This window comes from Plectropomus leopardus, chromosome 24 (assembly GCF_008729295.1).
Source record: "Plectropomus leopardus isolate mb chromosome 24, YSFRI_Pleo_2.0, whole genome shotgun sequence".
Lineage (NCBI taxonomy): Eukaryota > Metazoa > Chordata > Actinopteri > Perciformes > Serranidae > Plectropomus > Plectropomus leopardus.
The window spans coordinates 12,036,814-12,097,761 of record NC_056486.1 but is presented as its reverse complement, the minus strand read 5'-3'; the positions used below and the strand labels follow the sequence as shown (position 1 = coordinate 12,097,761).

General features: G+C 39.2%; 1 protein-coding gene across 1 annotated transcript; it reads right to left on the bottom strand.

The window, feature by feature from the left end:
• Positions 1–1,561: 1,561 nt before the first annotated feature.
• spry2 (sprouty RTK signaling antagonist 2) lies at positions 1,562–6,930 on the bottom strand. Its single transcript, XM_042513059.1, has 2 exons — positions 6,749–6,930; positions 1,562–3,624 (listed from the first exon to the last, which is right to left on the bottom strand). Exon 2 carries the CDS (start codon positions 3,574–3,576, stop codon positions 2,521–2,523), a length of 1,056 nt encoding a protein of 351 aa, XP_042368993.1. The 5' UTR covers positions 3,577–3,624; positions 6,749–6,930; the 3' UTR covers positions 1,562–2,520.
• Positions 6,931–60,948: the final 54,018 nt, after the last annotated feature.

The window sequence follows — 60,948 nt, the reverse complement described above, 5'->3', positions numbered from 1 at the left end:
CGCCAGAGTGTAATAGCAGGCTTACATGAACGCATATTTGCAAAGAAACAGGTGATTTATAGGATAAAAACGAGGTGATGGGACCCAATTTTAAAAAGGTAAATCATTTCCAAAGAGGCATTTTGTGGAGTGCATGCAAACAGATGTGCACACGAGCACATTCCTACACACATGGCTTTACCAGAGCCAGATGTTTTTCTTAAAGAGTGCCTGAGGTGAACATTAATGCGTCCTTGTTTGATCTCTGTAAACATCGTGGAGCGATTGTGTTGCAGAGGGGGGCTTGATGATAGCTCTGCTTAAGATGTTCGTGCCGAGGTTCAATTAAAATTGTCAAAAACTGTGCTTAAGTCTGGCTTAAACAATCTGGACAAGGCTCAAGATAAAGCTGGTACTTTTACAGGGCCGTAGCCATGAAGTTAAGATTGGGGGACCAAATCTGTTGGAAGGTTGGTTGGTTGGTTGGTTGGTTGGGGGGGGGGGTGTCAGAATTTTATTTTTAAACTTAAAACCCCAATTCCAATAATGTTGCAATGTTTTCAAAACATTTTTAGACCCGTATTCAACTGACGACAGTCCAAAGACAAGATGAAACAAACAGATAAACTTCATTGTTTTTTTGTAAAATATTCACTTATTCTGAATCTGATGCCTACAACACATTTTCAAAAAAGTTGGGACCAGGGCACAAAAGTCTGTAAAACTTGTGTAATGCTCAAAAAACACCTCTTTGGATCATTCCACATGTTAACAGGTTCATTTGTAACTAGCACCTTTTGGGAATTGGTTGGCATTTTGTTTTTTTAATTTACAGTTTCCTATACAAAAACAAATTTGTACTGAAATGTAGTAAGAAACAAGGCCGATGCCAAAGAATCAAGGGAGGAGGGAATTTGGAAATCAGAAAAAAAAGAAAAAGATTTGAAATCTTTTTTCTTATGATATATGATTGATCATAAGCAGGTGCAGTTTCCTTTACAAAATGTATTACTAATCTAAAGTAAAAAGCAGGGCCATAACCATGCAATCAATATTGGGGGACTGAGTATCAGAAAAAAAAACAAAAACTAATTATAAATGCCACATCATAACAAAGTACAGTGATACAATATACTATATAAATATGCATTGCATGATAACGAAAAACTGCAGTACATTGTAATACTAGACCCAATAGCAATGGAAATGTCAATTTGTTAAGTATATCTTATAATTCTGGTACCATTTGCTGCTTATTTTGGGAAGCACTACATGGTTGCATGTTGTAGCATTTTGTTTTCAATCTACAATTTTTATTAGTATGGCAGGTTGGGGAGGCATTTTAAGCTCATATGAATACTGAGAAGGATGTGCCCCCCCCCTCCAAAAATATACATCATAGTTACTGCCTTGGTAAAAAGTCTTGTAATTTTGGAAATACCCAACAATACCAGTTCTTGAAAAGTACTACACATTAGTATATATAAGGACTGTCTTGAACTTCTAAATGTTAGTGAGTTGTGACATAACAAACATGTTTCAAAGTGTACACAAGAGAAATAAAAACAGGAAAAATACTCTGTCAGACTTCAAGGTTGTTTAATTTCAAACGTTAATATATTTGTCTTCTAATTCATAGTGAACTATTCATCCAGCTTCGACACTCCCACAGGTCACCTCGAAATCTGCAGCGACCACGGAGTAGTCCCATAACAGGTGACACAATGCTTTCTCAAAATAAATATTTTTCATTATAAAATAATAAACCTTCAAATAAATATATACTTTTAACTTTACACTAAGCAATGTTGGAATTAGAAAATAAATTTTTCATATAAGGTCACTGTACAATTTACAAGTAGAAGGGATAAGATTTTTCCTTTGTAAATTACATAAAATGATTGATATACATTCCAGTGAATGTACAAACATTGTGTGAATGATGTTTACTGATTCATGTAAATGTGGATTTACCAAGGTGCCTCTGGTGTGGCAGAAAACTTTTCACAGTTGAAGTATTATTATATGTACAAAAATAAAACATCTGTCAAACTCATTTTCTAATGTACATACCCTTTGCATTTACTACTTTACATACAGTTAGTAATAGGAGTCTGTTCTTAGCATATAAGTTGTATTAAATGTTAAAAAACAAAAAGGCTATCCTTTTGGACTCTCATAGCAACAACACGATATCTGGGCACTTGAGTGAAAAATTTTCAGGACAAAACAGTAGTTGAATATGTCTTCATACCTTTTAACATGTGGAGCGCTTATTTTGGTTTACCTTTCAAGTGAAACTCCTAACGCTAGGGTGAGTGAATGCACCTCCAGTGCCTTTTGAAGAAACATTTTTGTCAACATGTTGAGTCAAAATGCCTCGCCCAGAGGTGGTAGGTGTGAAGATCTAGATGGAAAACACAAAAACTCATTAGCTCTCTAATCAAACCTTTCAAATACACAACTACAGGGCCATCTATCAGTTCGGTCAACATGGAGTCTTTCCATCCTTCTGCATTTTAACATTCACCACCAGCTCGTCTACGTTGGCTTTCCAACATCCTCACAGTGGATTGGGTTCGTGTTCTTGCACCGACAGCCGGGTCGTGTGACTCGGTCATAGCAGCTCTGGCACACAGCGACACATCCTTTAGCCGGGAGGTAGCACAGGAGGCAGGGGAAGAGCAGGGAGAGGAGCGACACGGTGGTCCAGCGGACGCAGCAGTTCGACTGCGAGCACGAGAAGGGCTTATCGGCGCACGTGTCCTCGTCGTCGCTGGAGCAGTGGTAGAAAAGCCCCTTGACGCAGCAGACACACGTGCCGTACTCCACCGCGCTCTGCGCCGAGCACACGCACCGACGGCCACACATCCAGCAGGAAGGAAGCACCCGTGGGCGACTGCACTCTGGGCAGCAGCACCGACCGCAGTCCTCACACTTGTTGGTGTGTATATCTTGACTTTTATAGGTTCCGCTGCCAGGCACGGCCAACACAGCCCTGGACTCATCGTTCAGGGGTTTCAGCTCTTCTGAGTTTAGCTCTGCACGTTTGGGCTGGGTTCTGATTATCTGGTTGCTGCCTGTCGGGCTGCTGAGGAGCCTCTGTCCTGACGAGGTGCTCCCCACGCTGGTCCTGATGCTACTCTGAGAGTCCTCTGCACTGGAGGACCGCAGCACGCCCTCCCTGGAGGAGATATCTGCGTTTCCATACTGAGTCAATGAATGCAGGTTACGGAGATTATTGGGCTCCTCTTCCCGGGTCTCCTGCTGCCCACTTGTCCTTGAACCCAGAGACGGAACCAAGTCACTCTTCTGCTGCCTGTGCGGAGAGGCTGGAGACCGTTGGGCCACTGTGGGCCCTTCTGTGTACTCATTACTACTCCCAGTTATCCTGATCTGATCTAGAGATAGCACTGCTGGAGTGTGAGGCAGCTGCACGTTGGTCAAACCAGGATCTGGCGGACCATCGTGGGTTTGTGGAGGCCGTGGTTGCGGTCTCCCTTCGTCATGCTGCGTGCGCGGAGAGCTGGTCGGTGATGGCGACCACCTGCGGTGTCCTCCTCCCCCATCGCTGTCGTTCTGACTTGTGGAATCCATCTCGGGACTGAAGGGCCACTCTGGCTGGCATGGGACACATCTGAAGTCCTGGAACAGAAAGAGACAGTTTATATCTTGTCTGTGACAAGCCATGCAAACGACGGCATGCAAATCATAACTGATATCTGAACAAACACCACTATGGAAATAAGGCCTAACAAACATCACAGTGTCGGCGCGAGAGATGAACGTGTTTGATTACATAGCTGATGTTATGTTTGGAGCCAGTAGTGAGGGGTGGTTGGGCTTTTAGAATCAGTTTTTGGAGACTTGCTGTAGCTCAAGAGAGGGTCTATGTAGCTACAGCTACGACTGCGGCTACTATAAAATACATAGAAATCAAAAGACAACAAGTTCGTTTACTAAAAGCTGTTTCAAGTTGCAGATCTAGATATCGTGCTCAAGAGCTGATACATTTATCGAATTTTGATGCTTCCCTGCCAGAAGTTGGTGCAAACTTCCTGTTTCCCCACACGCATGACACAATAGTGACTAACCAAGGAAAATAAATAAGCACATTTACTCTGAAAAAGATAGAGAGAAGTGGTTGAAGATAATCTTCCGGAGAAAATGATTAATCAGATGGAAAATGTTTTTGCGGGTCACTTACGAAAGACATCAGCCTAAGACTGAAATGTCTCTGGTTCGACTCTGGCTGTGGACTATGTTACATCTCCCTCCCTCATTTCCTGTCGTCTTTCAACATCTTTTTCAAAAATGAAAACGTCCCCATATATATATATATATATATATATATATATATATATATATATATATATATATATATATATATATATATATATATATAGATGCAACAATTGTTTATTGGTTACTTGATGAACTGTTAAAATTTCACCGGTTCAACTAAAACTAATGTATCCCATTTCTTTTGGTCTTTTGTGATATAAAACTTTATATCTGCTGATTGATTGAACACATCAATTTGGGCATTTATTTTACTTCCTGACATTTGAAACAGTCAAAAAGTGATCTAAATAGAGCTACAACTATCAGTCAATTCATGAATTAATTTATTGATTAAAAGTTTGTAACTACTTTCATGATCAAAACTCGCATTCTTAAAACGGTGTCAAATATTTGCTGGCTAAAGCGCCACAGTTGTGATACTTTGATGCTCTTCTTTTGCCATACATGGCAGCAAATTGACAATCTAATATTCTGACTATAGCTGCACTGATTAGTTGATTAATTGGTCGGTCAATTGAAAAAAAAAACAAACATCTATTTTCATAACCTTTAGTCATTTTTAGAGCAAAAGTTTCAAACATTTGCTGATTCTAGATTCTTAAATGTGAGAATTTGCTTAACTTTGTCATTTAACATAATAAATAAAAGGTTTGGGGTTTTTTGACTGTTGGTTGACTTTTTGGATTCATTTTTGAGCATTTCTAAACAATTGGTTTTTTTTTTTTACATTTTATAGACGAAACGATTGATCGTGAAAATAATCCCCAGATTAATTGATTCTGATAAAAATGTTGGCTGCAGCCATAAAAAGACACATGCTTATGCTTCTTATGTAATTATAGAGTACGACATTGAAGGAAATATTTACCATTTAATGTGCTAAATATCTTAGTCTTGTTTATTATCGATAAGAATCAATATTTCCATTCTCAGAGGCTGTGTATGATGATGATCAAGTTCATTTTTTTCTGTTGAAAGCTGAGGAAAATAGGGTACTTTACTTTAGACTGATATGGGCCAAACAGATAACACCGACATGGAAAGTTAAAGCTCTGTGTGGGAGTGAGTGTGAAAATCAGAACAACAGAACTAATGGGCAACTTTTTTCAGCCCTCTTTACATTTTTAGGTTTCCAACCTTGAACTGAAATTCTGACCTCTAGTCTACAGGCACTCACAGCCCCAAATCAGTTATAATCTAAGTGATTCATCGTACAGAGAGGCTAAGAATGAGATAAATGCAGAGTGACAGGGCAATATGCTAACATATTCAAATGCGCAGCCTTGTTTTCATCAACGCATCACACCAAAGTAAAGAAACTGACAGTAGTGGCCTTAATTCTCCTTCCTTGTGGTAATTAGCTTTCAAATGCCATCTTTGGGCTTGTGAGGTTCCCCCCTTTTCAATGACAATACAGGAAAGGCTTTTGTTTGTTGCATGACAAATGGCCTGCAGCAACCTTCCCCATTCGAACGCATTTTACATTGTGACACTCTTGAAAAGAAGATGAGTGACAAGATAAAAAAGTCTGGAGCATGAAAGAGTCCATGTAAAGTGTGAGTGATGTGTTCAAGGGGTGGTGGTGTCGGTGGGGGTGGGAGTGAAGCACTGCTCTCTGTGAGCATGCATGAGGGTTCTTTGGGATTTATGAGCCTTTTTTGCTCCAAATGAAGGGCTTGCAGGCACACTCAGATTTTAACCTGTTAGGTGGGGGACGTGCGGCCCCTCATCCACTTACAGGGCCCTGTGTACAAGCCATGTTGGCCACAGTGGGTGGGTGAAGTGTGGGGGCTGACGGATGTGGAGCACACTGATGGCATCAGCTCTTAAAAAATGTCAGGGTAGAGATTTGAAAAGTTTTTTCAAGCAAAAATGACAAAACTCACTGTGAGTTATATATAGAAATCCACTGAGTCATACTGTTTCTGATACACATCTGATAAAGCAGTGTTTTCCACTGTGGGTGGCAGATTAATATTTCAGTATAGATGAGTGCAAAGGATAAAATATTATCATATAGGTTCAGTAGATATGATGTTTGCATGGGAGGGAAGAAACAGGGTGCACACATGAGTAAACGTGCCAAGTGGGACACGACTATTTCCTAATGAAGCTGACACCAGCAGGGAGGCAAAACATTTTTTTAAAAATTAACAGTAGACTTGAAGGCATAAACTAATTGTAGATGCTAGCACTTTTTAATAAAAAATAGCCACTCAAAAGCATTCATAAGTAACGCAACCGCTTCTCTTACAACTGTAACATTATAAGTAACCTTGTCGCGTGTAGTAAGCAATATAGTAATAGTAATAATAATAGTAATAGTAATAATAAGAAGTAATAAGGGGGGGGGGGGGGGGTTATAAAGAAGCTAAGTTAACATTCAAATACTAAAAAGTATGAAAATCAACTTTTCGCCGAAACTTAAGCTAAGAAATAGGTGTTTACAAAAGGCTCCACTTACCGTGCTTTCGACGCTTTAGCCCCCGTTTAGGTGAAATAAATCCAATTTGGGTGAGAGTTTATTCCATAAATCAGCAACTCAGTCTGGAAAGCCGTCGGTAAAATCCATTGAGAAAGTTTCCAACCGGGGCGCATTTTCATTAAAGGCAGCGCTAAAACGTAAATCCCATGTTTTGCGCAAGAGCACGGGCATTAAAAGAGGCGAAAACTTCAGTCACCGCCGAACTTCGCTTCACTTTTCTTGCAGAAGAAGAAGAAGACAAAAGTGAAACGAGGGTCAAAACTCCAGCGTAGAAGTAGTTATAATTCGGTGTGTTTTATCCGCAAGGCGCTGTGGCTTTGCAAGTACTTCTTCTCGTGTGTGTATGTGAGTGTTTTTTTTTTTTTTTTTTTTTTTTTTTTGCTCTTTCCGGAGAGGAGGTCGGGATTTGGGCTGTAAATGGCGTCAAGCTGAAGGGGGAACAGAGCGCTTGTTGTTGCAGCGGATATCTCGCATCCGGTGCGCAGCCATTGGCTGCTAGAGAGCAGCCATTCACACCCAGTCTTATCAATTATACTGCAGGGGCCAAACACTGCTGGTCAACTGCTGTGGAAGCATGAGGGCTGCCCTCGTAAAGGCCTCTGTTTCATATCGTTGGTGACCCATTTCTTAAGCAGCCCTTTACATATCACTTCACTGAAATGAATGTGTGACAGAGTTCATTCTGCTGCGGTAGTTTAGGGATAGTTTTCTCGGCTGCGTATAATAACAGGTTATTAACTATTACAACAATATAACAATCTAAATATCAATATATTTCAATCGACTTGACATACCACTTTTACTATATAGAGTATTAATGCAACAAAACAATAATAGTACTAAATAAATAATACTGTTAATTTAAAGAACATCCAATTTTCTGAGTTTAACCCTTTGAAACCTGGACTGTCATCAGTTTTATGTGCCTTTCCCAAGCATTTCAACCTTTAAAAAGTTGAAAAAAAGATAAGCAACTTCAAATTGCTAAAAAAGAAAATTAACTTCAAAATTAGAGAAAATTTTCAAATAACTAAGGAAAAATAGAAAAACCCTATATTTCTGATTATCAGAAATTATTATATTTTAGCACTTTTCAGGTCACTGCCACTGCCTGTTTTGGTTCCTTTTGTTCTTTTTTTTTTTTTTTTTTTACCAATTTTAGGTAATTTTCTAGTAGCTTTTTTACAATTTTGTGGGGTCATTTTTTTTAATTTCTCATTGTCTAGTTTTCATGTTTTTTTTTAAAGAAATCAAGTCAATTTTATGTTTCATGGGATTAACTAAAATATTTGTTTTTTTACCTATACCTAAAAGAATGGACACAAAGTACATTATTGAGGTAAATACTGCCAATTTAAGTCACTTTCTACTTGCGCTCCATTACATTTGAGAGTGAAATATTGCACTCTCCAGCACAATACATTTCACTTTGGGAAGTAACTACTTTAGCTTGCATGTAGTTAAAGTACAACATAAATGTATTTGTAATCAGCGGCAGGTACTTGGAAAAAAATATTTAATTACAGTTACTAATCAAAATGTTGGTGACTGCTGAGGGTTACATCATATTCTTAAAAATATATAAAATAATCAATAAGTAATCATTTCATAATAACAAGTAATCTGTAACCTATTACAACACTAACTTCAACTTAATGTTAACATCAAGGGAAAGAAATGCACATGTATTAAATATTGAGGGGACTAACGGTATATAAAGTAGTTAAAACTGGATCGACATTTATCAGGTACAATATCAATTAAAATGCTGCTAATATGTTAATTAATCCCAAACAATAATACTCAACAAGAGTACTCAACTCTCTACTTTGAGTATATTTTGTTGGACAACTATAAAGTAAAATGAAATGAAAATATTTATGTACAGTGCGGTGTTACAGTAAATGTATTTTGTTACTTTCCACCACTACAATATAACTACAGATATTTTAGCTGGAATTATAGATTTTTTATTTGTCCACATACAATGGTATTTAAACCAGTTTAACAGAAACGTAAAAATAAGTAATATCTTTTAACTGTCTTCCTAAAGGGCTCTGGAGTACTTTCCCATGTGCATACTGACTTGTCTTTGACTCTCAGGGCTGGATGTTAATCCGACGGACATTTTGCTAATTTACAACCATTTCAGGCTCCTTGCTAGGTTGCTATAGATCTAAGGTTAAAACTAATCCATGGCAGCAGATACAGCTAATTAACAAGCCAATATACTGTTCTGGGTTTCCTCTCAGCTGATAAGAATAATAGTGGAGCAGCTCCCCCGTGTGGATTTTCTGTGATGCCGCAGCTTGTAATGAATAAAGACGTGATTTCACACAACAGCAAACCATCAGATCAGTTTAAATGTTCATGACAATAATCTGGAAACTTTCCTAATAATCCTCTGTGATGCCATTGACTCCCACTCACAATTTGTCTTGTTAGGAAGCAGTGAATTACATGTATGTTAATGTATAAAACAGGGTTCCCAAACTTTTTCATAGACAAAATTTTAAAACTTTTCCAAAGACCCTTACAAACCTTTTTTTTCTTTTAAACTCTATTCAAACATTATTTCAGCTAGCTGGTATAAATCGAGAGAGAACGAATGTAAAAATGGAGAAATATACGTGACAGTGAGCAAAATGTCAAAAATATTAGAGCTATTTTATATCAACAGCTACAGAAAACATATTTCCCATTATGTTACATTACTTGAAAAGTTATCCACGAATGATTACTGTGACAATTCCACTACACACAACTAAATTTCCATGAGTTTTCCAAGATTTTCAATGATTTTTTTTTTAATTACAAGACTTTTTCAGGCATGAAAAACATGATTGTGAAATTCCATGACTTTTTAGAGATTTCCATGACTTAGAAGACCTTCATATAAACACAGTTAATGTCAAACCTCGTCGTGTCAGGTCCAAAATACCAAAAGAAACATGAGAAAAATTAAATGAGAACCAGTGAGTTTGATATTAGATTCAAGGCAGGAGATGTCAGTGTACTCTGGCTGTGTGCCCTGCTGAAAAGTCAAGTCACACACACACTCACACACACACACTCACACACTCACACACTCACCTTAAAAGCCAAGCTTCCAAACACAATGTGAGCCAGCTATGAAGAAAAATAAAATAATAAAAAAGACCAATTAGCCCATGTTCAGTCAGTCTGGGACATGGACAGAAAGAGCAGCCCTTCAATGAAAACAATGAGAGCTTCGACTTCTCTCTCCTCCCATTCTTTTGTTTTAGTAATAGAGTGTCTGATCAATCCCAGACAGAGTAATTATGAAGTTGTGAGCACCACACCACTGGGAAAGGTCGCTTTAATCAACTCAGAGTATGACTTGGCAAATTAACTTGGATCCAGGTCAGGAAGCTCTCTGGACTTCCCTCTTCCTTTAAACAATTTATCGTCCTTTGTTTTTCCTGTCTCACCGGCTGCTGTTCATTTACCTTTTTGTTCACGGGGTGAAAAATATTCATGAAAATGCAAAAAAAAAAAAGGCAAGTTTGCTAACTTGTTTGGAGAATTTAGAAGTTATTATTCTAGCTTTGTGTTATCACTTTAATACACAATATCAAAACAAACAGAAACCTGAGTTACAGTTTCTGATTGCTCTGATCAATATTTATTCATTACCCACGTCAGAAGCACTTCACATCCTTTATTCACAGCTGCGTGTGGGCAATTACATTGTTCCGGGGCAATTTCAGGATGCTAATGAAAGCAGAACTTGAGTCAGACGGAAAACGGCGGTGGATTTGCAGGTTCTTTAAGTTGATTGTCAAGTACACCTACACCACTTTATCAACTGATTGCAGCTTTGGTGGGCGCTTGAATTCAGATTTTGGTGTTGAAAAGAAATTGGTAAAATGTTGGGACAACATTAAGAGTTAGGTTTCATTTTGTCCATGAACATCGTGGAGAATTTAGTAGCTTCAGAGACAGATATTTCCCTCAGGAGTGGTTACAGAGCAAATTAGAGCTAAAAGGAGAGTGAAAATTGGACTGAGATTGTCCAGGTAGACAGAAACACGATTCCAAATGAATGCCTACGTTGCTTCGAATCAGCTGATGTGTAAATGACTGACCATTTTTTGTAAAAAAGGCTCAAAAATTAGCAAGAATTAGTAATAAGTTACAAGAAAATTACATGAAAATAAAAACACAAAAAAGAAAAGTAAAAAACAACCAAAAAGAAAATGACCTTTGTTTTTGCATTCTGGGGTACATTTCTTGCCAAGTTGCTCATTACGTTGTCTCCAAATGTTTTGAAGAGAAATGTAACAACAGCACAAGAAAACTGATGAGGTGAGAAGCAATTTTTACCAAAACTGTATATTTTTTGTAGTTTGGTCTTTAACCACAACCTGAGTTAAAGTCAAGAGTGTTACAGCTGTTGTCTTTTTTCTATTAGTTTATCCGTTGCTTCTGTCTGTCTGGACCAACACGTCCCAAAGGGGCCACTAGTTCAGCTTGTAGAGTTTCCATTCTGCTAATTAGGATATTTGTTGGACATCTTAATTTAAAGATCACAGTAGCACAAAACATGCCGTTTTAAGCGTGAAAACTCCCTGAACAAAAGACGAGAATAAAGACTATTATCTGCCAGAGCACAGAATGTCCCCTTTTGTTTTAGCTCCTTCTCGTCTCAGCAATTTCCTCCAAGGACTGTTGCGGATTTCAATGTAAACAACAAGATTCATTCACTGACTTTTCACATCTGTGGTGTTATGATGCAACGGCAACACATTTGGAAAGAATCCTCAGCAGACGCACTTTTGCTGATGAGCTATGCAGCCATGCATAAGCATGAGTGAAGGGTGAAGATTTAGGCTGATGACTCATTTTCCTCTTCTTTCACACTAACACCTTGCTGATTATGTAAAGTTGAGTATGTTTGGTTTTTTTTTTTGCTTGGAAACTTACACTTAAGTGGACAGACACTCATCATTTCCCTTCTTACTCAGGGCACATCGCACACTTTCAATCAGATCTGTTTCCTTAAGGGACGGTGCAATCAAGAGTGGATGTCTCACACTAAAAATCTTTATTGGCTATACACCAGCCATCAAATTAAGACACCTTTAGCATTTGTATTCACTAGATAAAATGCTGGAAAGTATGTTTACCGAACTTCAGCACAAGAAAAGTGAAGATTAACGCATTTGTAGCACCCTTTAAATTAATAGCTTGGTGACAGGCAATAACAGTATTTCACCTATCTTGTCCCCTGAAGATTTGTTCATCCACCTTGACAATAAAAGGCAATTTAATTGAATTTAGCTTGCGTTCATCCGTCACGTACACTCGCCCAGCCATCTTTCAGGCTGCTGAATCAACCATGATAAATGTCTATTTACAGTGGAGCCAGCAAGGTCTGAAAATTGAGTGTTTAATGATGGCTGAGTTACAGCAATTTCAAAAGTTTTTGTCCTGCGCCACAAGCAATGCCCTTTCTTTTCTTCTCCCAGAATACCTGAACAGTGAATCGCACTCCCGCTGAGCCGGGCAGAATGTCCTACACATAAAAAAAAGAGAAAATTGAAATGAAACCTAAACCTCCTGCTGCTGCGGGAGATGAACTGTGTCTGGATTGTCAAGCAGACACTGCAAACTGTTTGAAATAGCTTTGTAAAAAGGACAGAGTCTCAAAGTCCATCGCCTCTTCTCCCTCGCTGGCTCACATGCTGAGACAGAGCTCAAGCCGCTATATTGCTGTGATATGATCCTGTAGCCTGATGAGCGGCCCATTATGGCACACAGGTACAGCACTGTGCTGGCATATTGTTTCAGTAATGTCAACAGTACAAGTGCACATTTATGAGCTTTGTATAGCTTCATGGATCAATAAGTCACTTTTTTACATTTCTAGCCGTTGCTTGCAGATTTGTAGTTAACTAACTGCGCTATCGTTAGCTCCATGACTTGGCCGAGAACGCTGTTTGCGGCTGACTTTGTGAGGTTTGAAAGCAATTCATTTTAAAAACAAGAATCTTGTATAAATGGAGGTTTAAATATGCCCTTAATGGGTAAATATATGATTTCATGTAACAGCTGGGTTTGGTGGCGTTTAAACAAATACAATAAATAGCAGGACAGGGCTAACATTTGCTAAAACTCAGAAAGCATCCAGGACCGGCTTCCACACAGCAGAGAAAAAGTTTTTGGTGGATGTGTCGCTCATGTTAAGGGAAAAGAACATTTTCTCTTTTGTATCGCTGTTTAGAACTGTAGGTAGTAACATAGTTAGCAAGGCATGCTAGCGATTGCAGCTTTTGTACACTTTTGGTCTTGTATTTTTGGTTTTGGAAAGACAAAAGACACCAACTTCTATTCTCTTAAAATTCTTTTCCATACATGAATTCAGAGCCTGACAGTACTCAAACGACATGGCAAATAGTAAATGTGATCACTGCAATAAAGTAAATCAGTACTGTCTTTGTGTATTTTATATACAGTTTTTTTGCAGTCATTCGGCCTGAGATGTTATGAGAAAGGACACAGGAGCAAGACAAAACCAATATCAGGCAACAAAGAAAGGCCCAGATTGAAGTCCTTATGTCAGTTGATACTGTACATGTGAGATTTGTGAACATATTGTCAAAAGATCACAAATCAGTAATCGTGGAGTTTAAGGCTTATGGAGATCTGGGGCAGTTCGCTGTTTTGACATGTGATGACTAAGCCCATTTTAGCACACAACAGCTGTTGCTAAACTGGGGTACGGGACCCCATCAAGGGTCATCAAATAAAACTAAAGAGATCTTGAAATGATTAAAAGAAAAGCACAACATTTTGCTGATCAGACTTTGGAGTGTACCCAAATTTAACCAAAGCTGCTTCAAATGTAACTACATGTAGTTTGCTTTTTAAAAAGTTTGACTGGGGCTGTACTGTACTGTTTCTGTGGCTGCTGATTGGCTGTTAGTGTTTGAGCTTGAAGTTAGAGCTGACTGGTTGATTTTTAGAGAGACTTTTGCCCACAGACACAGAACAATATCTGACTGGCTCGGATCAAGAGGGTGTTATATTGTAGCCGGCTCTGGGGGAATGACCTAAATAAAATGAATTGGATTTTTCACTGTTATTACTTCACATATCAGAACTAAAAACATCAGAAAGAGGACTGTCACATCTGAGGACATCTGCTATTTCATTTAGCGAATAAATACATCTCGTGACTATGAATACATAATCAATAAACTGAAATAATCCGCTTCTAAAACAACTTCACATCACTCTTCATATCCATTACTTTATATTCTGTATTCCACTCTGTAGACTAATATGAATAGTATGACCCTATGGAGTTCAACGCTTTGAGTGCTAACTCTGTCCCAACTCTTGTTGACTTCTCTGCCGCCTCTCTTTTTCATTACAATACAGAGAATACATGCAGTACACAAAGGCGATGCTGAAGCGTCTCAGTGGATGCTTGGTCGGGGCAGAGTTGGAGAGGAGAAAAGGGAATCACAGAACAGTTGCTGTCGGTGCTCCAAGTCGTGATACGGGTACTGAGTGAGACTCAGCTCGCCGTGCTTTTGTCTGGGTGGGTGAGAACCTGGCTATTGACTTGGCTGAACTCTACACAGATGTCCATTTTAACAAGTGATTTAATATGATGCATTTTATATTTTGATTAATTTGTCCCCCAATATGTGAAAATGATTTAATTTGGCTTCAGTACATGCCAATATTGTCTCAAAAGTGATTTTTAACAAGCAAAACTCTCTCAACCTGTTGAAAAATCTTATGTCAAGACTATAAAGTTTATTAAATGACTTAAGATTAACATTTTAAATGTTTTTTGGAGAGCAGTTCAGGACTAATGTATTTCACCTGCTACAAACACCCAGCAAAACCCCGTCTCCCTGGTTAGGGATTATTTAAAAATGACTGGGATGGGGGGGGGGTATTGATTAGTTACATTCATTTTGTTAAAAAAAGTTAGACCCTTTCCAACATTGTTCATATTGCACATTTTAACTTTTCAACCCCCACCTGGACTTAACAAAAAAAATACCAATCCACCCCAATACATTAAAATCAACACTCCAGACAATGCTAGATCCTGTTTTTTGGTCAATATTTTTTTCCCAAACAGCGAATGGGGGTGTAGTTAATAGTTGGACATAATCTGTCAATGTTAATAATGACACCAGATTACCGTGCCAGCATGGGTGCCAAGATCAACATCACATTTGTATTTGACAACTGATTAGATGTGTCATTCTGACTGATTATTTTTGATGTAATATTTATATTTTATATAGAATCTGAATCTCACTATGAGCTACTTTTGTCACAAACTAAAGAACTGAAAGATATTTTACTAAATATTTGAAGGCAAATTACATTTATGTTGACATATACAACTATAACACCTATTTTGCTGCTATTTTATGATTTTGAAATAAATTTAAAAAACAAAAATCTCAGTATTTTGGTTGTATCGTCAAGAATATCGCCAAACCCTTGTAGCCATATAGTAGCTATTATAAAGAGGAGGATTTTTCTCCACTTCCACCTGAAACAAGGACCCCAATGAGACGAGGGTCATCAGATCATACACACTTTAGCCAATGGCTAGCATTTTGGAAATGAATCTCATCAGCAAGGAGACAGGCTGTTCACTGAGTTCCACAAGCTCTCTTAGCTTTTCAGTACTGAAAGAATAAACTAGAGGTGGACTTGGTCGAGCGCAGATCTGCGGCAGGAGACCAAGTGGCCATCTGTGCTGAGTGCAGGTATTCTAGACAGGTCTCAATTCCAGCAGATGCAGCGTTTCAGTAGCATCTATCCAGGCACATTGCACAAAGCAGAACTAAATCCCAGCCACAAATCATTGATCCATGTCCATCATAACTGGACATTAAACAGTATTAACATTGTCTGTAGGCTACAGCACAACATAGTCTGAAATAACAACAATGTACACTATTAAAACACACAAACAAGGTGATTACTGGAAAACTTGCCAAGTTTTTTTAAACAACTGTGAATCACTGCAACAATGAGAGATCCTTGAGCACACACTCATAAATGTGTGCACAAAATATTAGGCAGATTGGTCCAGTAGTTTGCAAGATTAGTTGCAGACAGTGAGATACACACACTCTCTCACACACATACCCTGCATGCACACACAAGAGCGGTTTGCTGCTTAGATGCAAAGAGGTAACCGAGTGTTACTTGATTCTTAATCTTACTATGGACTCATGGCTGATCACCCACATCAAATTGCTTTGAGAAATAACTCGGCTAAAACATAGGTTCGGATTGCAGGGTCTGGGTTTTACACAAGATGGCTGCAAGATTTTAGCTACACTGCAAAATCACTTGTTCAAAGCAACATTTGTCCCTTGCTTATGATCGTTAGTGCTGGACCTGGGAAAACAAACAGCACAGTTCTCCTCCTGCTTTTGCTGCACAAATGGTTAACACCTTTTCTACTGTAAATCAATCCTTCATTTTCCCCATTGGCAGAATTGTATTGTGGAAGCCAAGCTAACGGCAAACCAATTTTAACATAGCTTTTTTCATTGTTCTATAGCCATTACATTGTGCAATCAACACTAAATTCAGAATGAAATACTTCAACAAAGTTCATCTCTGGATGCTTTAAAAAAAGGACGAAATAGAATCTAACTCTGAGTGCAAAAACGTTTTTTAAAACCCCCTCCCCTGCTCTCCCTAAAAAGTCACTTAAAACTTTCCTTCCTGGTTGAACAAGTATTGTTTGAGTATTGTAAAGAGCACACCCTTATGGATTAGAGTACGTGCCTCATTTCTCTTGCATCGATCGTCTGGTCAATCTGACCTCTGCACTGCTCAGCACTCACTTCTTATGCTCTCGACACTCGTGTGGATTGAAGCTCCTCTTGATCTCATTAGCTGTAGTGGACGGGAGGTTAGCTAAAGTACTTTTACTGCCCATCACAAAAAACAGACACTTCTCAAATCTGGTTTCCAACAATATCATCCTTTAGGAAAAGCTCCAGTGTATAAAAAAATGAAAAGAGGCTTCCACGCTCTCAGAAATGTCACAGATTAGTCTAAGCAGGGAGGGTGTGCAAACCTCAAGGGCGTTCAACTGATGCATTCATTCTGTGTATTGAAGTCTGTGTGTGCCAGTATTGTGTCAGCGAGTATAAAGACGTTTATATATTGCGTGCATGAGGTTATCAGCATTTCACAAATATGAAATGCGTATGTATATTGATGCTTGGCGGCCAGAGAGTTATGTTGGCAGGATTGTTCAATAGCAGAAAAAACAGGACTCTCTAATCTTTGTTAAAATTGCACAAAGGCATGTTGCTTGCAACAAGGGACATTATTCCTATTATATGTATGGCTCAAGAGGAAACAAACAACAGAGCTGGCTGTACTGCAGACAAGAGCAACATAGCTGGATGAAAGCAGCCACAGACAGTGCAGATACTCTGTCCAATCCTTTATCCTATTATTATGTGGTAGAGCAGAAAGCCTCTGGATGGGGTTTAACTTAAGCTTTTTCTTCTTTTGGTGAAGTGATGAAAAGGGTTAGAGGTGTGACCACTGTAGGAGGTGCAGCGAGGTCAAACAAACCCAGACATGGTATCAGATCTTGGGGTTTTAGCTGTCCAGCTGGGGTCACTGTTGTGATGTGTTTAATGGGTCTGAGTGTGTGTGTGCAAGTCATACAGCGTCCAGTCATCTATCACAATAAGAGGAGCTGGACAAGTGGGTTTAAGGCGAAGGTGGAGATTCCCTTTGACAGGAAGTTGTTTGCAACCTTCTCCGACACCAGTGTGCAGATGTGTGTGAGGATGTTTACACCAGGCAAATGCTTTGTTTCACTTACCTGGAAAGTCGAGGGTCAGAGGTGGGAATGATGTCACAGTCGAGTTAGCTGCGTTCCAGTAGCCTACAACAAGTTAGAAAACCCAGATGTTAGAAAAAACAGTCCGAGCCAGGTTAGCCACAGATTGATGTTGAACAACTGATTTAACGAGACACAAAGAAGACTGAAGTGCTAATTAATTTTGTTTTACTGCAGCTTTCACAACTGTTAATGCGCTAAGCAACCATCATGGATTTTGAGGTGGGAGTTGTTGACTTTCCAAGTCAAGAATCAGACTTCAGGGGGCAGTGTTTCCAGATCGTACCAGAGGCTCAAAATTATAATATTTTGAGAAAAAAATGTGTACGCCGGCCACAATCACGGGAACAAATAGGTTAAATTTATAACTTTGGTAAAAAAGTATTTAAACTTTTTCACGCATCTACATTACACAGCTGGTGGCCGAGTGTTTATGAAAACGAACAATGTGATAAACGTGACCCGTTTATGCCATCATGGCTGACACCAAACGCGACTGGCTGTAAGGAGATAATGTGAGAAGTGACGCATAAATACAGATGTAGGAGCCAGGAAATGAGTTAAAGTGAGATGCATAAATTAGACTAAGTGCTTACTGTAAGTGATGGTCATATTACCGTCCATTACAGCAATTTTGGGATTATTGATAATATTGGCACATCATCAGTGTTGGCACTCGTTGGCTTTAAAATGAACGATTGGACTTGGCCAATATGCAGATTTTTGTAAAAATCACAAAGATTTTTTTTTTTAAATTGACAATGTAAACATGTAACAAACCATCAACCCTAAGTTGCAGTATTTTTATTATTTTGCGTAAATAATGAATATTACATACATGGAAAAGCATTGTATTTTATGTCTTCATCTGCTGGAGGACCATCATGATAAGAATATTCATAATAAGGAGACAATTCTACTACAGCAGAGACTGAATGATCACTAAAATTATGTTGAGAAAAAAGTGAATATATCGATATCGGCATGGGATATCAACCAAATTTTATGTTATATATCTGCATATATCTGCAGATATTGGCAAAAAATCCAACATGGTGCATCCCCTAGTTATTGGGGTTATCTCATCTTGGGACAGAAAGACCACAAATTTATAAGAGAATATGTGGATTACAAACTGGAGGTGGGGGGCTTGAAAGAAGTCAGTGTTTGCTATGCATGGTGTTTCCCATTAAAGATTCTATTTAGTTACATTGTGGGAAATGTAGGATCCACTGTTTTGGGAATCTGACTCATACTAGGGACTAAAATTCAGGGTGTCTTTGCCTCTACTGTCCACAACCTTATGGGAGTGACGTACAAAATCCTGGGAGTGCAACTCTAAGACTGGTGGCTCTACTTGGGTTTTGTTTCTGCATGATGCGGCGCTCAGAAATCGGTAAAGCAAGGTGACATGGAAACAGGGTCATTCCTTTTGATCAGGCACAAGAAATTCATCAGGTCATTCATTCTTTGTGTGGCCTGATTGTGTTTGAGACAGTGGAACCACTTTTGTCCTACTTCCCTGTTAAATGATTACCTCACAGTGCTTGATAATGTGCAGGTTCGCAATGATAAAAAAAAATGTTCCCGCCTTTGCTAAAAATGTATTTTTATCCCCAACAGTAAGAGGAACCCCATCATAACCAATTCGCTGTGGGACACCAATTTCCGTGCGACTACCTCAGAGGAGCAAAAGGTTGCACTCTTTTTCTATTACTCTGTTTGAGAAACTGGAAACAGTTCCACAAAATATATAGCAGCAGCAGATATTATATCCTAAGGCAAAAGTGTTACAATGGTGATATTTTAATAATTGTACGCGAGGAAGAAGTAGAGTTGAATATACTGAAACTAAAGGGAAAAAAGAATGAAATCTCATTGTCATGGCAACCTTTTTGGCAGAAAAAGCCTGCAACGGCATATTTTCTTCGCTCTCCAGGGAGTTGGGTAAACTGTGAATATAATAATGTGATAATGCATCTGACAAATACAGGAGGTGTGATCTGATGGCGTGCTTTGTAGGTTCTCTTGGCTGCCCTGACAGTAATGTGTTTCTCTAATTTCCTGCTCATTCATAAGGGGAGGAGGTGTCACTCTACACACCCAGTTATCAGCTTTACGTTGCGAATGCTATCTTTACTGTGTTGGCTTTTTATACTGAAGTTACAAAAAGGTGAACCACATGCACTTTATTTTTCTTATACCAACCCTCCACTATTCCAGAGAAAGCAAAGAAATTATCCAAATGGCAAATGGTGGCTGGGTAAATGGATGCTGCTCTCTGGATCCATTAGGGCAGGGTTTTCAAAGTCTGACATGGTGCCCCGGCTCACCCTAAACACCCCTTTTTTGACTATATGTCCAACAGAAAGTAAAATATCTGTCTATGAATGAATACAGGAGAGTATCAGTGTTCCCTGAATATGAGAACCATGTCGATGGGACAATCTGAGCCTCGCCTCTGCCCCAAATTGTTGCTAAATTGTAATATATATACATTTCGGAAATCTGACTTTGATTAGGAGGATAATTTTGCCCTCAGTTTTGTAAATATGAAGTACAGTATTATGTTGACATTAAGTCAGATAGCCAGCCATGGGCAACAGCTCTGAATTTTTTTTAGCTTAGATTTTTGTTTACATTTTGGCAAATGTAAACAAAAAGTATGCCGAATTAGCCGTTAGCAGTTTCTGTTTATGTTGTGCCCATGGATGTAAAGAAACCTGCAATTTCATTACTTGAAAAAAAACTTTAAAAAGCGATGATTTTGAGAATGCTCTATAGTTTTAAAGACTGTTTCCTTCTATGATTTCTAAGCTGATTTATGGATGTTTATTCACAGTAAACATTGGAGTAAATCATGACTTCCTCAGTAAGTGGAATCAAATCTGAATCGAAGGTCTAGTCTAACGTGCATGCATATTTATTTGAAAATGTACCTTATTTTTTGCATTTTGGCCCTTCATCCACACTCAGACTTTGTGTCATGTCCGAATGAGCAACATTATCTCCCCTATGAGGCTTCACAAATGAGACAATATTTTTCTGCAGTGGCAAACTTGGCCAAAATAGTGCTGGCTCTCATGTTTACATATTAATGTTTAGTTACTCTTCCACTATATTGAGGAACAGAGGTGTCAGAGTTTTATATGAAGATTACTGCTCCAGGTAGTCTTCTGGTAAAAGCTTTTTTTTCATTCTCCTGGCAAACATCACCTTCATCTTCTTCTTTGCATGGCTTTAGGGTGAGGCATGAATTGTGTTTTTACATTTACATGTTGTGTGGTGTGGGCAAGATCTTTCTATCCTCATACAACGATTCGTACATCTAAGGAAATGGTGCTCCACAAATTGCACCATCATTTAAGCCAAAACTTGCATGTCAATGTTAAGTTACCAAGGTTAGGTTTGGGCAAAAAAACCCAAAAACTGGTAAGTTGGGTTTCGGCAAGTGAAATTACATAGTTTAGATTTTGGTAAGTAAAGGTACGCAAGTTAGGGTAAGTAAAGTGAAGTTACCATAGTTAAGTTTCAGCAAGTGAAGTTCAGTAGGTTAGGTTTAGTAAAGTTCAGTAGGCTAGGTTAGGTTTAGTTAAGTTACGTAGGTTAGGTTTAGGGGAAGAAATATGGTGACCAAACATTAATTAACTCAACGTTCACATTTTTTTCACACAGCCCCAAACTTCGGTCTCCTGGGGGAGAGTCCTGTGTTTGTTTGACCCATACCACTACCACCCCAACCTGTCTCCTTATGTGGTCTTTCCTCATTTACTGCTGCAATGGTCACGTGATTGCAGCCTTCAGATATGTGGATTATACATAAATTACTGGTTCATAATAACACAGGTTATGTAAAAATTGTGTTGCATTACTTTTCGAAGGTATACATACAAACAATCCATGGCAACAGCCAGGTGTATCAAGTCTGTGCTTCCATTTGACTAGATTAAGGCTATGACAAGGAGAGGAATTTTTGAGGCAAACTGTAGCTGACCGTCTTTGAAAATCATCACATTAAGGTTTATGCATAAAATCAAAAATCCAGGAAAAAACAAAATGACTAACAAGCTCTCTGGCTGCCACAACAGTTGGCATATAGCAACTTGCAAAACCCAGCTAGCAGTTCTGAGACTTATTAGCAGGATTCAACATGTCCATCAAGAAGCTTGGCTGAAGCTACCCATCAGGCACTCCATGTATAATATGAGTTTGTGGGATGAAGCAATTTTGTAAAAAGCACTTTCCACTGTGGTGAAATTGCTGCTTTAATGTTACTGGGAGATTGTATAGAATCACATGCATGCCCCCAACCCCCCACCCCCAACCCTTCCACACATCCTTGCATGCACAAACACACAACAATTTCTACCACATCATTACTGTGCAGTCCAATACACCTCTCATCCTCCCTCTCCTCAGAGTCACTGGGAGCAAAATTTGATTTCCGCCTCATAACTCTCTCCATAATGCGATATCGCCGGCACTAAATTGCCAAGATAACCTTTATCAGAGTAGAGGTGAAAGCCCTGAATCGTTGAGCGGTTATTCCTCTGCCAGGCAAGAAAAACAAGGAGGGGGGGGATAATAGATATTTTCCCTCGGGCAAAGCCATGGACACCTCAGCAGCGTCACTGAGCCATTTGAGTCGACGCCAGGTGGTAAAGAAATGTTCGGAGGAAATGGAAACGGACGGATGGAGAATCAGAATAGTCCTTTCGCCAGGTGCCGCTCTCAGAACTTTATTCTTTTTTACCACATCTGAGTAGTCATTTGCCAAGTCTGCCTGTGTGTATGTTTGTGTGTATGATGTGTGGGCTGCGAATTATGCTCTTTCAATAAATCTTTGTTTACTCAACCTTAGAGAAAGTATCAAAGAGCCAGGCCTCTCGGGGCTCGCTGTGCTGGTCTTGGTACATCTCTGAATATGCCCAAACCAAAAGAGCTTGTTTTCTCTTTGTTTTTCTCCATCTGAGGAATAATTCAATGACTGGTATATATGTATTTTTTAAAATCTCTTTCGTCTTATAAAACAGAATCTACAATGCGTCATCTAAAACAATGATACAGAGAGGATTTTTGAAATTTGGGTTTTCTGTTTTTGATGCTCCAAATTAAAAATGCAAATAACTAAAGCACACGTGCTATATGTCTGTGCCACTTTGTTGAGACTTAAGTCAGTTGCTTAAACTATCAAAGTACATACAGACAACTGTACTTAACTGGAATATTTCTATTTTTTGCTACTTCATGCTTCCGTTTGGTCTTATACCCCAAGAGCAGTGGCAATGTTACACTTTGTGGGGTCCCAATTTTTTGCATTACAGCAGGAATAAACATTTTTACAGTCTGGTGCAAGAAGCGGTTTTGGTCTCTATAGCTGATTTTCCCCATTCATGACCGCTGTACAGGGGTAAAGTATAATAAAAACTCACTGGCTTGAGTTTTTTAAAAGCTTAAAGTTATGGGTAATTAAGCATGTGGCCACTTTAAGTGACAGGCTGTCTGTCGATAGTGTCCTCCACCCTCCTGCCCAAATATGGTCACTTCTGCTTTAAAAAAACAAGATGGCAACAGCTAAAATGTTCAACTCAAAGCTTTAAAACGGGACTCCAAGAACCAGTGCATGATGTTAGATGTGTCGATGATGTTCTTCAGTCTATGGCCAATATGACAGGCCACAGTAGCCGCTTTTCCCTAATCAAATTTTTTTCGGGGGGGTATTTGCCTAGTTTGCTTCTTCTGACAGTGCACCCCTGCCCAAAAGGGAATATTATTAAATAATAATAATGATAATAATAATAATTAATAATATAAAAGTCATTAATCAACCCTCTGATTTATCCTCTGACCCTCTGGAGGGGTGTGACCCCTACTCTAGGTTGGGAATCACTGGTCTAAATGACCAAACAGTAACAGGAGACATTTTTTATAACATAACATTTTTAACATAAGAAAAAAAAAACAGTCACCATATTACTTCCCTTGAGTTGGATTTTGAGTGCAGGTCTTTTACTTGTAATTAACTGTTTCAATTGTTGTTATGATACATTTGCCAAAAAGAAAAGGAAAAATCTGAATTCTTGCACTATTGACTATAAATTACTGCAATTCATAGTTCAACTTCAAAACTGATATTTCATTTCTCCAATTATGTTGTATGGGATCTCATTGTACTGCCAAATGCAAATTCTTCCCTCACTGCTGCAATCTATGAAGAATAAATGCATAAGCAGCCTGGAAAGATAATTCTATAAGAAGCCAAAAACATTTAGACAAAGCAGCCAACAACTGCTGGTTAAAATCAATAAAGGAATTAAAAAGAATGATAGTAACTGTGCTGAAGAACACATGCAGAGTGTCTCAATTGTAATCGTAATTGAACAACTTGAGCAGAATTTTTCTGTTGGGGAACACCCTGGGGAGGTAAGCGCCAGTGAGTTCTGGCTCTGTAAATAATCACCTGCGCAAACTCTTTTGGGGATTAAGTGTTTTTCTCATGCCACCTTCTCATTATTATCATCATTTCCTAAGCTGGTCTGGGCCTTTTGTGTCTTAAACCATCCAGCGTGCTCATCAAGATTGGAAATAACTTCCCTAAATGTCCCTGTATGCCCTTAGTTCTATATAACTACCCTGACATTGATTAAAAGGACTAAGTGCTGTATAGCTAGAGCTACTTTTTCCCTTTATTGAGTGTTTATCAAATCAAGCACTTGTTGCATCTGCCTCCGAAAGGTAAAAGTAATGACTTATTGTTTGAAATGTTTCATTCAGTTCAAGAAATCTGTTCAGTTTTGAGTTATCTGTGGGATAAACTGCAATAAAATATTTTTTATCAATATTAGTTTTTGTAAGTTTTGATTGTAAACCAATGACATTCCCATCAGCCTCAGTTCTACTTTTTGTTTAGTGCTACCAAATGTAACTACCCTAACCCTAAAGCCACTTGGGCTATTACCTAAAAAAGCTACCTGGAGCAGTGACCTCCGTTGCACATTCCCATACCTATGTTCCAATATATCGTGGAGTAGTAACTATACATTTATGTGTTAACATGTAAAAAGTCCCTTAAGCGAGGTTAGATTTGGCAAAGTCCATCACTGCATGTCTCATTTGTGACTGTGAGTCATTTTGCGGGAATTGTGACAGTAAAAAAAAAAATAGCAAAGAGCCCCAATAGTATAATAGACTCACATTGTAAAAGGGACATCTAAATTAGCGGACAGATTTTTTTGACCATCACAGTCCCCGCAAATTGACTTGACCTTGGCCTTGTTATTCTGTGTTTGGCCACAATGTAAAATTGGCTTCAAAGCTGCATGCTGCTCTTGGGGGCTTGATCCACTCGCCGATAAATACCTGTGACTGCTGCAGAGTCATTTGTCTCGGGGATGAATGCCAATTATAACCTTTACCACTAAGGACAAAAGCCAGATGTTAGTAGGTGTTGATCAGTTGGAAAGGGATTTAAGAAAGCAGTGCCAGTTTTTCTCTAGTTATGACCTCTAGTACATTACCATGTTTAAAAGAGAAAATTTAAACGGAAAAAAGATCATCCTCAGTCAAAGTGAGATATCACTTCCAGACACTCGGGGACTCTTTATAATAGCAGTTGCTCCTCTGCTGAGCGACAGTCACACTTTCACTTTCATTAACACCGCTCGTCTTCCAAATGGGGTTGAAACAAGGGCCAGATTCAATCGAGCAACGGAGACCAGCACTCAGACTGTACATGCGTGAGTGAGAAGAGAGCAACATTACAAGAAAAACTCCTCTTCCAAGTCCCCAACCAGCCTTATGCTGCCAATTCACTCATGCAAATTACCAATAATGTCTCTATCTGCTGTGATTTAGAATTACATAATTATTTCCATGCAACACTTTCAACATTGGCTCCAGCATCTAATTATGAATAAGGAATTTAAAAAAAGCTTTTAGATGTACTGTAAAAAAAAAGGAAATTAGGATGAAGATGTACTTTGTTTAAGCGGAGGAATGGCCTCACTACCTGAGATAATAAGCGTTTTGATTATTTGCAGAAAATTAGAAACAGAGTTTCATATTGAGCTCAGCATGAAGTTAATGGGCTGATAGCAAAAGAGAAACAAGGAAATTTATTTTCTTCTGTTTGTTCTCAGTGTAAAATCTGGTTAACCGTGTTTTTAAGTGTTTCAACCTCGCTGGTGATGGATGAGGCGGAGGGAATATCCAGCAGCTCGCAGCCAACACGTCTGGATTTTGGCAGGACGGGGTAATAGCGAGCGAGGTGCATTGCTCCTACTCTGCCAAGCAACCCACAACTCTTCCAGTTTACTCAGAGCATTAAAAGCAAAAAATATCTCATGACTTCATTGATTTAAATGCAGAAAGCCATCAACTTTTAAACAAGGGGTGCGGCAGCAGCAAGCTTTATTTCAATAGCGGTCACGAGTCAAGATTTAAATCACGAGCCATCAGCTCTGGAGCGTCTTCAATGAGTCCAAATACATTTAGAAAGATTAAGTTGTTGCCAAAGCTGTGCAGCAATGAAATAGGATTTTAGGTCACAGCGGGAACAAGATCTTATTCTGAGGCTGCATGTGTACTGGAAAAGACAAGTTGATTTTTAGCCTAATGCACCCGAGATCGCATCTATTCTCTGTCTCAGAAAACTATTAGTTCTGGGTCATATGAGGGTAAAGATGTGATTTTCTGTTCCTGGTGTGAATAAAGCTTGAGACGCCTGGCGCATATGAATCCCAAAGCCCCCCCCCCACCACAAAAAGCTCTCTGGCTTAGACTATATGTCTATCAGGGAGCATTATGTGAGCACCAGTTGGCTTCTTCCTCTGTCGATGTGTCACTCTTTCCCTCCTCTTCCTCTCTGCTTTTCAATCCGTCCCCATTCTCTTTTTTCGTGCCACAAAAGGGTCTATAGCGGGCCGTCTGAGCTGTAAAAAAGACCTTAATGTTTTCAGGAAGCCGATGATGCCTCAGCCATACCCAATGTGCCACGAGCCAATAGTGGCGCTGCGTTTGAGCAGGCAGGGCAATCTGCTGTTGGACCCAACGTGAGCAGACTTGTGAGCAGTGGTCTCGAATAGTGTTTAATGGCTGAGCTTAGGCTGCAGAGCCCAGTCAGCCGGGACTGTGAGACAAGTCCCTCTGGTTATGGATTAACATTGTCATAGAAACGCACTGAGTCGTTATTTTGGCACTGTATGTAATGTACACAACTTTTGTAACCATTTGTAAACAGAGCAAACACGGACAGGAGCCCATTTAAACTTTAGGGCACATGAGTGTGAGGACATCTGTAGCTCTGTAAATGTTTAACACAATTTGGAAACTGTTCTTTACCTGTATGTTAAAATGTTTTAGTAGTGGTAAACAGATTATCAGCCTGGCTGGTTATTTCCGGTTATATATTTTATTTAAATGATCGACGATAACATTTATTAATAATTAAAGTGCAATGAACGTGTCAGCATGGGAGGAACTTTTCCTTCGTGAAACCTATCTGAATTTCCACTTGACTTCATAAAAAAAGTTGCTGGGAACTTGCTGTGTATGATGTTGAATGTTTAAGTTTTGATTAAACATGTTTTGGGTTGGAGATTGTTATATGCCACATTCTAAATATTGACAGACTTTCAATTTTATTGAAAATCAATATTCGTTTCAAATATCGGTTTTCAGTCTCGTTAGCTACAAATAATAGGTATGGGCCCCAAAAAACTATTATTGGTCTACTCCTAGTTTTAAATGCACGGATAGAGGGCAGCGTGCCTGTTAACACCTCGAAATAACATACGTGTATCTCCATGTGTGCATTAATTGACGGTTTCCCTTTTTGAATGATGAACACACACTACCTCCGTCTGCTGGTGTGGAGAGTTATTTCCTGTCACGCAGGGGCAGAATGCACGTGCTAGTTGGCTGTTGGCTATCGTCTTTGCAGTGTGTTCAAATGCAACTTTTTTGTTGCCATAAGGTCTTTGATATCAGTTTGGTGTTTCTGGGACATGAATTGTGGAATGGCAGCAACAGAAAGTTTGCTTATTTGGATGGGACTTTGATGACAGACATCAGCTGACAGGGGGACATCAGCTGACAGGGGGTCCCTCTAGGATCAGAACCATGTTGACTGGGACATTTGGAGCCTAACTTCTGTCCTAAAATGTAACGACAGTGTAAAACATACTAAAACACTCAACTGTGTTTTCATAGGTTTTGTCACGACTGTTTGTATTTGGTGTTGTGTTGTCTTATGCAATGGGATATTTTTGACAACTTACAACCAACATGCTTTGGGTCCTGTAAACACAAAATATTATGTTGCCATGGAGTGGGTCAGTTAGCCATCGGCTACACTTGAGCCTTTTGCTGTTTTGTATTTTCAAGCATCTTTGAAGCACAAGGTTATTTAAAGTGCTTTAAGGCAAAAAACATTTAGCATTCATAATAAAAAAACATATTTTTGTTCATAAGAAACTACAGTATATATTTTGCTCATAAATGCTAAACAGGGGGAATTAAATGAAAATGTGTTAACACCACCATATTTGTTTAAATTTGGGTGACTCGTCACGGCAACCATGAATGTATGGAAAATAATCACCTGGATTCCTCTAAATACTGTAAAAAAAAGCTTAATTTGATAATTAGGTGACAGGATTTGAAGCATTTATTTGGTCTTCTTGCTAATTTTTTGCCATTTTGAATTGAATGGACATCCAGATAATGCATTCACAGGAAAGTCACTAATTCCCCCAGTAGGTATGTGATATTTATAACTCTGATACGGACTGGATTGCCTTATGCAACAAAGAGTTTAAGGCACCAAACTAGAGGAGGGAACTTTTAGTTTCCTGCAACAGGAAATAAACAAAGTGAAAAACAAATTTGCTCCACTGAGAAATCAAAAATCAAACATGTTCAATCAGTGGGTTTTATGGGAAAATAAGCGAGCCAGAATTATCTGGCATGATTGGAAATAATGCTCTGTAAAAACACAGTCACAGCACCGAGAATAAATCTTCTTGTTGTGACAGCTCGTCACACTTGAGGTGACATCCCATGTGCTACGTGTTACATTGCAAGTTTAAAGTTATTTCTGCTGACAGCTAGAGGTGGATGAAGTGACCTGAAAGCCATTTTCAGTTAGAATTTCATGAACAAGATTGTGTGAAGACGGAGAAGTTCTAACAGCTGGGAACAGACGCCGTCACGGCCTCGCATCCACCGATGAACACCTGCCATCCATGTGGCACGAGTGCAAGAGGCTAATTGGAGCCAAAAGTCATGGGAGACCAGTCCCTGGATGAACTAGAAGCTTTTGCTGATGCTTGACCTTACTGCAAGCGCTTCAAGAAAGGAGATGAGAAACCTCACTTTATCTCTAATCTCCGTTCAAGTTTCTTCTATGAAAGTTTTTTTCTCCTCTCCCACCAATAATATAAATCTGTTCTTTAAAAGCAGCAACAATACTCACAGAGCCACTGAGCTGCACTGAGGCACACTAAAAGTTAAAAGCATCTGTGCACCAGGAAATGAATTTTTTGGGCATTGAGAGTCCAGGCAGACAACAGTAAACATAAACAGACTCCCACACAGCCTCTTCACTTCACATTTAAAACTACAGCTTTGTTATGTGGCAATTTGGCTCGGGAAGTTCATTAAACTGCGTGGGCGCCTTTTGCATTTATTAGTACGACATTACCCCTCTGTCTCATGCAGGTTTGACCTTTCCATTGTTTTAATTTTTAAAGGCAAAAATGTCCATTTTGACAGAAAGGATTTGTGCACAAAAAGCGACAGATTCAACTATTAAAATGGGTCTCAGTACCCTTAGTATTACAGCTTTAGGTGCTGCAAAATGCATCACAGTGAAGAGTTGGATTCTGGCTTTGAACAGAAGAGAGAGGAGGCAAGTCTTTGAAATGTAGTGGGGAAAATGAAAAGATTCCTGAAATTCTATTTTTTAAGGGAAGGGTAAAGGTCTGCAGCTGCAGATAAAGGCCAGAAAATGGCACTTCTGTTGCAATAAACATGATAAAATGGGAGCAGGATCAAATGATAGTGTGGTAAAGTGACTGAACATGATATTTATTTTTAAAAAAGTGATTTAGAGTTCCTCTTTGACAAGCAGCAGCGAGTGCTTTGTGTTTTTTATGCCTCAGGTTGTGCCTGTGAGACAAAACACAGGCTGTCTTAAAGGTATACTATGCAGGAGCTGATGGTTACTGTTTGTAAACACATCATTTAACCCTTTGAAACTTGGAGCAACATCACTCTTGTGCTGCTTTCAGATGCCTTTCCCAAGAGTTTAACCTTTGAACCCTGAGCAAATTGGTACAATTTAATAGGAAAAAAAGGCAATGAGAAACTTAGTAAGAAATATTCCACAAACTGTAGGAAATTTGTAGATTTAGAAAATTATTTTAAAAAGCTAAGGAAGTAAGAAAAAAGCTAGAGAAAAACTATATTTATGATGATTACAATTACATATTAAAAATTATGTTACAAAATTATAAGAATTTTTAAGCACTTTTTAGAGGTTATTTCCTTGTTGTTTGTTTTTTGTTTTTTCACCTTCTTTTCGACAAATCTTTGGGAAAATGTCTTGTACTTTTCACAAAGTTTTTGCTAATTTTTGGTTAATTTCTTCTCTCATTGCTCAAATCTTTCCAAGTTTTTTAAAGAAATCAAGCCAATTTATTTAGGTTTCAAAGGGTTAAAGCTTGGCCCCTCCACCATACACTTCAAGCTACTATATTGTTGTAGGAATGTTGCATATTTTGTAATGCACAAGCTGATACTCAAGCAAGCAAAGTAAGCTAACCGCTGGTACCACCCTGTTGTTCAGTCCACTGTACTGGGTATACTGTGTTAATCCTGGAGTCCACAACTATCAAAAAACACCACAATGTGCTATATCAAATAAAGGACATGCATTCACACACAGTTTAGGGCATAAAATATTACTTTTTTCTTTTCTAGTTTTATCACATTCCTTTACCACTTTATACTGTTATTTTCTGTTTAAATTATATTTTAAATATTTTTTGTTTTCAGGGAAATCTGCTTATGAGCTAATATTGTACTGAGTTAAAGTTATGTACTCAAACAATATGATAACGTGCTTTAAATGCCGGGAAAGATAGATGATCTACAGCTGTTTGGTGAGACAGAGAGATATCGTAAATCATATAAAGGCATGCAAACACTTATAAATTCAATTATGGTCAATGGACCTTGCAAAACACCTTTCTAGTCATTCAACCACTCGAAGTACTTTCCCACTACCAGTCACATTCACCCATTCACACATACATTAATACAGTGGTGACTGAGGCTACCATACAAGGGGTCAACTGCTATTCAGCTATAAAACATTCATACAAAATCACACACCGATGGCATAGCCTATGTAATCAATTTGCGGCTCAGAATCTTGCCCAAGGATACTACGACATGTGGACTGCAGGATCCAGGGATCAAGGCACCGGCTTTCCAACTTGTGGATAACCAGCACTACCTTCTGAGCCACAGCCTTATTGCTCCAAATAAAAAAATAAAAGCTATTCCTTGTAACATATTAACAGAGCATGTTAGACTTCACCACTGAGTGAGATTCACTCTGGTTTTAGTATGAGCTTTGTCTGCGTGATGTTTTGCCACATTATATTTGCCTTTTTTCAATTTCTGATTTTTGGACCTGGTCTCTACCTTTTTGTAGAGTCCAGACCTCACCTGCACACTGTTATAGGGTGGGGTGTGTATCCAAAAAACGCTCTAACAAAAATGCAGTATCTGAGAATAAACACACTGCTGCACACTTCAAGTGATTCATAAGTGATGATTGAGCACCCCTGGGGCTACATGTATAAACAATGCGTACACGTAGAAACATTTGCTGATTCTCACACATAAGATGCTATTTATAAAAGGAGAATGAGTGCGCTTCACGTATACTACTACAGTCCAGCATTCACACAGTTTTCTAAACATAGCTGTGGGTGATATGATTTGGAGGTGATTACGCAACCTTCGTGAAAGGTTGTTTTAAATAATTTTTATTTATATTCAAACCACCGTCTTCCTGTGTAAATGTTTTTTCTGAATCCTGAATTATGAAGCAAAGTCTGTGTCAATATGAGCTCTTTAGATTAATCACTGATCATCGTTCTGACCTTTTAATAATGATGAGGGAGATATCGCCATGAAGATGGTTTGCAGATACAGGAGATAAATTTGTGCTATGGGTGCTATAATTAGCCACAGTCATGTGCAGTGCTAGCATGCAATGACAGCTGATCTGGTGCTGTTTAGGAGTTTTGCAGCCGGTGCAACACAACTGGCGAAATTGCACTGCTTTTTTTGTTGTTCTTCATATTGGCAGTTCAAGATAAGACAATTATGGGTGTTTACCACGTCAGCTTAAGGCTGACGATGGAATGGAAATAAGGCTTGTGAATGTGTGCCCAGTTCCACAGTGGCTAATCTTACACTGTTTGGATATGTTAATAGTGAAAGCAACATCTAACAGGCAAATTCTGCCGCCAATCACCGTGACATTGCCTTTACTGACAGCAGAGGGAGCCGTGGCATGCTGCAGAAGCTAAAGAGCATATTTTCAGTCTCACCCTAATGTGTGTCCACCCACACACAGCAAGAGAGAGCGAGCAGCAATTAAAAACAAACGACATATGATAGATTACCCTTTTGTTATGTCTTATTATTCACGTCTTCAAACTAGAGCAGCTATGGAGCCCGCTCCCCTCTTCCTCCTCTCACTCTTCTCAGTCTCACAGTTTGTTATTGACCCAGTTTGCGGCGGCCGTGTGAAGTCTTGCTGCCTGTCATCTTCAGATGAGGAAGGGAAGGTGGTGGTGGTGGCGGTGGTGGTTGGGGGGCAAATGACGTGGCGGAAAGAAAAGTTGTGTTCTATAAGGGGAGCGGGGCGGAGAATTCAGTGACAGCGGCATGCTCCTTCCACAGAGTCTTTTGATTTGAGCGGTAATGAGTTCAGAGCCAAAGGCTGCGATCCTGCTCCAGAAATGGTTTCCAACCCTCCACCTCCCCCTCCATCTCTCTCCCTCCATGCCCTCTGTATTTCCTCATAAACTGCCATTTACAGAAGTGAAATGCCAGCATCTGCTCGCTTCGGAACCATCCTCAACACTTATCTTGTCATTTTATATCTGTAAACAAGGAGGGTGAAAAGGCTACATTGCAGACGGGATGAATATTTGGAACACAAGCTGGAATCTATCTATAGAGTGCAAGAGAGCAGGGACGACCGGAGAGAAGGAGCAAGACATGCTCTGATAGAAGAAAAAAAGGACGTGTATCATAGCAACTGGTGTCACCACCCTGCTGCAGGCCACATGTAATGTTGTTGTCGATCACTTTCCTTAAAATACACGATCGTAGACCTCATTTTATGTTACAGGCAATTATGGTGCACAGCAATGCTTCCTACTGTTTTGGAGGTAAAGTAAAGAATGCATATAAATGCACAATATTCAGTATAATAAAAAAAAAACATTTTTAATTCTTTACTGTCTTCAATATTTTTTATATATCAAGAATGGATAAAATGACTTGGTGAACTGTGCTAGGAGTTGCTAAAACAATTATGTCATTCCATGCAGCTCTTTTGGGAATTTTAGCATCTTAACTTATTGTTTTGTTTTCACGGCCTGCAACTTAAATGTTTGCTTTGCTGGTCTAGTCTCACTGCTCTCAGTGTTGATTACTGCAGCAGCAGAGACATTTTCAGTCATGAGGCAACAATAAAAATCTGCACAGAACCATATGTCTGACAAAGTTAGCGGTTTATCAGTGAACATAACAGAGCATTTGTTAGCTAAAAAGCCAGATATTTCCTTCAGGAGATGGTGTTGGCATTGCATGTTTCTGCAAATCATGGATACGTTACAATTGTATATAATTATATAACAGATTTGTTGAAATTATGTTTTAAATATGGTTAAAATGTGGTCAGTTTAAGTTTTAAGGGTATTTTTTTTTTTTTTAGTTTTAGTGAAGAAACGGTCATGTTTAGGCTTAAAAAAACATTTTTGTTGTCACAGTCACAACTGATGAAGCCATTGCTGTCTGGGTTAAATACATAGTTTTTTGTGGGACTATAAAGGCAGGAAAAGCAGCGATGTCTCAGTAAAAAAAAAATGCTTTCCTGACACTATTTTAGTGGAAAAACAGTAACAGGTCACTGTCTGTTGGTCTGGAACAATGATCACCAGCTTAGCAAGCATCTTCAGAAACTTTTGAAACAATATGATGCATATGAAATGCGCAAATGTAATGTTTTTTAATGGTTTGCAGACATGTGCATTACCAACATTTTATAATGTCAATGCTACCGTGTTTGAGCATGTGTCTTTAAGATAAGATTAAAGATTATTGCATGTACTAAAGTTAGTACCTACAATGCCTGCATGACAGAACTGGATGAGTCCTGACAGAGAATTTTTTTGAAAAGTACGTTCTGAGTTTATTTTTTAAAGTAACAGTACGTATTTAACAAGTATAAACTGTACATTTCATGTAAAAACTTTATTTATTTATTTATTTTTATGTTGAAGACACACAATGTCTATAAGGAGTTTGTAATGAAACGCCGTCCCTGCTCGTATAAAAAGCTGGAGGGGTACTGAGAGGGTCACACTGTGTCCTAACTGGACACAACACGTGCAAGCGTCAGTGACTAAATCTGTTTGGTTAAATTATTTCCTATGGGATTGTGCCCACGAGCAACACAGCCCAATAAAGCATGATGCAGTGCACCATTTTGAGCAACACTTTTGTCACACACAACATATCTATTTTATCCCTGTCGATACGTTGTTGATGAAGATCCAGTTTAACAGATGCAGAGTGGACGGAGAGCGTGCGATGTGACGTGATGCAGTGCGATAGTCTGACGCTTGCATCCAGTTAGGACACAGTGTCTTAATTTGACATTGAGGGCTTTATCAGTATCTGACTAGTTGGGAGTGGGAAGTGCTGGATTTCTCTCAAATGCTACCATGAGTGTCACTGCAGACAGCAGTGTCCCCTTTCACAGAATTGTCCAATACAACAGTCTTGTCATCGATAGGGTCGTGTTTTAAAGACCTGGACACAGGACAGCTTCTGGTCTCTGTTAAAGGCCCATGCAGAACAAAGAAGCAGCTTAAGAAGTTGCTAAAAAAACTATGAAAACTCTTGAATAGTACATAATGTACAAAGCAGATGTCTCACTTGGCATATGGCACTTCATGTGTAATGTATGACTGTAGGACAGCCAGCCTGTTGGATTGCTGATAATGATATTCATCTTCATGGTGAGAGAAAAATTAAACATACACAATATGGGTACTTGAAGAAATTTCACTAATTTTAAAGCAAAATGCAATTCAGTCTTTGTTAAATAACAGTACATTTTAAAAATGCTAAATGATTACTTCTTCCATTTTTATTTTTCATTTGAAACTGATTCTTTTTGGAGTGCCCACTTACATTTCAGACATCCACAATAAGTGCTATTATTCACTGCAGAGCAGAAAAGGTGAGCTTTGAGGGGGAACGTGTTGTCTGGGTCATGGCGAACTGGCCAAACTAAACCAGAGCATGACTAATTCTTGCAGAAATAGAACCGGTCCCCATTTGAAACCCCTGCACAGTTTTGTGGCAATTATTATCTGCTTATGATTCCCTCGGAGAAGCGTACCAATTTCACAGCAGTGTTTTTCAAAGAGTAGAGCAACCCAGCCAAACATTATTTATTTAATGACAATCCTCGGCTTTCAGCAGATGCCAAAGTGGCCCCCTGCTGTCATTTTGACGCCGCAGTTTGTTGTTGGCTGTTTTCCCCTCGGTCGTGCTAGCACTTATTCACTTTTAATTCATGAATTCAACTGATGATTTCAAGAAACTCTGTCATATCTGTCGCTTGTTTTCTAATCTGATGAAGAAGATGCGGCTATTCAGCAAAAGCCGCTGAGACCATCCGCTGTAATTTCATTCCAACACTCATCCTATTCTTGAAATGAGTTTTGTGTAAGATATTCTGCGCTGCCATTCCAATAAATACAATTAGCGTCATTTTTATTTCTTTGAGAAATTGGCAATTGGTGGCATCCATGAGAGAGAAAGTCATGTAAAGTTCAGCCTCCGATTGTGTGTGTGGATGTGTTTTAAGAGTGTGTGTGGGTTGTGCTTCAATGCATCTGACTCTGAACTGTCATCTACCATGTTGCCGCTCTCACTGCAGGCGCTGATCAGCGGTGGCGAATTAGCTATCATACTCTGCAGCAAACACGACTCTCTGTCAGCCCATCCTCTCCAAAGTTTATCTCCACTGTCAAGGCGTTCGCTTGTTTAATCATAACTGTCTCCCCGTCCGCAGTAATTGTTTCCACCCAGGAGGGGGTTTCAGAGGTTTAGGAAATTGGCTTTTTATGCTGCATTAGTTCTCTTGCCATTTATTTGTCTCTCCCCATTTCTGTTTCTTCCCCTCGCTCACTTTTGATATGGTTATCTCTCTCGACTTCCCTCCCCTCCATCAATTTTTCCCCTCCTCTTTCACTTTGTCCTGTCCTCGTCCTCTCATTTTTCTCTGCGGTCTAATCAGCTGCATTTATTTTCACAAACAGCTCATTCCCCTGTTTGCGCTAACGAACATGATTCCTCAGTTAAATTTCCCTTTCCCAGAAGCAATAGAAGTTTTATTAGCAGGGCAACATCCCAACATCAGTCTCGTCCCAGAAATGGAGGTAATTGTCTTCAGTTGAGAGGCGATGAAGAGGACAGAGAGCTAGAACGCAGGAGGATGTGACGCCAAACTGATTCGACACATTCTTCACCCACAGAGCAAGCAACACTGTGTTTGCGTGATGTTTTACACACAAAAGATTTCCTTATTGAGAAACTGAACGGAAGCAAACATTACCAACGCATACATTAATCTCTCAAGAGCACGGAAACCTTGGGTTTTCTTTGTTGACAGATGACAGGTATGGCTCGTCTTTAGGTTAGCATCTTTTCTCAAGCTGTATTCGAATCAGACGTCCAAGTAAAAACTGAATGCTTTGAATACACTTTAGTGCCTTTACCAGAAACACACAACCGAAATTAAAAAACTGGTAGTGAACAAGGCTGACTGTTGTGTTGCTGCATGCCACCTGTGTCTTATTGCAACTGAGCTGCAACCTGAGCATTTTGCAACAGGCAAAAATTCACCCTCAGCCCTCTAAATCTCGGTAACGTCAGGAGAATCTCAACTTGATCTCAAAGCTGATAGTCTATTGCAGCACAGCACCATGCGACTTTCATGCTCAAGTTAAAAAAATTTCAACTTGCATGATGGACGTTAAGATGTAAATTTTGCATCTTCGTGTCCACTTCCAATGCATCTAATGCACCCCCTGGTGTGAAGTTGCATCTTTTCATGTCTCTGCATTGAATTTTTATTTATAGTTGTCGCACTGTTCACATTGAATCCGAAATACCTGCATTTTGATCAATGTAAACACAATTTTAGTCTATAGGAAATAGTCATTATGGAACCAAAAGCATGATTTGACAGACTCTGAAGTTGTAATTCTATTGTTTGGCCACTATGTCAAATAAGCGTCAAAGCCAGCACTGTTTCAAGGCTCAAGACTTCAAAACAGGAGTCCACAAACCAATGGCTGATGTCAAAGTGGTTTCGTCCACTAGTTTATACAACATGGTTTCAACCGGAATAATCAGGGACTTAATTCAGTTCAAAATGCATAAAAGTCCTTGCTGCAGGGATAATATCTTCCTATGGGGAAAGGAACTATCACAGTACATTGCTTATGTTGCTTGGCCTCTATCAATCCTGATACAGCAGATCAGAAGTTTTGTATGGTTGTTTTCAAAATCAAATCATGAATATTTAATGTTATTGAGAAACATTGAAGTTTTACGAGTTCTTTGAATGCGCTGTAAATGCTTAGCCAGGGTTTGTACACAGGGGCAGGTCAAAATTAAAGACTTTGAAGTACTTTTTACAGCACTCATTTTTATTTTCAAGGATGAAACTGTTTTCTCCACAACCATCTGTTGAAAAATACTTGTGCAAATTCATGAATGGAGAAAACATGCTCCCAGGAAATATTCAGGCATGTTACTGGCAAATGACAAAAAAAGAGTAAACATTCGAAACATTTGTCTAATATGTTTCAAACATTCTTTTCTCCTCTCTTTTATTTTCAAAACCTTTTTCAAGGACCAAGTTAATTAATGTCTGATTTTCAAGGTTTTTCAGGACTTAAATTTCTGATAGTCAAATTTAAGTACTTCAAGCACCTCAAGAACCTTGTATAAACCCTGTTTAGCACACATACACTAACTTGACTCCAGCACAGCTCATGAAGGTCTTTGAGATAAAGGAATCAGACTGAAGCTACTGTAAATGCATCAACTGTATACAGTACAGTCCTCTGAATAAAAAGAAAATGCTTTTTCAACTTAAATCTATTGACTATAGCTTCTGTACATGAACCTACAGCTCAGGTCTCTCTTTCATGGTTGCTTTTACATCCAAGTTCTGAAACACAATACCTCGACTTAAAAGCTCTGTTTCTTTGTCTGGCTTGTGTACAAGGCCTCATTTACCTTGTATAGGTGGAATGAAACCGAAAACATTCTCTCTTTCCAGAAACTTAACTTTATGTCACAATCTTTGCTGCTGTTTGTATCCAAATCCTGGCTCAGTGTCACACCCTAAATGCTAAAAAAAACCTTTGACTGAGCAGTGTCATTCCTCTAGTTTGCAGGGTTTAGTACATCATGTGCTACAATCCTTTCCCCCAGTTTTCACGCCACTGCCATTTTTAAATCGCGCATTAGACTCTTGCAGAGGAAGTCGTGACCCTTTTATAGATGGTTCAGGATTACCTCAGATGATTGACACATGCCATGGTTTATTTATTTAGCCATTTAATTCCCAAGGAAAAGATAATTTGTCACAGTTGTCCCCAAAAATTCATGATCGGTAGAGCTATGCTTGCTGTAATGAAGGTTTTTATAAGAACTATCCAGCCTATTGATTGGCTGAACATGACATCCAATAGCAAACACTGTGCAGTTCTGTTGCTTCGACAACGTTTTGGAAATGTACAATGCACAACGTTTATATAAAAGTAAGCTTGTTCAAAGTTGTTCCAGGGGAGCTCTTTTATTCGGTAAGTAATGTGTTTGCCTCTGAACCTTTTAACTGTCTGGCAAAGAACTGAAGCCAGTCTGAGCAGAGGTTTTTTTTCATCCTAGCATTTCCTCTCCCTCTTTTTGTCTCTTTGTGATGTTGTTTACTTTCTGCCATTTCCAATTAATTAACACATTTCCTGAATAGAATACATGCTGATGCACAATTATGAAGCAAGTCAAGGACAAAATAAATATGTTACATCAACTCGAATAACTATTTAAAATCTGTTCATGATGCAAACAGTTAAGAGTTTGGAGGGGAGCTGCACTGGATAAATTCCAGAGCAAGAAAATATTGAACTGTAGAGTCCTGAGCATCCGGAACTGAGGACAACAGTGGACACCTCTAACCCTGCGTTGACGTCTATCCCACAGCCTGAAGCAAATTAACCCTCTAGAGGTTGGAACGTAGAGCCTATGTTTTGTCCTTGTCCACCTTCCTGTGGCCGCTTGTTCATTTTGCGTGTCACACCCGGTGCCGGCCCTCCTTTGGGGCCATTAGCGATAATTAAGATTTCCATTAGGCCAAAGGCTTAACATCTTCACCATCTAATGAGATCAATTCATTTATACACCTGGCCCAGTCTTCATGTAAATGAGAGCTCCTTCCATTTGTTTTTGGCCTTCAGCGTGAACCTAAAGTGAACTAATTTCACCTTTGTGAGGGAATCTGGCTCATTACTATAGCAGCCGCTGTTGAGAAAACATATTTGAAGTACTGACCGAGTGTTTGATTGGGATTAAGGAGGAAGAGAGACCATATGGTGGATTGGTGTATAATGCTGTTTAGATTAATTTGCCAAATGTTCTCAAAGAAAATTTCCCATTAGAATGTTTTCACTGCTCTGAAAGGGACACTTAAAAAAACAAGAACAATTTTTTCTTCAAGTAGTAGTGCTAATTATCAATCTAGATTGTTTTGGTGTGATTTACCGAGTGTTGGAGATATCGGCCGTAGAGATGTCTGCCTTCTCTCCAATACAATGAAAATAGAAGTCACTCAGCTTGTGGTGCTCAAAGCAAAAAATATTTGAAAAACTCGACAGCAATGTCTCTTTACACAAATCATGACCTGGTTACTGAAGATAATCCACAGACCTTGTTGTGAGCAGTTTCATGTAGAAACTATTTTCTGTCTGCTGAACTATACCCGCCCACGAAATTACGCGCAGAAGAAAGCGTGCATCTACTGCTGGCTCACAAAGTACCACTGAGCTTGGTTGACGTCACCAGGAGGACAAGAAGCTCATGGTAGCACAAGACGTAAACACCTATGGCATCCTCCTGGGTTGAGCTGTAACATTAGCTAGCTCAGTAGTGCTAGGTGAGCTAGCAGTCAATGCACACCTGAGACATAATTTGTTGCAATATATTCTTGAAATGAATGAATGAATTAAAAATATTTTCAGTATTTTATTATATCATCAAGAATATTATTAGCACAAAAATACCTTAAAATATTGTAATACTGTTTTGGGGCCATACCGCTGATCCCTAATTTTAGCCTATATTTTTAAAAAAGCACTATCAACAATAAATGTAAAAGTATACACTCTTTTTATGTTATTTTATGGCTTTACCTTACCATTAGACAGCCCTTTTAGAACTAAAGCCATCCTATCATCCTCTTCAAAGCAACCAAACTCCATTGACAGAAACAGGAATTTTACCTCACAGCATGAGAGTTGCTGATCTACCAACAGCTCAATCGTCTAGTGTGTTTTTGTTACTGTGTGACGTTCGGGAGCAAACTAACGTGGCCTCCACAGCAGTACATGGGTTTATTTGGGTTTATATAAGGCAATGACAATGTGCAAAAAAATGAAACTAAAAAAATGGCTGCTTTTAAGGAAAAGTTAAGAAGTCTTGCTGTAAATCTGCAATAACTGATCTTTTTCCGGAGGCAGCATGAATGACGTATCGGCCAATTTTCGAGCAAACAGTGCATTTTTATACACCAGCAGAAGCAAACTACAAGTCCACGCTTCTGGAGAGCAGGTCTCATTTGTGATTTTACACTATAGAATGAAAGTCTGGTTGAGTTACCAAACGCATTTGTGCTAACATACAATTCTCCCACTCACCACCACTCCCACTCAAGGTCCAAATAATGACCCCTGTTTTCCATTATCACGCTATTTAAAATGCATTTATAATAATAGTAAAAAGAAGAATCCACAAGTTATAGAGACTACAACAGTCTCTGGCCCTGACTGCCTTTACACCTCAGGTTAATTTGAAGAAATAATGTCTCAGTTGTGTTGTTGATAGAATGCTACATTCACTCAGCTTATGTCCCTGCCTCGCTAAATAACCTGAGCCTTTGAGAGTAAAATCTTTCCCCGTGTGAATAAAAGAACCTTGAAGGTGCCTGTTATTCAGAATGCAATTTCAATAGTTCTGCTCGGTGAGAACGCCATCATAGAGCCTCAGTTCTCAGTTCACTTAAATGTAGAAATGATGGTGCACCATAGGAGGCGCACACCCCCATCCTCTGTCTCCCTCTGTCTTACTCATGCATCCCTGACGTCTATTAGATTTGCGAAAAACAGGGTAAGAGAGACAAATGGAGGCTGAGGATATAAAATATTAATGCTCAGTATGTGCAGGCCCCTCGGTTCTCCTCCCCATCCTCAATGAGTTCACCCTCTTTTTCATCTCATTGTACAGTGGCACCATTGTGCCAACACCCCCTCCTCAGGCTGCTCACTGCCTATAAGGTGGAGAAATTAGTCACCAAGGTACATCAAACTCCTATAATTGCTTTTAAAGGGCGAAATGGGGGTCATTGGCAAGTCTCTGGCTGGCAACGTTCAGGCTGTCTTGACACTTTTTTCTTTTGTCCAATCTGCTAAGTCGGTTTTATGTGGTGGAATCAAACGGCACTCTGTCCACTGAGACTGAACGCTTCCTCTCTTAGCAAGATGCAATAGAGCTCACCTCTCAAACCCCTCCAATGAGGATGCTTTCTATTCATACAGCAGAAAACGAGCAGTCACACAACGCATTTCTATTGCCCAGCAGCCCATGAGTGTTTCAGTGCCATGGTGATAAGGCACATTTGGTTGTTAAGCTAACAAAATAATAACAGAAACTGAAAGCCATCTTGTGCTGTGGCAAGTAAACATCTAAAAGGCAGTTCTGATCTAAACTAGAATACCACTTTATGATTGTGAGCCTCCGCAAACCAGTCAAGATGCATTTTACAGTTTACAATCATGTCCAGACTCATATGTAGCCATGATAGCTGACAAAGCTTCATATGCTGAAGTTACGAAGTTGAATAATGGCCAGAAAAGTGTTTCTGCAGAACATTATGTCACTGCGAAGTTGACTTTTGACCTTTTTGATCTAAAATGTCATCGCTTCATCACCGTAATCTATTAAACATTTATGTGAAATTTAGTCATAATTATGACACTTCTGAGTTAACCTTTTAAAACTGGAATAAATTGGCTTGATTTCTTTCAAAAATAATGGAAAGTAGGCAATGTGCAACTTAACAAGAAATGGCCTGGAAAAATTAGCAAGAAATTAGTGAAAAATTACCCAAAAAAAGAAAAATAGAAAGCAAGAAGAGACAAGAAATTGTGAAAAAAAATCTGTAACATAAGTTTAAATATATAATTAAGGATTGTAAACTGATTTTTTTGTGTTCTGTTTTTTTCCTTTTATTTTGGGATGATATCTAATAATTTCCCCAGAGCTAATTTTCAAGTCATTTTAGCATCAACTTTCACTTTGTTTTTTCTTTTTCCCTTTTTTGTTGCAATGTTTTTGGGCATTTCTTGCCAAGTTGCTCACCCCCCATGTTTTCAAAAGCAATCACATAAATTTTATCAGGTTCCAAGGCATGTAATTGCAGCACAACAAAACTGATGTCATTCCAGGTTCTAAATGGTTAAGGCCAAAAACATGCTTTCCATGCCAAGTTTGTGCCATATTTGAAGAAGGCATTGTTGAGATGTCATGTTCACGAGAATGGGACATCTTGTTATGCCACATTTTCACAAGATGCCACGGTTATCACTGACTCAGAGACACAAAAATGTGTAATTTAATAGGACAAGAAGGGCAACTTAAGGCCGCTTTATAATTTGTGCATAAGCTCTGTGCAGGTGGCCTATGCCATTATGAGCATTTATACTTGTGTAGTGGTGTGTCTGCGTTGCTTTATAATCACACCTCCAAAACGCTAGTTGGAAGTGGAATTTTTATGCCATTGTGTTACATGGCCTAATACGGACCATATTAAATAGTACAAAAATCAGCTTCATAGTTACTCACAAGGTTCACAGACAAAAAAATGTCTTTTGCCAGAAACATTTTCCCCATATACACAACAGGCTATTGCTATTAGCATGAGCTTATGATATTTTACAGTGCATAAAAAGATTTTACAGTCATAAAAGCCTTTAGCAAGGCAAACTGCACAAGGAGCAGTGGACTCTTGCACCTCCCAGGTACATCTTTGCACGTGCAGTCCCCCATCTGGACTATGCTTTGCCAGATCATTGGTATTAATGATTTCACTCAATATTCCAGCTTCAGTGGTAGCTACAAAAAAATTACCAATGCAGCCACAATTTTAAAAACGAGAGAAATGCTCTAATCGTGTGCTTAATTCAAGCTCACACCCATCTCACCATCTGTCCGTTCCCTCCCTCTCTTTTCTTCATCCCGCCATCCACATTGTGGTCTTTGATCATGGGAAGCTGCAGAAACTCTGAGCCGGGGGGCACGAGAAGCATGTGTTCAGTCTTCAGATGTGATGCTGTGCCTGTAAACACGCTATGTTTCTGAGTTTGACTGTGTGGTAGTTGAATCCTCAAAACATCCCACTGAGATGACACTAAAACCATCAACATTAATAATCAGAACCAAACTTCTGAAACGATTCTTTGCAAAAATAAGAAATAAAAAAATGTTTTGTTTGGAGCAACTTTAAAAAGACTACAGATGTCATTTGATAGGGAAGGACAAAATGATTGATGCAACAGCTGACAGCAGGAGTCATTGAAAACAGGTTAAGTTTTAAAGAGAGGCAACTCAGCTTTTACACATCAAAACCAGTCTGCAGAGTCAAAACAAGTATAATTTTTGAGAAAAATTAAGATATAAAACACACCAAACTGCCAGCCTTTCCCCACTACAAACCAGTAAGTGGAATTTTATGCTCTGAGCCACATATGAACTGGAACACACCATATGGGCAGGTAAGCACGGGAGTGAGTGAACTCTTTTTAGCTCCTATTTCAGAGTAGGTTCTTCCAGCATAAGAGGAACCATGAGTGACATACGGTATGGGGATAGCATGAATGTACAACGACTGAACACTGCACTGGCAACAGCCTTCTTTAAACCTGATAACCGTGTAAACAACACAAAGCACAAACAACGAATCGTAAAAAAGGATGGAAAAAAACAAAGACAGTGGGCAGTAAAGTCCAGACTTTCCTGAATGTAGATGAGGTAAGTCAGGTAATTTGAGACATCAGGTAAAATGGGGACAAAGTTTTACATCTTGGTCTCTTAAAATAGTGACTTCATCCTGTGTAATGTGACGGAAGAAATACAACACAATTTTGACTCTTCAGAGCAAATGTGAAGTTGCTATGCCAACAGCCAGCATTCATACAGTATGTCACTTCAGCGTTCCTGTTGGTGGTGTGAATGCAAACAGAAAAAAAGTCCTTGATGGTATGTAGTTCCCAAGGAAGCTCCCCAACGGGCAGTTACTCTAAAGTAGTAACAACTGTTCGGTCTTTAAATGCCTTATGATTCAGAGTCTGATTCAAGTTGTCTGCACCATAGACTACATTAAATGATAAACATAACCCTCGTGACATGATCGATTGATTTGTGGACTCCCATTTTGAAGCCTGGAGGGATGGCATTTTTTCAAACAAGACCACCACACACTATAGACAACCTTGCATTACAACACATATTTCGGGAGCATAACTTCATTCTCCCCTTAGGATGCCATGATATTTCCACTATGTATTTACATAGCAAATTGTGGTTTGCTGCTATATAGTAGCTTTAATAATTGGTAACCAGAGCTGAGAAAAAAACAAATAAAAAGAAAAAAAAACAGCTGTCATCAATTATTTAATTATTATTCTGACACCGAGGATACCGAGAGTACCTTTCTCTCGCTCAAACTCTGATCAAATAATAAAACTAAGCAGCGCTGATCAATTATAAATCATGACTCTATTGCTGTGTTGGATAAGTCTCACCTAAAGTCTTTTCAGGAACATATTTGCACAAGAAACACGCATTACACCCACCAGTGGAAGCGTTAATTGGTCTGGTGCTGCACAATACATTCTGGTAGTTGCAGGTTACCTCTTGAGCAAAAGTGAAGGCCAAAGCCCTTTTCCTCTAGTCATGTAACACCAATTTCAAGAGTATGTATGTCTTTCTACTGCATAGACAGCCCAATTTAATGAAAAGACAACCTTTCCAGCAGTGAAATACTTCTTCAAGGACAGCTACAGGCTAGTCAAGTCACCTCAAATACACTGACTTTTTTTTTTTCTTCCAAGTTTTACAGTACATCACAGCAACAGTGACAACACTAAACCATACATAATGAATCTAAAAATGTCAAATGCATGCAAAACTACTACAACTGCTCCATTTCCTAAAAATTGCCAGTAACAGAGAATGAACCACCAAGGTTGAATCGCCTCTGCAATGTTAAATCTCAACCCACAACACTTGGCGCAGATCCCTCCGCGGCCCTCTAAATGAGACTAAAATTGAATGTTGTGTTTGTGTGTGATTTCCTTAAACTATGGCTCCTTCATTTTCAAAACCAGACAGCGATGAAATTATAACATCTGCTGTACAGGCATCTGATTTTCTGCTCGGGTGGATACAAGAGAAAAACAGCTCGGAAACCTGAGGAGCGCCGAGCCAGAGGACGGGGGTTTGGATGATACAACGGGCGAGTGCGGGTGAGACCAGATCGCTAACCTCTGCACAGCCGTTGGCCTATAAAAGCTTTCATCTCGGAGATAGGGGAAGAGGTAGAGGATGGCGGCCCAGGCGTGCGTCACGCCGATAAGCTTCCTCCCCAATTCAGCCGCTCACTGCCCTCCCACCCTCCTCACCTCCATCTGATCCCATCTTTATCCTCGTCCTTTGTCTGCCTCCTCTCACTCCCGCCACTCTCTTTCTGAAGCTGAAGTATAAGCTCAGATAGGACTGAGTGATATGAGTTGAATAAACCCCAGGAATTAATTTTTGAAACATCTCTCCCCTCTCACCCTCCCTTCTTTGGGCTTCCTTGCTATCGCCACATATTTTCTCTTTCTCCCTGAGCAATTCGATTGGGACAGCTAAAAAGTTTTTATAATAGAATATTTAATCCACCAAGCAAAACATAGTGAAATTAGAAGGCTGCTCTCACACATGGAGCGGCACAATGATCACAACTCGGCCTCTCTTTCTTTTTCTTTTCGACCACTCTCTCTTTCTTCTGCTCCTGACTGCAAAAAGCAAGGCCTACCTATATTGATCGCCATGCAAAAGCAGATTTTCCAAAACTGTATTGTTGGCTGCAAATTCAATATTCTTTAGCCTCTACAAATCCAAACCTATGATGAACTAGAATCCGTCCGCGGGATCAGATCCCGCCGGTTTCTTTTCTAACAATGAGTCGAGACTTGAAGCAGGATTTCTTTCTGTTGTTCAAGAGTTTGAAGTGACACGAAAATAAATTTCACTTGAGCTAATATTAGACTTCCCTCCACTCCGGCTTAGCCAGGTGGCTCCTGAGGGACGTGACGTAGGCGAGACCTGATGAGCGGGAAGCATCATCCTCCTCATCCCGTGGGAAAGTTACATAAGGACATAAGTATCATTGATTGTGGAGGTGTTATTGTTGGTGTCTGGGGAAGCTGTAGTGAAGACACTGTGTGAAACGGTTTTCTTCGGTAAACTGAACTCATGCTCAGGCACAGTGTGGAGTATTGCATAGCGACTGCCCTGTATGTTGTTTTAATGTGTGCATCTGTGCATGACAGCAAGCCGAACAGATTTTTTTTGAGTTGAAGATTAAGATGATTAAAACTTTCCCTTTTGGCTATGAGACCGGTGGAAATATACTCATGTGTATCTAAATTAAACACCTCGCACCACTCTGCTCCAGTATACCATGTTACATTCACTGAATCCAATGCTGATGTTGAACAGATGCAATGTTCAACATTATTGTGTTTCATGCTAAAACTTGCTAATTAGCACTAAACAAAAGCTGAGGCTGTTGGGAGTGAGTTAGTCATAAAGCACAGTACGTTCAGATAAATATCTACAAATTACATTTTGGTTGTGGTTGCGGTCAACCTATGATGGACCTACTGTCTTTGCTACCACCTCTTGTCCAGTTTTGGGCTTCGCTATTTATGTGACAACACATTTACAACTATTTCAGGTGGCTAAGTTAACATTAGCTACCGAACAATCACCAAGCTCAGTGTACTTACTCAGAGCATTCTGGCTTTTCCTGCTGGCAGCAGACCTCGGATGCTGTCCTTTTCTGCCATGATAACTGTGAATAAAACACAATGGGTGGACTATGTTAATAGTTTAGGTAGCAGTGGTTACAGTTCAAGAAGAGCTTGTAGAGATAGAGATTTGCCATATATAAATAGTAAATCTAAAATTTTATGTGTGTTAAACAACAGAATGGGCTCAGGGCAGGCTCAGTTACTACTCTCTCGGACTCAAGTCAGGTTCAGGCAGAAATATTTGGCCCACGTTGCACTTTAATGTAAAGTTAAGAGGATTTCCACAGTAATTACAATTCATTCTGTGGGGAATATGAATGTCTGCACGAAAATCTACTGCAATCCATCCAGTAGTTGTGGAGACATTTCATTTAAAACCATAAATGTCAGCCTCATGGGAATAGTCAAGGGATCACTGAAGGCAGTAGGATTTACATCTTGGAACCACAATTTTCTGTACAAAATTTTGAAGACTATGTTGAGATATTTCCTTTGACAGTTTGACAAGTTTTTGCCTGCTGGTAGCACTAGAGGAAAAATGAGTGGATCACTAGTCTTTAGGATTCATTTTCTGGGCACCAGAAAATGCCAAATTTCATGGCTATCCATCCAATAGTTGCTGATACACATTTACTCAAATCCAAAAAATGTTAACCTCATTTTGGCACTAGATGGAAAGTCAGGGGGGCACCAAAGTCAGTGAATGTAATTTTCTGGGACCCTGAATGTCTGTACAAAAATCAATCTATTAATCTAGTAGTTGTCCAGACATTTCCCAAAATGTCAGCCTCATGGGAAAAAATCAATGTATTACCGAAATCAGTGGGACTTATCATCTGGGGACCATTATTTTCTGTAAAAAAAAAAAAAAAAAAAAAAAATATATATATATATATATATATATATATATATATATATATATATATATATATATATATATATATATATATATATATATATATATAATATATATATGCCAACCCATCCAGCAGATGTCGAAATATTTGGCTGGACAAATTCAAGTTTTGGCCTGTCTGAGGACCAGCAAAGTGAATATGCTTCTGGGGACCATGAATTTTTGTACAAAATTGTATTGCAATTCATCCAATAGCTGTTAAAAACTGAAACTTTCCCCAATAATATGAGGAAGAAAATCACATTATTAGTGGGTTATTTTGGAATGTCAGCTGTGTGTTTTTCAGATAAGGCACCTCGAAGACACACGGGATACAGAAATGCAGGCAAAAATATGCAACGATGTCAAATATTAAATCCAAACAAAAGGTTGTATAACACTAAAAACCACAGTAACTCCTCTTTCAAAACACTGCCAGCTGAGAAAAGGAGCACATAGTGAGTACGGAAAACTGAAAAAAAACATGAATTTCAAATCTCAATCCACATTCCTCATTCATAACTTATTGGTCTGAAACAAAACACAGAAAAAACACTAAAAACAATTGAAAGTGTTCCAACTGTTGGAGGCAGGGAGGGACTTGGTGGTTGCACTGTCAAAATCCAGCTCTGAAAACAGCATTAAGCATTGAGCAGCTGTTCAGCCTTTGCTGGTGAGATGCTGGTAAAAGAAATGCAGCAGTGTATTTTTAGCTTATATTTTTGCAAGGAAGCTAAGAAAGGTTTCTTTTGTTCACTGCATTGCTTAAGGACACCTCCGTGTAGGCGTAAAGGACACACACAGTGACAGTGCAACGAAAACAGCAGAAAGGAATCCTTTTCCGACAATGCAACACAACCAATGGAAGTTTTGATCTGCAAGTGAGGTTATCTTGGTTTGTTTCCTGGGCAAAAATCCCAACAATTCATTCAGGTGGGAGGAAAACTGCTGAGCTCACTTATCAATGATAGAGGGTATACAGCTGCAGCTTTCTTGCACTGTATCGACTGTCTAGTTCTCTTATCACTGCGCATGTAGAGATGCACTTCACACTTGTTGACCTCGGTCAGATTTTATGGCATTGCATAGGTTAAGTGCTGCCATAGAGGGGATGACATCAGTGCCCTCCTACTTAGAACGAAGGCCATTTGGATTTATTCACTGGACACACTGGCACCAAAGGGACTTAATGAGGGCTTTGACATTTGTCCCCCTCTGCAATAATTATGCTGTTAGAGAATCTCCGGCTTGGCTATAACCTTCTTCTAATGGAACTGTATGCTCGTCTGTCAGTGGGGTGCGCACTGTATAATGTATCTGACCTTATGGGCAATCATTTTTACGAGGGCCGTAACAGTTCGTGAATTCGTACCGATACTGTCAGGGTCTTGGGTCACGGTTCGGTGCATGCAGCTGCAGGCAAAATACAGCAAATTTAGATCAATGCATGTAGTTTGGAACCAAAGTTAACAAGCGTGAAATCTGCCTGGAAACTTCAAACCATTAACCGTCAGAATCACATGCTGAGAGTCAGTCACACTATGGTGAACACAAATTACATGCCAGAGCTGGAAGACCCAACTGCAGGCTGCCGTCCAGCTACAATGGTAACGTAAAGAGTATTGTGTGTAAGACGGATGGTGCGTCAGCATTGCTCCATCGTTGTAGGATATGTGAATGGAAACATGCTAGCGCACATTTGACTGCAACACCCAAGAGGGCCATTCTTATTCCCAGGGCATTGAATACAGTCACTTTGGCACGCCCCTCAGCGTATCGATGTCTGTGGCACCCTTTAGTGTCTTTATGAGCCGCACTGGGCTTTCAACCAATGTAAACTCATCTGTGGTAATACTTGACACTAACAGCAACTGATGTAGTGTAAAAGAGCAGGAAAGTCCACACATGATGGAATGGCGGAGAAGTGGAGACACAGACTTTAACCCAGGAGACCACAATTTGTGTTCGATGTAAATCTAAAGTCAGTGTTGTTTTAAGGCAACAACGCACCCTCTGAACAATGGTCACGTACTAATGTCACTCGTGATATTTTTACTATGCATAATGTAACAAAAGCACTTAATTTAACCTAAAAAAACCTTTCTTCTGACCCAAATGAAATGATTTTGGTGCCTAAACCTAACTGAGAGAGTTTCAGAGCATAAACCACATGTTAGAATGCGTTGCAGCTGTGCGTCATATAGATTTGATAGGGTGCTCTGTGGGACATTATGAGATGCCAAGGGATGTGAAAATTTGTCGGTTTTTGACGACCTGTTTGAGAATGACATAACAGTTTGATGCAGAAAGGCTGGCTACCAAGATGATAAGTATTTATGTGCACTGAATGTTTAAAGATAGCCAAGGTGGAATTAATTAAACACCGAAACATGACTCCTAAACCAGGGTGCTGAACCGAACTGTGACTTGTCCAGTGTTACACCCTTAATGTTTACAGACAAAGACATATGTGGCGCTGGATATATCAAAGGTGTTGTGCACTGTGGTATGCAGCACAGATTTTTCATACTCAAAAGCCAGAGGTAACTGAAAAATGATTGGTAGTCCCCAATATCACTCCCATGTTTTCTTCTGCACTTCGTATTCAGTTACCTTAGCTTTGCGCAAAGACTGGAAGCAGGAGGAAAAGCTACATCTGAGTAAACTAAATATGCCTGCTAGCACCTCCAAAGCTCACTTATTAACACACTAAATTAATAGGCTAGCAACTGCTACCAGTTTACAGTTGTTGTGCTAAGCTAAGCTAACATACTGCTGGCTGTATAATCATATTTATCTTACAAAAATGAGAGTCATACCAATCTTCTCATTTCATGTTCTCAAAGAAAGTAAATACACGTTTTTCCCAAAAATGTTGAACTGTTCCTTAATGGTTATGCAGTCAGTGTCTGATTCAGAGTGTGAGGCTGTGGCTATTTCTTGGCAGTAACAGGTACCTGTGCAAATCCAGTGCAAACAAAAATGAATTGTTTATTTTTTCAAGCAATGCTCTCGCGTTCTCTTGTCTTGAAAAACTGAACACTGCCAAGATGACCTTTATTTAGCCCCAGTAAACACATTTTTCTATATTCAGGTTTGGAGAAAGTAGTTTGCTAAATTATTTTTTTAAAAAACAGTATTAAACTTATTCAACAGACATACCGCAGATCTTCAACATTCGAGATATTTGAGGACCAAAAAATGTTCTATGCAATGGAGGACAAACAAAGGTGGACTGCATAGTGAAAAACAAATCTCAACTCTCAAACCACATTAAAATAAACCCAAAACAAATCCATGCTGTCAACAAAATGGTCTAAAGAAAGACACATGTAAGACAGCCAACTACCATGTGTACCAACACCAAGTGCCACTGTAATCTTATTTGTCAAAATGACGCTGGATCAGTGTCCCCAAGAAGAACCCCCCGCCCATTTATTTCTTCCCAGTTTGACAAATAAAGTTATATCAGATCTGAAAGGAAAGACAAATTCCCACGTGTACCGGAAAACAGCCATTGACTCGTTTACCACTTCAAGCGCGAAGCAAACGTGATGGAGCCTGGCACAAGGAGCGACACATACAGTACATCACACGACGGCGTCACTTAGAGCAAAACACACATAGCGCAGCATGCTCGTTAACCTTTGGACGGGCATCTGTATGTGTGTTTTTGTCTGTTGTTCTGCTGTGACGGATGAAGCTAAGGATGATAGAGTGTGTCCGTCTCCCTCTTGATCACACAGCCACCAAGGCATTACAGAAGCTGCGTGTGCACAGAGGTACACACCTCATACCTGCACAAAAACACACATGCTCACAGCTGGGTGACAGATCAAAGGGCTGAAACTGTTTGCTCTTTTCCAGCTGTGTCCAAATGCATCTTGAATTTACCATTAAACTGCTCGTGTGGACGCTTCTTCACAGAATTTCTGTGTGCAAGAAAGACAATGCCCAATTTTATTCATGAGAATCACTTTGCAGAACATAACAAAGTGCTCAACAGGGAAGCCAAGGACACCAAGAACACAATTAAAAAGTGTGTGTGGGGGGGGGGGACACACAAATCGGAAATCGAAAAAAGTGTTTGTGTGTGCTGTTATGTGGGCAGCTGCATGCACTGCAGCAGAGCTGTGTCTGTGTCTTTACCATTGTCCCATTGTAAATCCTTTCCCCCATCCCCCCCCCCCCCCCCCTCCTTTCTCTCAGACTAATGTACATAAACAACACAAGACAAATCACCAGAGAGGCTGAAAGAAAATGGAAGCAGCAGTTCTTGCACTAATGTTGCTTGGCAACCAGACCAAGGTGATTTAGTAATTGAATGCATTCTGTGAATATTTGTTTTGAAAGTGGCGTGTCCAGCGTTGAAGCTGGTAAATGTCTAAGAAAAATGCATCAGGCACAACTATTTCAAATCATTTTAAGCTTGTGGTTGGTGGACTGCAATTTTAACTCCTCAGGACAACTATTTGGGCAAATCGAGGAAAAAGGAAGATAATGAGTAATGCACTCATCTTACAGCCTCTGTGTGGGTGCCCTTTAACATGGCAATTAACCCCTAAGACCTCCAGTGGAGCTGCTGGATGGCCAGCAGCACAAAACTGTGTGCATATTCTGCAGGATTTTGGCATAAATATGAATCTAATTTAGTTATTATCTGACAAAGAGCATACATCTTTATCTAATTTTTCCTTGGTAAGAAAAAAAGATACATCTGACACTGTATGTCAAATCTAAGGCACTTCATTAACGATTGAGAGCATTTTCAAGTACATTTAAGGTCTGAAAGAACCTGCTGGTGCAGTTGTCAGCATCATTAATGCACAGCAGAAAATCCATCTTGTATTCTGCCTTAAAATCGTACAACCGTAGTCCATCTTGAGGTCTGCAGCTAGTCTGGAGGGATAATTTATTTAACATAACAAATGTTTGGGAGCTGTAGCCAACTTTCACTTCCATCCCACCAGCCGAGACGTATATGAAGTAAGTAATGTGGTTTGCAATTCTATCAAAGCTTAGAAACTAAATTTAACATTACAAAGTATGAAATATAACCCATATGAGCCAATAGGGAGGTGACAGTGTTTCAACACATTGCACCATCCTTCAATCATGAAGCAGCCTTGAATTCACTTCCTGTCTTTTGTGAATGCTGCCCTTTGAGGCATGGCTGAAACAGCATTTTCTGACAATTTCTCTTTACATTTATCCTTTGGACGAGCAAATCTGACTTTATAGGAGTAGGATGAAAGACAGTAGAAAAAGGCTCTTGTGCTTTAAAGCCCCTTTCAAATGTGTACCTTGTTGAGTAAATGGGCTGGAATTTTACATGTTGGCCCCATATCTGAATAAGTGGCTGAGTCACTTTTACGGAAAAGTCACAGAGGCAATCTCCAGGTGCCAAATACTGTGCAAGCATCGAGGCTCTTTCTGTAAATGTGCCGTCATGCATAAGCGAACCTTGGAGAACATTTATGTAACTGTCACATATGTATGAACCGCAGAAAGCTATAACATTAACACACAGAGGATGTTATATTTTTCATGGCTGAACAGGGCTTAAGAGTGTTGACAGTTTTGCAAAGTAAATTATTGGAAGTAGCAAGTGCAACATTATCTGTATTTATTTAACTAACTTTATTATCTATTTCTATATTCATAGTTGGAATTGGCGGGGTTAAAACTGCAAGTTGGTGGGGCTTAAGCCAGACATAAATGCAACCTAGCATTAGATATATTTTATTGGCTGGATATAGCACCCCATGATGGCGCCGATTTAGTGCAATATATGTAAAAAAGTTTCCAGCTTCCAAGTTTTCTTCTTTGGTATTTAGCCCACTAAAAATGCCCAGTGGTGTTTCCTTCGCTCGTCCCACCCATGAGTTTCGCCCTCGGCTTATAGACTTACATCGTGATGACATCACAGATTTTTTAAATAGCTTTTCTCAGCCTTAGGAACGTTTTATAAATATAAAACCTCCATGGATCAAGAATTCATAATGGAGAGAACTATAAATTAATAATGTAACAATACACCTATTCATATTGAACAGTTCTGTACGAGGCTTTCGTTGTACGTATTACGCACCAAGAGGTACGTTGAATATCCTTTATTAGAAAATAAAATATATGACTTAAATTGTGATAAATATAATGTTCTCAGCCGTGTTGCCAATTTTGCCAAAAAGCGAGACAGGTATATAAGTTGGGGGGCTACTTAGCTTGTGTGTATGTGATTGTGGCATTTACCAGAGACATATATTCATGATTTATTCATCTGAAAGAGCTGAGAAATCTCTTGGGACATAGCAAACTTGCCTCTCACACACAGCTACAGTCTTCATGTTTTCAACAAGTATTTTCTATTTTCTGTCATGTGTTTCGAAAGAAAGAAATAATTTTTTAGACTTTAAGAAGCCCATTTCAGCCAAACCATAATTCCTGCTTTATACAGAAAACAAAAGCCCAAATAATGGAAGTTTTGACACATTAAAAAAACAAAAACAAAAACAAACAAACCCAAAAAAATAAGGACATTTCTCTGGCATTTCAGATGCAGGATTATTTCTTATGTTTCTATATTTGTATTTGTTTATAACTACAATACAACATTTTAAATTTTATAAGTTTGTGAGTTTGTGTTTTATATGCTAAGCAGACACCTCAGGGGATGGGTCCCTCAGGTATAGCTGCATCATTGTTAAAGTAAAAATTGATCATGCTTTACAATGTTGGTTTTATTTTCAACAAATGACTGGTTCCAGTTAAAGGCGTCTCTTAACATTTTTACAGATGTCTCTTTTACAATGGTGGCCTATGGGGAAAATGCTTTTTGGGCCACTGGGGTTTTTACGCTGCAATACTAGGAGTGGGTTGAACTTGATATGGGTTGATCAGAAGTTGCTATATTTATTATTTAATGGAAAACTATTTGCAGAACAACCTCAGAATTGAGCTTCAGATTATGTTTGATAACAACTGTAAGAACTATTTACAGAACAAACAGTTGAAATGGGCTACATTTATTGTTTATTAGAAAACTACAGAACAGCAAGAACAGAGCTTTAGATCATTTTTTTTTAGATCACAACAGTAGGAAAACTATTTATCAACACAACAAGCTTTTTTTTTGAGTGACTTAAACTTAACATATGCATGCAGTATTAAAGGGTATGTAGTAAAATGCATGAACTCAAGTTTTCGTATCATACATAACTTGAGTTTTGATTTAATTTTGTTTATGTTTTTAAAATTTAAATTTTAAAATTGTGGTTTTTGTGTGTTGGCTTTTTTCTTTAAAAAAAAAAAAGAAGATTTTTTTTTTATCCTGAAAAACAAACACCTATTGCTCCCTTTCTCCGACTATACACGTTAGCAAACCGAAGCACAGGGATAATTACTATGAAGGATGACATCATCAGAGGCAGAGTAAGCCATCATTCTGCATAATAAAAAAGCCAGCCTGCTGATCCCAGTGGACAGAGTGGCTGCCTGTAATGATGGAGAGATTGTGTCTGTGTGGCCGGAGCTGCAGCAGTCAACTATCTGGCCTATTGTGAAACCATGTCGACATAGCTAGCTGAAGAAGGATTTTCCTTTCTTACCAGTATGGATATTGACATATTTTACTTGGATGCTACTTCGGCTCATAAAAAGTACATTATCCGTACCAGATAGTTGTTTCATCTGAGTATTCAGCTCAACCAAAGTAATTTTACATCTCTCCCTTGTTTATCAGGTTTGAAATTGGGGTCAGGATTTAAGAAATAAACTCAGCTTTTGTTTTTACTCCAGTGTTGGGCAAGTTACATTAAAATGGTAATTAAATACAAACCGATGAGTGTGTGATGGATTACCTGAAGAACAGGAGACCTCCAGTCCTCTGAGTCCTCCAGGGTCAGGAAGTGTAGAGGGTTGACCTTATGGAAAGAAAAAGCCATCACTTAATTATTTTATCCTATTAGACACCTGTGTTGCCACAGTGACAACAAAAAACAAACAACAGTAGGCTATATAAAATGTGAACATTATAGGCAGAAACTCCCAACAATTTGTTTTATCCAAAAAAATAAACAAATTAAAGAGAATTCAAGATTTTTGTAACTCTGAGGAGCGCATTATGACTAGTTTTGGACTCGAAACCCAAAGTTTAGAAGTTCGGCCTTGTTGGTCTTAACTTGGGACTTGAGGGAAAAGACAATGACTTGGTCCTACTTCTGGTACACCAGTCCTCCAGTTCTACACAAAATCCAGCTAAATCCTGGATGTAGACTAAGCAGTGTCGAATGTATACGAACGCACAAAATGTAAATAAGACAACTTGGGTGCAGAAGCTCATGACTGACTGCAGCTTGCCTGCACCAAGATAATGCACTGAACCAGTGACCCTGTTTAGACATGATATTAGCATGCGTTTCGGTGATCCTAATGCACCACTTGTGTTTAGATTTTCTGAGTGCCCTGCACACAGTTGTGACGTCCACACTTTTGCTAGCTGCTCTGTAGCATGCTTGCTACTCACGTTAGCAGTTGTGTCAGTACAGACAACACTGCGTCCAACTCAAAAATTAAACAGGTACGTTACAAAGCATTAGTGTGCTGTCACCAAAACAACCACATCCTGCACTGATGACTGAAATTCATCTTTTTGACCATTCATATCTATATTTAGGGCTATACAGTTGTGATTAGATCACTTGCGATACACGCTGATGCCAGTTCTAAACAGGATGAGTCTCTCCACCAACATCACTTTTGCTATATCATCTCATCAGCAATGTGTGGCCGAACAAATGTCAAAGTAATTGCAAAATGTGTTATTAGTAATATATAATTAATATGAATAAGTGAGAAACTGGTGCATCAAATGCTGCATGTAGAACCTTTGGGGTTATAGGCTTAAATCTGATCAATGAAAAGTCCTTAAGGGTACCGACAAAAAAATTTGGGAATACACATTAGTTTAAATTGGTTTATGTAGCTTTATCAACAAGCACTTGAATGCAGAATAGAAGGTAGAAGAAGAGATTACTGTATGTCAGACCAACAGGAGGGGCAATACAAGAACATAATCTTCTATTTCCTTCAGTAAATGTGATTCTAACACTGTACTTTACCACCAGGTGTCACTGTTATCTCACTGCAGCCCTTCCCCCAGCCAGGCAAATCCCTCCCCCCTCTTCCTCCCGTCTCTTCCTCGCGTCTCTCCTTCCATGCTTCCCTTCCTCTCTCTCCTCCTCCTTTCCCTCTAAAACAAAGTAATTGCCTGCAGCACAGTTCAGAGTCTCCTACTCTGTCTGACGCAGATCAGGCTCCAGCCAGTCAATCATTATTCTCCAACACAACAGTGAATACCTTGTGTGGTTCAAGGATTCACTGAAACCTGCTGTTGACACTCATATGTGCAGGTGACTCTGTGTGTGTGTGTGTGTGTGTGTGTTATGGACGTAGTGCAGTTGTGGTCAAAGCCGTATGTGTGCGGTGTGTTTAACCTGCACTTTAAATTTAAGTTTGGGATCATATTTATGTGTCACAAGACTAGTGACAGAGATCAGTCTCCCAGGAGTCATCTGTCACTCAGGCATCAATAATTCAAAAGAAGCCAGTCAGAGGTCTTGCCGGGGTCTACTTGCAAAGAGAGCTGAATTTTTATCATTATTGATTTATTTGGTCATCTAATGTGTTCTGTCTGTGCATTTTCGAGCACATGTGCGATCTGCACATGCAGAGTATGAGTGCCTGTGTGTGTAAGAAGCATGCGTGTAAACTAGAAAAGGTTTGTAGCGAGCGTGCAGCCTCTATGAGAGAGGGTTCTGCTCTCCTGATTTTCTAATATCTGCCGCTCTGACCAAAGTGCCATAAGAATGTTATTGCTCTGCAATTTGATACCCGCATCGCTTTCTGCTGACGGAGAGAAAGCACGCCACAGAAATAGAGAGACAGACAAGTAAAAGGGTGTGAAAGCGACAGTAAGAAGTCAGTTAAGTCATTTCGTCAACTAGTGTCGTAGAGAGGAAGACAATCTCCTCTTTAAGGTAAAATGCAGCTGAGAAGCAAGTGGAAACCAAGGTGCTAAATCCTTCGAGTACCCTAAAGGGAACATTTATGCTTCAGGTGAAAAACTGTGACAAGCGTAAATCGAAGTGGAAGCTACGATATCGTATGGATTTCCTCAATTTGACCCGGCTTCAGTCATGATCAGAAGGGGAGATGTAAAGCAAAGGCTGAAGCGCTCCCAAGTTATCAATAACAGTTCACCTGCGAAGGAACATGTGGAGAGATGGAGATGGACAGAAGTGGGCAGGTGGGACTGGATGGCTGTATAATCTTCAAGCTGTATGTAAAATAAATCGAAAATGTCTACACAGCAAGGGAGTATGCAATATAGGAGTGGTTCCCACCTTTGCTGTATCCCCACAGCGCCTCCATTGACAACATATGCTCTAAATGTGATTATTTGAATTGGTTTGGACTAGATTTATCAATAAAAGCAATACTTTTCATACAATTCAAAAATATTTATATCTGACTGGTCAATTGTTCTTGTGCTAACATCACTTTGAGTGGCAGAGGGTGGACATTTCAACCACTCATCCATAGTTTTTAGCTAGCTATGGATGTATAAAGAGAACTGGACACAGCATTGGAGGCGGGACCCCATTCATGCCGCATACAGAATAGGGATAACACGATAAATAAATCGTTCTGTGAGACTTTCAACACATTGCCGTACTGAATGGATCAATGAAATCAGGATTTTTGTGGGGGTCAAAAAAATGTATCAATTGATTCACATATGTCTCTTTCACAGTGTAGCCTAAGTCTACGGGAAAAAGTCTTTTTGGCATCACGTGACGGTGCAATTTCGCTTTTGGCCACTATGTAAAATTTGCTTCAAAGCCCAGCTCTTTTTCTGGGGGTTTGATTTCATCCATTTATTTCATTTATGCTTATTTGAACAATCCATCCATTACTTCCAGCTAACCTCTCCACTCTTTATTACCTACTGAAGCTATTTCGACCATTTATCCCTCACTTTAAGCTTATTTTTTTGACCATTTATCTGATCCGATATAATGCTAGATATCTACACAATTTATCCCATATATTTAGTTAATTATTACACCTTTTTTTCCAGTTAATTTAGCCACTTATTCATTCCATTTTTCATATTCATTTATCATTAGCTATTTAAGCTATTTATCCATTACTCTCCATTACCACAGTATACCGTGTTCTGACTGATATCTATGTATTTGCAGCCACATGTTAATCATTTAAAAATGTATATTAAATGTGAGAAAATATTACATTTAGTAACAGTTGGTGCGCAGTTGGTAGAGTCCTGTCTCTGTGGGACTGACTGCAGGCTGAACACCACTGCTGCCTGCTTTTATTTTATCTGAAACTTTCATTTTCGACACTGACAAGCCAAAGCATATTTACATCATTTATCATAGAAAAGAAATAGCATAAATAAACTCTGCAACAGTGTGAATATTTAAATACTAGCAGCATAGGCAGTTACATTTTTTCCTGTTCCTGGCTTGGACTAATGTGAGTCTGTGTGTCCTCCACCATCTGATATGAAAGCAGCCCTGATACACACGGACACGTGCTCCCTGTTCTGGGTCAATTATAAGCTTTCACATGAATACTATAGAAATATCAGCATTAAATAATATATAGGCTTATATTATTAATGTATGTCAACGAGGGGTCGGTACAGATCATGGATGTATAAATTAAATATTTCAACCTCAGCTTGAGTTTGATTGTCCACTGCAACACTTCTGACCACAGCAGAGTGCATTTTTCCAACTTCCTCTGATGAAACTTTTCAGGCTGTCAAACAGAACCAGTTGGTAAAATTGGACCTCAGTGTCATAATTTTTATTTAAAGCTCAGAGAAATTTCTCTTCTTTGCCATCACGCACCTCTCAATGTCGTAAACTCTCTCAGTGAGGCTTCCTATCCCAAAATAAATTGGGGCAGAATTTGTAAATGATTGTTTTCAGTGGCCGCATTCATCAACAGCTGGTTCTTTGCACACTGTGATCGGCGAGATAAGACCGTTTCATGAATCATACGTAAACTCGATCATAAGATGGTTTCTGTTCTCTGAATTGTGCTGGTTTTCATGTTAGATTGATAAATGCGAGCTAAAGGGTTTTGGTGTTTATTTCAATTTTTGTCACATTACCTTAGCTACATTTTTTGTTTTTTTTTCTGGACAGCATTTTTTTGTACAGAGCATATATCAAGACAGACTGTTAAATTTCTGTTCAGATTCTCTAAAAATCTAAGAACATTGTACAATTTGGGAGAGAAAAAGTGTACATGTAAAGGTTTTGTAAAATATTTCAGAAGGAAATTTGAAAGAAAAATAGAATGGCAGTAAGAATAAAACAACATATTGAAGTAATTTATCAAATACCTCTACAAAATCTGGCCATATATCTTAGCTACATTTTTTCTGTATTGGTCATAATTAGGATATGATTTTTTTTAGTTAGGGACAAATCATGTTTTTGTTAGCTGCAATTTTTCTACATACCTCCTGAAAACTGCAGAGGCGCCCCATTAGGTACAAGTCATCTGGTTGGGAATCACTGTAATAACACAATGCAACTGAATATAGTAAAGAAGAGAG

Coding starts and splice junctions, on each gene's coding strand:
- spry2 (XM_042513059.1), bottom strand. CDS start 3,576: ATGGATTCCACAAGTCAGAACGACAGCGATGGGGGAGGAGGACACCGC.